A 72,089-nucleotide genomic window follows, 5' to 3' on the forward strand; every position below is an offset into this window, starting at 1 on the left:
TATGATGTCATATGAACGATTTACTATTCAAGCCGATTCTCTTCTAGAACCTAGCGATTCTCAGTTTTACACAAGAATCGACACGGGGTGACCGATTCTCGAGTCCGATGCAACTTGCCGATTTTTAAAACCCTGGTTTGATAAATTAAAGATCCAACGAAGCTTCTATAAATCGATGCATCAACTTTTTCTACACCATCATATTTTGACAATTTTTCATTCGTTGCCATTAGAGTACTCACTGGCATTCTGAATTTTTTCAAGAGATCTTAAACATATTTTTCTTGAGAGATAAATATTTCTCCAACTAACTGTTTTACATGGATTCCAATAAATTATTTCATGATTATCAAATAAGCCATTTCATATTATTTCATCATGACTTTCTTAAACTCTTCCACTTTTTTTTTTTTTTTTTGTATTAGTATATATCAAATCATCCACATAAAGGCATACAATTAGGAAGTCCACTTCCCTTTTTCACATAAAGTGAAAGTTCACTTGGGCTCCTGTCAAATCCATTTTTCCGAAAGTATTTATCAATTTTGATTTTTCCAACTCTTGAAGCTTGTTTTAGCCCATATAATGCATTTTTCAATTTATAAATGTTTTCTTTATCTTTTTTTTTAACAAAACTCAGTGGTTGTTCAATATATACTTCTTTTTCAAGGTTCCCATTAAGAAAAGTAGATTTTACATCCAACTAAAAAACTTGGATTTTTAATTGGATGGTTATGGCCAAAACAGTTCAAATGATTTCCTTTCTGGAGACCGGGGCAAAAGTTTCATTGAAATCTATTCCAGGTTGTTGTGAATAACCTTTTGCCACCAGTCGAGCTTTATGTTTTTTAATAGACTCATTTTTATTTTATTTGGTTTTATAAATCCATTTCAAACCAATTACTTCCTTTCCTTTTGGGTGATATACTAATTCCCATCTATTATTTTCTTTATAAGATAACTTCTTCATTCATGGCATTTACTTAAGTTTTCTCTTTAGTTGCTTCTTCAAAATTTTGTGGTTCACTAGAAAAGAATGCAACATCACACGAGTCATATATTTATGAAAAAGATCGTACTTTCTTGGGAGGTGTCTCTGAATCCGAAGAACTTGAGTTTGAACTTTCTTGTCTTGGACTTAAAGGGTCTGGATTTGAACTCGTATTTGAATCATCATTCTTTAAATTTTTGTATTTTGGCCAGAATTTTCATTTCAGATCCTTTCACTTTTCTCATCAAAGAAAACATCTCTGAAAATTACTAATTTATTTGTTTTTGGATTGTAAAGACGATAAGCTTTTGAAACTTCATTGTATTCAATAAAGATATATTTTTCCCCTTTTTCATCAAATTTTTCTCTATTTTGAGAAGTACTTTTCCCATAAGCAATACATCCAAAAACTCTGAAATAATTTACTTTTGGTTTTCTCTTATACCATGCCTCAAAAGGTGTTTGATTTTGGAGGGGTTTTGTAGGAGACTTGTTCATAATATAAACAGCTTCAGCCCAAAATTTATTAGGAAGATTATTACCTTTCTACATACTCCCAGCCATTTCAACTATTGTTCGGTTTTTTCTCTCTGCTAATCCATTTTGTTGTGGAGTATCTCTTCTGATTCCATTAATTTTGCAAATATTCCAAAATTCTTTTGATATGAATTCTCCTCCTCGGTTTGTTCTCAAGGCTTTTAATGGAAAACCACTTTGCTTTTCTGCATCAGCTTTGAATTGAGAAAAAACTAAAAATGCATCTGATTTTTGAGACAAGAAATACACCCACATCATTCTGATGTACTCATCAACAATTAAAAAAAAACAAAATATCTTCTCTTGTTAGAAGTTTCTGTTTTAGTCGGTCTACATATGTCTGCATGGACTAGTTCCAATGGAACTCTTGCTCTCCAAGATGACTCTGAAAATGACAATCTATTTAATTTTTTATAAATACTCCATGCATATATTTTTCTTTCTTCGTTTATTGATAGTGGTCAAATTACCATGCCTTTCTAATTCAGCAATTTTAAATTTTGAAAATTTAAATGCCCAAATCTTAAATGCCACGAATAACATTTATCAAGATTTTTAAAACTTAAAGCATAATTTTCACATAATGGCATGACCATAGGAAAAACCTTATTTGGGGTCATTTTCACCTTAGCTATATTCTGTTTATTTTTCTTATAAAAAAATCAGATATTTATCTCTGTTGAAATTGACTGAATACTCTTTTTTCATCAATGGACCAATACTTCAAAGATTTTATGTCAAGCTAGGAACATAAAGAACATCAACAATGAATTTAAGATTACCTCCTTTTAGTTTTACTGTAATAACTCATTTTCCTTCAACATTTTGGAGCTTTGCATCACCGAGCTTGACTTGAGAAGTGACTTTTTCATCTATCTCAAAACAAGATCGCTACGGTTCCTATCATATTATTGTTATAACTACTATTCAGATACCAAAGATCATGTGAATTATGTTGAACATTCATGCAAGAATAAAGCATATGTCTTGCATTATTACTTTTTTTGGAAAAATGTACTTCATTTTTCTGTATTTCATTTTTCTGTTGAAATCAACAATCTATTTGATAAGGATTGGGGTTTCAACATTTTTGATATCTATGTCGGCAATCTCTTGATTCATGCCCTGATTGTTTTCAAATAATACAGTAAGATTCAGATTTTCCTTTTGATCTGGATTTCTGTAACTGTTGAAATTATTTCTTCCTCGTCCTTGGCCTTTAGAAAAATTTTGCCGTCCACAACCTCTTTGATAATTTTGGAATACCCCCGTTTCTTTATTTTTTTCAATATTTTTCTTTTCTGAAACTGTCATTTTTTTACTGAAAAGCTTGTTCTATATTCTGGTTTGAAAATCTGTTCATTCTTTGCTCGTGTGCTTCAAGGTACCCACTTAATTCTTGTAATGATAATTTAGATAAATCTTTTGACTCTTTTATAACAGCTACAACATGATCAAACTTTATAGGCAAGCTTCTCAAAATTTTTTGAATAATGTTTTTATCAGGAATATCATCTCCATAACATCTAATCTGATTTATTATTCCAACAACTTTAGTAAAAAAGTTCTGAACAACTTCACTATCTTTCATCATCAAATTTTCAAATTCTCTCCATAAACTTTGGAGTTTGATAGAAATCACTTTTTCAGATCCTTGAAATTCACTTTTTAAAATACCCTAAGCTTCTTTTGATTTTGAAGCAATTTTTATTCTAGGAAAGATAGATTTACTTACAAGTTTCTGGATGAAGAGAAGGGCTTTTGCATCTCTCTTTTTATTTTCTTGTACTCATTTTGCTTTGTCTGGGACTACGAATCAAGTGTTACTGCATCTTCTGGTACTACATAACCTTCTTCAACAATATCACATAGATCTTGTGAGATAAAGAGAGTCTTCATTTGGAGACTCGATTGAGTCGTAATCTTCTCTATCTAAGATGAGTATTAGATTTTAGGTATAATTCATACCCGAGGTTGACGCCATAGGTTAAAGGGTTGTTTAGGAAGCACGAATCAGGCTCTAACACCAAATGTTGGAAATTTGAGGAAGCGTTGATTAATAATTTGATTGAAAAATAGCAAAGAATAATAGTAGGGGTGAAGAGGAAGCAATATCAATTCAATGATATTTTACTATTTTATTTAAAGTATCAAGTATGAAAAAAATACAGAAAAATAATGTGGTCTTAAGTACCATACTTATTATTTGAGGTTTCCTAAACCTCTTTTTACACAACTCACTCTCCTCTTATTACAAAGCGTTTTTTACTCATGCATACGATGCCTATTTATAGGCAATTGAACTGCCATATTTAGTCAGTTAAAATGTTCCTAAATATTCTCACCGTCCCAATTAGATGGATTTTCACCACCTTTATTTCTTCATCACCAAAGAACGTCAAGTTGCACTGTCCTTCTACCATCTCAACCGAAGGTCCTACAGTGGAGAGTTGAGGTGGGTTGAGGACAAATTAACATTTTAACAAGGGGATTTGCAATTTGTCTATTTGGCCATTGTTGCTTGGGAAGGTTCGTAAGGGTATTTCATGAAAATGGGAATGAATATAAGTCCTACTATCATCTTAATATTCTTTACAAGAACAAAATGGTTTGTTATTTGCAGGGTTTTGGGACTCAGCTCAGGCCAGTTACTCGGCCTTGGCATGAGTCGTATTACTCAAGTGAGTCCAAGTGGACTTGCCCAAGTAGTGCCCACTGCTAGAAGGCATGAGGACATTCTCTCTATCAAGGCTCTGTCATGTGGTGCAACAGAGAGGAGTTGGGCATGTCTTAAGAAGTTGCTATCTCGTACCAAAAGGTTCTTTCTATATCTTGATCTTAGAAGAATAGCCCCCTCTTCTCTCTCTCTCACTCTAAATCTTATTGGAACATGCCCCTCTTCTCTCTCTCTCTCTCTCACACACACACACCCACATACATATACAGATGATCTTATAAAAACATCTTTCAATCAAATGGAACCTACCAACCAGGAAAATCCATGGAAACTCAAACTTGAGCTACCATGGAGAATGAAAGGAAACATTGCTCAAGAGAGAAAGAGGATCATGTTGAAAAGGGAGGGTGTAACAGGGCAAAATAAATGATGAATAAAACAAGAGAAGTTTCAATCCCTTTGATCCCAGGCACGATTGATTGTTCTCTCAAGACAATATTCGACCTAATATCAGTCTGCATCTAAGTTTCTACTAGGCAAATTTGTCTCAAGGATACATGCGAGCAAATGACTGTGAAAGCTATATCACCAATACAAATACACAATTGCAATATCTAGAGCACAAGAGTTGCCTCTTTCTAGATAAATTTTTTTTTCAAACAACACTTTGAAAAGTCAATATATTTCGTATGTAAACTAGAGGAAAACAAGTCCCTCTTTATAGAGAAAAAAAAGTGCCTTTTCAACTACGTGACTATTCAAGTACGCATTAGGTAAAGAGTTGATTCTCTCGAAATCTCGACTTTCAAAATGGTACATCTACTCCAACTGACATGCAATAAGATAGCCAATAATCACAATGTGTCTGTCCAGGTTCCGCACAATACATGGTTACTTTATGGACTTTAGCCCTATTCTACTCGACATGTGGTTGATGTCTTCCTTGCAAGGCATGTTGTTAAAGGATCCGCCAATTTCTCATTTGATCTCACAAATTCTGGACTTACCTCTCCACTTGTAATCAATATTTGGATAAATCCATATATGCGTGCAATATATTTTGATTTATTCGTAATATACATCATTATTTGCTCGAGCAATTTTTGTATAGTTATTACAATTAATTGTGATCGCTGGTATCAATTTAGGCCAATATAAAATTCCATGAAGTAATTCCTTAACCATTCTACTTCTTTACAAGTAGAGTCCAATGCAATAAACTCCCACTTTATAGTGGTTTGAGAAATGCATGTTTACTGCTTTGAGCCCTATGATACTACACTATCACCCAAGGTGAATACTATTCCAGATGGTGATAATGAGTCTTTGAGTTCTTTGCTCCAATCCACATCACTATATCTTTTCAATATTGTGGGATAACCAATATAATGTATGCCAAAATTGTACGTCCTCTGAGATATCTCAAAACTCGAGAGATTGTATCATAATGCTATCTACCGGTCAACCATTATATCTACTAAGTTTATCCTTTGCATATGCAATATCTTACCTTGTACAACTCATTGCACGTTGCATGATCAATTTGAGAAATGTATCTACCTTCATTTGTCATTAAATTTATATGAGGAGTCATTGGTGTGAGTTCTGGCTTACAATCACTGTGCTCAAATTTATTGAGCATATTTTCTATAAAGTAAGATTGGGTTAAAACTGAAGTATTCATACTTTCTCACTATCTTGATGCCAAGTATCGTATCTGCCACTCCTAGATCTTTCATATAAATGCTAATTCGAGGAACCTTTTGCTTTCCTCCACTATTTCCTAGTTAGGGCCAAATATTAACATATCACTATTCATTGAATTTTCTCCTTTACTACTATACACACACTTTTTTCACTTATCTTAAACTTACATTATCGAAATTCTAATGTCATTGTTTTAGAGCCTATTTCAGCCCATGCAAATACTTAACAAATTTACACATGTTGTCATCGAGGCCCAACATACCAAACTCTTTTAGTTGTTCCATATATATTTTTTCGCCAAACTTACCATGTAATAATGCAATTTTTATATCCATTTAGTGAATAATTAGATGTTTAACAGAAGAAAGAGCAAGTAGCATGCATAAAATAGATATCATTGCTATAAGAGAGCAAGTGTCAAAATAGTCGGTACCTTTTTGCTTGTTTAAAACCCTTGGCAACTAACCTAGCATTACACCTATTAATAGACCCATAAAAATTCATTTTCCTTTTAGAAATCCATTTACATCCAATAGGTTTAGAACTAGGTGGCATGTTTGCTAACTTCTACATATTATTAACAACAATTAAATCTATCTCGCTATTAATTGCCACTCTCCAAAAGACAACATCATGAGATTCTAACGACTCACTTACTGAGGAAGGTTGTTCCTCCACATTTAAAGCTATGAGTATTTCACTCAACACTTTCTTTTTATTAGCCTCCATCAAGTGGATATAAAAATCAGGCTCGAAATTGTATGATGGATCTTTCTCGCTCTCTTATTTATCTTTAGTTCTATAACCTCTTCAACAGGTTCTTTACAGGTTTCTTGTTCACCTTTTCTTGAAAAAGGATTAGCAGATTCTGGTTCACTTTTATAAGTTAAATTCTCAAAGAATTATGTATATCTAGATCCAATTATAGTTAGAGCATACATTACAAAATCACATATAGATGATTGAGGTCCCAAATTTATTTCTTTTTACATCTGGCAATGTTGCATATGCAAAATAACCTTAAACTTTGAGAAAACCAAATTTGGTTTCTTATTGAACTAAAGCTCATAGGATGCCTTCTCTACTTTCTTATATGGGATTCAATTTAATATGAAGCATGTAAAAAGTAAAACCCTGACCTACAAAGACAAAGGGAATCCAGAATTAATGATCATAGCATTGACCATCTCTTCCAAAGTCCAGTTCTTTTTCTCGGACAAGCCATTTTATTGAGGGGTGTATGGGGCAGTGATTTGGTGATCAATCTCATTAATTTCACAAAAGTTTGAGAACTCATTTGATACGTACTCCCCACCCTGCTTACTATTTAAAATCTTAATTTTTCTCTCAAGTTGATTTTCAACTTTGGTTTTATATACTTTGAATTTCTCAAATGTCTCATCTTTGTTCCTTAAAAGATATACATATGCATACCAAGAGAAATCATCAATGAATGTGATGAGGCACCTCTTTCCTCTGGTTTTAATGAGATTATTTAGGTCACAAATATCAATATGTATAAGCCCTAACAAATTCAGTATTCTTTTTCGTTGAGGGGAAATGGCTTTTTGTTATTTAGCTTGAACGTAGGTTTAACATCTACCATTAGATGCAGCACCACATTCAGGGGTTAAGCTCACGTTGATTATGATTTTCATTGAAGCAAAATTCAAATGACCTAATTTAGAATGGAATAAATTGGAGATACATACAAGATAAGTAGAGGGCCCTATATGTTAATATTTAAATAAAGTTTAATCACCACATTACATGAGTGCCATTTGCCAATAAAGACACCTCTCTTGGTTAAAATGAACTTATTAGATCATATGATCATTGGGAAATTATGCTTGTTAAGCAAATAGTCTGACATCAAGTTCTTCCTCATATGTGGCGCATAAAACACATTCTCCAGATGGAGAATCTTACCTGGATTGAATTTTAGGTCGTTTGTGTATTTACCAAGTATACTTACCAAGGCTTAGGTTTCCAGTTGAATTGAGCTCCCATCCTTCACCGGTTTAGGCCTTAAAATAATCCCGGCTGCTATAAACATGGATAATAGCACCTGTGACCACTCACTAACTAGAATCATTTCAAATTAAATTAACCTTAGTGATCATAGTCACAAAGTTTTCTTCTTTACCATTTAAGTTTGCTTGGTTTTGGGGTGTTACTACTCTCTTCCGGTATTTACAGCAATACCTAAGTTTCTACAAATATAAGAAGTACTTTTATTTTCATATTTTTTTTTTATCTCTAGATATGCCTTTTTTTCTGCCTGGAAAACAAAGGCTTTGTTTTGGAGCCTTATCTTTAGACTTGTGCTCTATAAGGTTTGCCTTGGACAAAAATTCTCTTGGCAACTGAGTTTCCATGGCCACATACTTCATTTTTTGAAGCCTATTGTCTTCCTCAAAACAAAAGGATCATTGAAGTTGAATAAAATCAATACCAGCCATCTTATGTTTCATTTTCTTTTGGTATTCTCTCCCTGATGGCTACTTATGAATAATAGCTCCCACATGGAAAGCCTCACTCAACTCCAGTCCACAGCCTCTACGTTCACTTACGAGATAAGTTGTAACTCATATACCTGACTGAATATAAGCGTATTTTCAACTCATTTCATACTTCTATACAAAGCCCATGCATATTGGCTTGTGATGCATTGAGGATGTGTTCCTTTGCAAATGAAGTTATCCTTTATCCACTTTCTGCGATGTTTCGACTTTTCCTTTCTATGTTGTGCTTATTCTGCCATCTCTCCTTCCACGTGTGTTGGGTCCTTCAGCATAAGAGCAGTAAGGACATAGGCTACCTTGAGCGTGGACAAAAATAGGAGCTTTTGTTGCCAGCTCAGAAAGTTCAACCGATCAAAGCGGTTGATTTTTATCTCTGACAAACTCCATATTTCACTTGAATTATTGCTTTGAATTTTGAAAATAGAAGGTGAAACAGGTCAAACATAAATGAAACAAGAGAGGTTTCAATTCTCTGATCCCATGCACGAATGATCGCTCTTTCAAGACAATATTTTTCCCATACTAATAGGTGTCAGTGTGAATTTAAGTTTTTACTAGGCAAATTTGTCCACGGGATACATGGGAGCAAATTATGGAAATTATGTCACTAACACAAATGCAAAAGTACAACGTCTACAGCACTAGAGTTGCCTATTTTTAGAGAGAGAAAGTTCTCACAACGTACTTTGGAAAGCAAGTAAATTGTGTGTGTAAACTGGAGGAAAAGATGTCCTTAGAGAGAAATTGTGCTCTACGAGGTTGTTCAAGTACGCATTAAATCTCTAAAAATTTCATGTGTCACAACCGAACTTTTGCTACAAGTGACAGGCAACAGGATATCCAACAGTCACGCGGTGTCTTCAAGTTTCGCACAATATAGCTGAGGCAATTGACATGCAAAAGGATATGTGGTGTCTCTTCGAGTTCCGATAGACCAATCGTCACATTCTATATGCATTTATGTTAGTGGCTTGCAACTCCCCAAAGTGCACCAACTTACTAGAGCCAAATTATCGAGATGCCCAACAACCACTAAACCACTAGAGACTTTACACCCATTGCGGTGAAAAGTTATTGAGACAAGCCCAAACCCTACATGGTTATGGCAACTCATGCGCCAATGCTTATTAGAATTCCCTACGACCACAAAACCACCAAAGACTTTGCAGAAAGGAATTGAGCCATCAAGCACCATTGTACCCTCACACACACATGAACATGCACGTGCGTATACATATACTCTGCATAGGCCTTCTTTTCTTTTAGTTCTTAAAACATAAGTGAAGTGGATAAACTCGTTATTAATGAAGACATCCATTGTCCTATGATTTAATGTGGGATTACTAGATCTACTGCTTCTCTCTATAAATAAAAAAAAAACACACTTATCAAATCATTACACTTTCAAATAAAAGAAAAATATTATTTTGAAATAACACAATAGTATTTTCCAAAACAAAATACAATAAATCACTTGGTTGTTAACTAGGACCATGAAAATAAAGGCAAGATAACAGAAAATGACAACTTGATCACATGAAAGGATGTCCATAAACATATAGTCTCTGTAAAATCCCCAACTGCATCACCCAAAACTGTTTATCTAGCACAAAGAATTGGAATGAGAGAGATAGATAGATATAGAGAGATATGAAGGGTTGGCTGGATCGGGCCCCCATTTACAAAGAGAGAGATATGATAGGGGCTAGATCTGGTCCCCGCATATATATATATATATATATATATATATATATATATATATATATATATATATATATATATATATATATATATATATATATATATATATATATAGAGAGAGAGAGAGAGAGAGAGAGAGAGAGGCCCCGTTGCCCACTTATAGGATTTTTTTTTTTTGGTACTGCAAGTTGTACATAGAACTCGAGGTAACTTGGCCTCACCGGTTTACTCACCTGAGTCCGAGTGGCTCGGGCGATTCCCGGTATACTGGTTATTTAGCATGCATCGAGGATAAGCTCATGCACAAGAAACTGGAACAACATGTTATACACTGATAGATCGGCCAAAATGGAAATTATGAGACTGATCATGGCTCCCATGGATAGTTATTTGGCTTTCCATAAGCCTAATTTCCAGTAAAACCTATCAACCACCCCATTCCAAATAGCTTTAGGTGTTATCTCTACTGATAGGAAGAGATAGGGATATTTGCCTGGCGTCAAGTCCTACTAAACATTTAACTTCTTAATCAAGATAAGCCACTGCCTTTGAGCATAGTTGTCGTTAACTCAAAGAACTGGAGGAATAACTAGAGATTTCTCACTTCCCAGTTTGAGGCATCACAAAATGTTCAACACATTTGGACCCCCTTATGCCGACTTGAAGTCATTCATGAGACTTCTTGCATTCACCAAGCGTAAAGTTATGATCAAATATTCTGATGCACTGGCAAATATAGAGGAGAAAGTGGATCCCCCAGGCCTCTTGAGGCTCTTAAATAACCTTTAGTGCTTCTGTCGATTATGAATAAGAAATGAGCCCTAAAATGTAGCCCCTTATGCCCAATAATCCTAGAAACTTTTAAGAATTATATCCAGGCACCTCTATCATAGGCCCTCTGTAGGTCTAATTTTTTGATGATTCATGGGATATAGAGTAAATACACTCCTGTGACACTAGAACGCCACTGCGATAGGGACCCCATACTACACAATGAGCTCAATCTTGTGGCCAATGACTTTAGCCAAAGTCTTTTCAGGAAATCTATCACATGTTGTTTTTTTTGGGAATAAGGAAAATGAAGACACATTAATGAATTTCTACCACCCCACTAGTTAGTTTATATCTAGTATAAAAGATAGTACTTATTGGATGTGTATTTCCATACTAGCTTTTCACATTAATATATTTTATGTTAAAAGCAAAAGTTTATATAAGGTTGCAATCTTAAAATGTAAAATTAAGGTGCACATTAAAAATCTATTAGAAAAGGTTGTTTTGATGTTGGGAAACCCCTAATTGATCATCTTGACATCGAGATATATGAGTATGTAAAAAAATAAAGATTTCAAGTCCTAGAAATAGTGTATCTTGCAATATATTATCTAGACCGTCCATTTTCAAGATTTTCATATGTTTATAGATCTACTTGATTTGAATTATTTTTGGAGTTTAAAAATTCATAGTTAGAGATGGAAAAATGGATTATAAGGCCACCATAAAAAATGTGATACTAAATTTATATCTTGTGATAAATTTTGGAGGTACACCTTACTTTGATTATTGTAGGTCACAACCTTGTATAGACCACACCCTTAGTTAATCCCAAAAGATATTCTACTCCCATGGAGTAGAATGTTTATTTACTTCCTTGGGTAAAATCTCACTTCAAATTAAATTTAGGACCGTAAAGTTTGGGGACGTAATCTCTTCAACCATCGATTAACCTCAATAAAAAATAATTCTTAATTATATCCTCTATTCACTTGAAAAAAATAATGTTTCGAGATTAAATAGAGACCGTCCAATTTTAAGATCGTGAGAACTAAGAGTTAAAAAACTCAAATTTCAATTTCTTTTTTAAAATAATCATTAGTAATTCTCAAGAAATTCCCAAAACTTCAAATTGAAAAATTCTAAGAAATAGGTCTTATAACAGAGAGAGTACAAGTAAACAATGCTCCCGAGGAAGTATGTACCCATTAGCTAAAGGTTGCCTGCTAGATGGCCTAACACTGAGCACGTGCAAGCCATGGTTGTGCCTCCAAAAGAATAAATAAATGAATAAATAAATAATGGTTTTTTATAGAAGTTATAAAATTTTATTAAAAAGGACTAAAACGAAATTACTAGAGACAATCACCTCAGATAAAAAAATGCCCCCCTTGACAGAGAATAAATAAATAATGTTAGAGCACAAAAGCTGCCCCAAATAAGACCGCCTAAAAAATTATTATCTTTTCTTAATTATTTTATAGGGTAAATCTAACGTATTGAAAAGTTTCAAATGAGAACACTCCCCCTTAGTCAAGCTACAATATGATTATTTCCTTAGTTAAATACACTCCTATAAAAGGCAAAAAAGAAGAAGAAGGGAGTGGTTTGTATAGAGTCGAGGCGCTAACCAATCAAAAGTAGAGCGCACATACAAATAGTGTTGAAAAATGTGGTTTCAATACCGGAAATCTTTGTGATAGTTTCATAATATATTTTCATCTCTAATTATAAAAGTTAAAGGTTAAAAAATAGTGCAGATCGAGTAGATCTATAAGAACTTGAAAATCTTGAAAATTGACTGTTCAAAAATGTATTAGAAGATGCACTACTTTCAAAACTTGAAATCCATTTTTTTTCTCATATCTTGCATCTTGTTGTCAAGATGATCAATTTGAGGACACTTCTAAAAACTGTTGAGGTGGGATCTAATTCGATTGTTTAGAGCCTCATATCTATATAAACTCTTTCCAAAATAAAAAAAAACAAAAAAAGCCCTTCTCAACATAAAACAATTCTACCCTTCCATGAAATCTCTCTCTCTCTCCCTCCCTCCCTCCCTCCCTCCCTCCCTCCCTCTCTCTCTCTCTCAATACATATGCATAAGTACTCAAACCATATCACTCTTCATTTGAAAAGATTGAGATTGAGACTAGGATTGAAGAGAAGGGACGACCATCTTTCAAGAGACAAGAGACAAGAGAGTGAGAGTGAGAGTGAGAGTGAGAGTGTTGACACAAAGCGGGCGATGATGGAGCAATAGGTGGGCCAAGAGGATCAATTGGGCCCGATTTGTTCGTGACTAAAGCCTAATCCACTCATTCCGCATAGGGTCCCATCCATTCCTTGACCACAAGCCAATTAGGGCACGCAACTCAAGCTTAGATGCAAGGCATACATCAGAGCTTTAAAGAGTAAAATTAACCTAGTACTACCCCTAAAAGGGCAAAAGAAAGGAAATAACTTAATTCCTTTTTAATACAAGAGAAAATATCATTAAAGCATGCTGAAAATCACTTAGTTGGTGAAATCAATTATTTTAGCTGAGGGATTATCTATAAAGAGATCATTTATCTTTTATACATGGAGATTACAATCATTCTTGTCCTTTAAATTTTAAAATGGGTAGTTGTAAGAGTATCATTGAATAGACACAAAGTTCTAAAAAAGAAATTTCTCAGACTTCGTAATTCAACCCAAACCATCCAATTTGACATCAAATGAGTGGGAATGATTGTGACCTCCATGTAGAAAAGATAAATAGTCTCTTTGTAGACAATCCTATTTTAGATGTAAACTTGCTACTTTATGAAATGCCATCACTTAGGTTCTTCTTCAACTATTTTATTGAAAATACGAAAACCATCCGTGTTCTGGGTTTAGATCCTAGAACAGGGAGGGTTGGGAACTGAAACAAAAGTGGCCTAAGCTGGATGATGTAAATATCCCTTGTAAGATTGGGTACTTGAAACAAGATTTTTATAATTAAAAAAATTGTTCCTTGCTCATAACCCTAAACAGGTGGAGATATGTCGCTTGGCTCAAACCAAGGTGGGTTAAGCCAAACAACGCACCTACTCACCCTTGTTTCAGTTTATGAACAAGGATCTTGTTTTTTTATTGTACAAACAAGGGTAGGCTCGTTATTCGGCTCGGGCTTCTATAGTTGAGCCAAATGATGAAATTACCCTCTTTGTTCAAGGTATGAAATCTAGAAACAAGATTATTGATGTGCTCCTTATTTACAAGCTGAGGCAAACTCATGTATTGGAACAATCAACTTTGGTTTGACCCGATGGCCTCATTGTTTAGGGTTAGAAGCTCTGACCAACATATTTAAAAAAAATAAAAAGAAAAAGCTATCAATAGCTTGCCACCTATAATGAATAATAATATAGGTGGAATCCTAGCCGTCAGATTTTCATCGGGTGACTCAAAATACATCTCACTAGTTGAATTTTAATCCTTTTTCTAGAAATTGGATCATGATGAAATTTTGACTGTGTACTAAAAAATAATCCACAAGAAAAAAATATAAAACAAATATTTTTAAAAATATAAAATGACCAAAATATATTTGAAAAATAACAGTAGTGATTTGGTAATTTTAAATTCTTGAAAGTATTTTTTTATATTTTTATATGATGCACACTAGTGTCAAGTATATACACCCGAAATTTCATCCTGATATGATATCTAGAAAAAGATCAAAATTCAGACAGTGACATGTATCTTGAACACTTGATGAATACCAGATGGTTAGGATTCTACCTATATTACTATTCTTGATAATTCTCGCAAATATACTTATATTTTAGCTTAATTGGAGCGTCAACACCATTTTTTTTTATTTTCGGGGTTTTTTGAACGAAAATGACCTTCACAGTAGTCCTTTTACCAAATTAATATTAAGTTTTATGGTAATTAAAATACCGTAATAACTTGAAGTAGTATTATGATAATTAAAATACCGTAATAATTTGAAGTAGCATTACGGTACTTTAAGTACCGTAATAGATAACATTTTCTTTAAGGCATTTTTTTTAGCATAATTAGGCACCATGTATGGCTTCCTTCTCGACCAATGAGGTAGAGGAGAGAGAGATGAGACTTGGGAGAGAGGGGTTTTACGTGTGAGAGATATTTGAGAGACAAAGAAGGAGAGAAAAGTGGCGTGGAGAGAAAGAGAGAAAGTTTAGAGGCAGATGAGGATAAAATAGAAATAAGGACGGAGAGTTGAAGGGGATAGAGATGGTTTGTTGAGGAGATTGAGAGAGATATAGGGGGAAAGTTAGAGAGATACATAGGGAAAAGTTAGAAAAAGAGGGGTACATGGAATTAAAAGTACGTATAAAATGAGTTAAACATTACAGTAGTTAAAGAACTGTATAAAATGAAAATATTTCGGTAGAAAGAATGCCATAAAGAAAATATTATCTATTACGACATTTAAAGTAATGTAATACTACTTCAAGCTATTACGACATTTTAATTACCGTAATACTACTTCAAGTTATTATGGTATTTTAATTAACATAAAATTTAATATGAATTACAGTAAAACGACTACCGTGAATGTTATTTTTGTAAAAAAAAAATCTGAAAATGAAAAAAAAAAGGTATAGACAAGGTTTTTAAAAGTTAGGGTTTTTTTTTCTAATTAAGCTAAAATATATGTATATTTATGATAATTACCCTATTATTCCTTATATTGTAGCTTTATCCTTAAAAAAACATATTCTTCCTAAACCTAGTCAAGATTAATTATGTCGCTTAGTTTGACCCTTATACGTGTGGGACCAATTTGTCAAAATACCACTACTTATTTTGAGTACCAAGCCATCAAAAGGGAAAAATTTTGGCGTTTTTGATACAATAGCTCAGTTGTTGCTCAAAGAAGGGTATTTTGACAGCATAAGTTGATTGACACCTAAGTTATTCTTTTGGGCGGTATTATCATTTTCCCTTTACATAAAGAAAAAGAAATATAGACCGCCCCATGTGAGGTCGCACCCTTTTACTATTTAAGAGAGCTTATAGACAATTTGTCCCGTAGGCTTGGTTTAATGGTAGGCATAACGGTTTTAGTGAAGAATGTCTAGGGTTGAACACTTTAAATTTGTCTCAATAAGACTACACAAGCTAACCTAGCCCTTTCTTTATCTTTTTAAGATAGATGATGGGAAATATTGCCCTTCTTGTAAAATCAAATATTATAATAATAATAATGATAATAATATTAATAATAAGTATGAGTAATTGAGGTGCCCCTATTTCGTGGGTGCCTTCTAAAGAATATGAAACGAAGGTACTTCAAATACTAATAGTTTACCATTTTCATTTTTTTAATTACAAAAAAAATGAGAAATACGGGCAGAGAAAACACCAATATTTTGCCAGTGCTTTTCAAAAAGCAAAGAGATATTGATTTTAAAAAACCAAGTTCATTTTCTTAGCATATAAAATACAGATAATAGAATTAAAAAAAAAAGAAAAAAGGCAAAATTACGTATGGACCAGGTTTGCCCCCAATATTACAGTTTTACCTAATCTTTTGGAAACTATAACCTTCCCCGTATTTTTTTTGTCTCTCATTCTTTTGGATAAAAACCAATTTAATTTTGATTTTTGAGGCACACGATTTCTATGTGTCTATGTGTCTACATAGAAAATGAGTCAATGCATAAAAATCCATATTTAAAATGGAGTTTTGGACCTAATTTTTCAGGACATGTAATCTCTAACAAGGAGATCATGAATATGGACAAATAAATAAATTTTAAAGACTAAAAATAATAATTTTATTAAAAAATATTTGGACAATTAATTTCAATTAGTTTTAGATGGACTGCCTATTTGCATCGAATTTTAAAATGGATGCTTTATACCTCAAGGACCGCAAATGTAGAAATGCAGTCCACAATGCATGAAACAATTTTCCTTTTTTGAGTCTGTTTTACTTCATAGTATGTTCGTCTTTTAGAAATCTAGATTTGTTGATAATTTGTGAGGTGTGGGGTGCAAGCAGGCCAAGCCCGGGCCTATTAATCTAACGGCCTTGAATTTAGGCTCAGCCCAGACCAATAGGTCCTATGAAGGGACTCCAAGTCAACCCATTTCTGGCTAGGCTTTCGAGGCCTGTTGGGCTGCCCCAACCATTGCACCCTTATTAAACTAAAAAGTCATCCAATAAGGGCTTATCAGCCTTAATGCCAAGCTTAGACCCTCCTCTTTAAGTTAATGGGCCATAAATTTAGACCCGGCCATTTGCACCAGTAAGGAGATGCAAGAGAGCTAAGTGATTTTCCCAATAAAAGTATCCCCGTGAGGATGGATCTCTCTCGAAATTTCCAAGAAACAGGGGTGGTAATGGGCCGCTTGGCCCGGCTCATGCTGGTCAGCCCGACACTAGTAAACTAGGGCTTGGTCCACAAAATATGGCCTGACGGCTGGCCCAAGATAGGGTCAGTCCTAGCCTGGCCCTTATTTCTTTACGTTTTCTTGTTTTGTTTTATTTTAATTTATTTAACCTGGCCTAGATATGGCCTAAGGCAGGCCTCACCCATGGCAAGGTCTGTGCTAGTTCAGGCTGGGCCTAAGGGGAACAGGGCCGGGCTAGCGCCAGGGCTGGCTCGGCTAGTTGACAACCCTACAAGAAAGATTAAGAAATGACGTGTAAAGAAATGCATTTCTTAGAATTCAGGTCTGGGCCCGATTGTTAAGATACTGAGGTTTATAAAACTGCATCTGAAGTTCGAATTCCTACTGCTGAACTTGCTAAAAAGAAAAAGGCTACTCAAAAAGTATGGTGGAAAGTCACTCAGAAAAATCAAGAGACCAAAGTTATTGGTGCTTTTCCAAGTAAAAAAGGAAGAGTATAAGTTGCTTTGTAAAAAGTGGAAGGATGATTAAGATTGTGCAACATAAAGCTGTAAAGTGAATGCAAGAAATTAAATTTAATTGAGCTTCGAATGTTACATTTCACAACAAATGAGATTGCTCTGGAAACCTATAGACTTATTTTAATAGTTTGTATAGTGGGATTGGAATGTTATATTTCACCCTAACTAATAATAGTTTGTGTCGTGGGATTGGAATGATTGAAATATCAGATTTTTTTATTTTAATGATTTTTTTTGCTAATAATTATAAATGAGTAATTTGTAACCCTAATGATTATATCATCTGCCCAATTGTAACTCCTTGGTTTGAATTCGAAATACGTGAGAAACAAAAGAACGAGCAAGAATACAAATAAAATAAAAATAAAAGCAAGAAGAATAAAATAAGATAGATATCGGATTGTTGGTTCATTATTTTGGATTTGTCGGTGATCTAGAAATTTTTTAAAAATAAATAAAATAAAATAAAGATTTACGGGGTAGTTATTTAAGGAGACTTAAAAACATATTAGATAAGCTTAAAAAAAAAAGGGGGAAAAATAAGTAAATAAAAGAGAGTTTTTATGAAGAACCGAGTCAGGACCCATGTAATCCCAGAACCGGTTTGGTCTTGACCGATTCCCATTCAGATTACAAACCTGGATCAGAATTTGCGAGGTTTTAAAACACTGATCAAAAGCATATCTAAGTTACTAAAAAACTGCCATGGTCTCTTTCCCTTTCTCTTTTCTTGTCCATTCATATTTTGTACACTCATTGTTACTAACCTCTCGTTGTTGTGTCGCAAAATCTTCAATGCGGGAGTTGCAGCAGGTCCGGGCTTACTATGTATTTGGAGCATATGGTCACGGCCTTCACCATCACCCTTGAGCAGAAGGGCAGCGACCCAGAGGAGGTGAGGAGACTTATCCTTCTTGCTCACCCTCTACTCCCAACATCTGCGGTCGCAACATGAATATAACTTCAACTGAGATTTCAGGAATCTTGCAGCCTCCCAGAGTGGTTGAGGTTTGAGGCCACCTAGAGATGATGGAGAAGCGTTGAACGTGCCGATCAGATCGAGGAGGTGCAATGATTTTTGTAGTTGAGAGAAAAGGTTTCCTCTAACACTAACTCGCCATCATTAGCCAGAATCATGTTTAAGACACATGATAGTTAGCAGTTTAGATCCATGCAATCACGAGTAGCCCAGGTACTTTTGTATCCTCTTAAGACGTTTAAGAGGTTGACTTCATGCCCCTAAATGAGCACGTGAGGCCATGATAGCCGAGCAGTTTACTCTCATACGGTGATAAAGGAGATCCTTTTTTCGAAAATTATTTTGATAAGTTGGAGGTTCAATGGTTCTTCAAAACCTTTCTTGAGAAGGCGACGGCCCTTACAGCTTATCCACCTGTGGCCCCTGTGGTCAAGATGGAAATTCAATCAATTGTTTTGAGGCTTAATTTACTTAAAAATTACCTGAGAAGCCAACTTTGAAATAAAATGTACCTCAGAGTTTTGTAAAAAACTCATAAGATCGAGATCCTAGCATTTGAAGGGATGATTGAGGTCCTTAGGGTCATATAGAGTCCTAGATTTAGAGGATTGAGCTAATTCCCTTCTGGTTCTGAGCACTAGCATTTGATCTTTGTGAGCCTCCGGGCTTGAGGGTTTTCATCCAAAGAATTTGGTAACAGCACCCTTTGCGATTTTTTATTAAGTTCCTTTATTGTTGTCATGATGTTTTTACCACATTTATCATTCCATTTTTATGTATGGCACCCTTGAGGATTCTTACCATGTCATTTTTCTAATATTCTTACTCTTTCGAGTTTTTACCATGCCCATCATTTTTTTGTAAACACCGAAAAATTTGGGTCCAGGAAATTCCCCAAAACGTGTAACCCTTAACCCTAAACCATAGGAAGTACTACACTAATGTAATAAACCCTAGTACACCATAACCTATACTACATGATCTTTAAAAAAACCTTAAATTAGCCAAAAATCAACCCAGTAACCAAGTCGAATTTGTATAGGAATGTTAGAAAATTGCCAATTATGAGACCCCAAAATGCATCGTAACTATACCCGACCAGACCGTTGCTCCTAGACCCACCACATTTCACGCTGCAAGTTAGGGGAGGGCCTGGGTCAACGATGCGGGGTGCGTCGATGGGCTCAATTGGTTGTCGTTAGACCCTTCGGAGCCCACACAAACAGCTTGAAAAATTTTGGAAGTTTTTGGAAGATGATGAATGTTTCTTGGAGGATTCTACATTGGGGTTTGACTCAAATTTGTTCTAAGATTTTGACAAGTCAATCCCCATCAAAACCTAGAGATAAGCCTAATATTCCAATCTCAAAAGCAATATTCCCGGAGATATTCTCTAAACAAATTTGTATATAAAACCCTAACTTCTCGTTAGAAAATCAACTTAAAAAAATAATAGAAATTGCCTTAGAAATTAGGAACCTAAAAACTCTGTAAAATATTAAGAAAATAACCTAAATTCCCTAGAAAATCTTAAGAAAATATTTTAAGAAATTTAAGAAATTCCTTTAGGCTATAGATCTAGGGAAAACCTTTAAAAGACCATAGGCTAGAAACCGAAGCCAAATGACTCAAATTTCTACCAAAACTCTCTATGAATCTCAAAATCAAAACCAAACCTTTAAAGCAAGAAGGTGCCAAAAGTGTAAATCAACTTGTGGTTTTGATAAGGCCCCAACTCTAGGCTTCTCAAGTAAGTTTCTTTCTTCTTTCGTTCGTTCAATTTTTAGTTAATTTTAGTTCTTTACTTTATTTATTGCTTTCATAATTTCTTTTCTTGGTTTTTTCACAAACTCAAGCTCATATGAGACCTATGTTGGGTCATGTTAGTCTTTGAATCCCTCCTTGTTTTGGACTTCTTTGTAAGTCCTAGTTTTAGGATTTTGTTTGAAAACACAGCTTAGATGAGCTCTCGAGGGTGTTTTCAAGGATTTTGGCTGACGACAAGCTTAACGGCCCCCACGGTAGATGCCTTTTACATGCGAGACTGGGGAGGTGAAAGGACATGATACCCAAGGCTTCTCTTTCACCAGGAGGTATATAAACATGGATTGTTAGGAACAAGTGGACAAAGAACCACTGGGCTTACTGGGCATTCCTTGACCTAATCAAGAGCTTCTTGGCATTTCTCATCCCATGATAACACTGTATCTTTCTTGAATAATATGTTGAATGGCACTTGGCCATTAGTTGGGATGTGAATCGCTTTAGGGCTTGTATTCTTCCTTATATGCCTCGTATTTCTCTTATGGTCTTTGGAGGTGACATTTTAGTGATAGCCCAAATATTGGATCAATGTCCCTTTGATTGATGATGAATCCTGGACATTTTCCCTATGTGGCTCCAAAAGCACATATTTGTGGATTTAACTTGGTATATTCGGTGCCTATGAGACACTCATTTTAAGTTGGCAAGGTGGTAGGATGTCGTCAACTGTATTCATGATTGCACGCATCATGTCATGGAAAATAGACCTTATTCCCTTTTGGTAGGGACCTCCTGAGTTTTTTTAGACCAAAGGGCACTAACTCTATAGCGATAAGATTCCCATGGTATGGTTAAAGATGCATTCTTTTGGTTGATAGCTCCTGGTTACTTTGGGCTCCCAGGGCTTGAAGAACAACTTGGACTGGGGTATCCTTAATTTGAACACGTCCTAGACCTATTAATCCTACGTGTTGTTGGGCAGTCCTACAATTATTCCCTAACTAGGAAAATGTTTAACCGTCTGCTCCTTCAAAGTTCCCCTTACAAGAAGTGGACCAAGCCAACTCCCATGGGTAGCCTTGAGGTCTTATTTATGCTAGGGTGCTCTTAGATGCTGGAGCAGTGTTTGCGGAACGGTTAACCGGACATGGGTTTGGAAGCGGTTTAACTGGCCTAACCTGTAAACCGGCTGATTTAACCGTTCTAACTGGACAAGTAACAGACGGTCAAAAGAGTGTTGAAAAAAATAAAAAATACAAAAAAAATCTACTAAAATATGAAAAAGCATATAAAAAATAATTAAAACAAAACACATTCAAATGAAGTTGAAAATTAATGAAAAAAATTGGATTTTAACCCATTTTATATTGTCCAAGGGCTATTTTTAAAATTTTCTAAAAAATATGAGAAAATATAAAAGTGAGTGTTAATGACCAAAACAATTTTTAATCTTTACCATAATGTAAAGAATATTTAAAAATGCATTATAAATCAAATTCCTTATTTTTGAGAATTTATATACGTTTTTTTGAATTTTTTTTTTAAAATACTGGTTGATCACCCTAACCGCCCAAAACCGGAACCGTAGCCGGTTCCGATCTAACCGGGCAGTTAGCGGTTAGATCGGGCGATTTTGCGAACAATGTGTTGGAGATATCCAAATTGGGTGCTCTTTTTAATAGTATACACTCCCAACCACCCTTTCTTTAGGAACTACATGCTACTTGAACACCCGATCCGAAGGTTTTAGAAAACATTTGAAGTAATTTGTTTGCGATGCATATGTGATTAGTGTGAAAGAAATCACGTGTGCAAATGTGAAAGATATATAAAGCCCAGCAAATGTGCAACAAGGAATATAGCATAAAGCAAAGTGAGCACTAGGTATGGTTTGTGCTAGTGCGGTGTGCCTTGGGGTGATTAAGGCTTAAGAAATACACAATTTTGGATGAAGGGTCTAGTGATCCAAAGAGTTTTTAGAAACTTGCAAAAAAAAAAAAAACAACTAATACTTTGTTTTACAAAAAATGGAAACAACCTAGAACATTATTTTTTTTGTAACAAGTTGATAAAATGAATTTTTAAAATAATATAAAATGAAAAAAAAAGCAAAGAAAGAAGAAACCATAAGCAAAACGGAACAATAGCAAAGAATTCCTAGGCCAATAGGGCACCACGATCCTGAGTCACCCGCAACGTGACCCTAAACAGGTCACGTTGTAGCAACTTTCACGGAAAGTTTTCCAGGAAGGTGAATGCCATGAGCCATAGAGTCGTGCACAACTCTGCCGCACATGCGTGCCATCCTGCTTCCTGGAGAACTGCAAGGAGCTAAAAGACAGCATGACCCTAATGAGTCACATGCGACCTAAGTTGGGTCATGTTGCTCTTTGAATCCATTCTTGTTTCGGGGCTTCTTTGTAAGTCATAGTTTTAGGATTTTTGTTTGAAAACACACCTTAAATGAGCCCTCAAAGGTGTTATCAAGGAATTTCGCAGTCCACAAGCTTAACGGGCCCATGGTGGATGCCTTCTACATGCGAGACTAGGGAAGTGAAAGGATATAGAACCTCTCCACTTCAGTTCATACTTCAACAACATAAATTAGTGGGTAGATCAAGGCTTTGTGATCTGTGGGGAATTAGACCAAAAGTGGGGTGGGTTTGAGGTTTCAGAAAAAGAATGTCACATTAAGCATGCCAATAAAATGAAAATAAAGAAAATAAAAGGTAGGCCTACTTGTTAAGAAAGCCGACAAGCTTGGCACACAAAGTCAGGCCCGAGTCAAATGGAGGATTCACTGACCAATCATTGTCGCTCTTGTGGGGAACTATACATGATTTTTATCACTTGATTTTAAAACAAAAAGTTGCAAAATCGACATAAATATGGCCAAAACGATTGATGTTGCACCCATATTCAAATTTTTGGTTAAACTTTACTTGTTTCGATCAAAAAAAAAAAAAACAAAACCCACAGCTTACATATTTTTATCTGCTTCAACTTTTAATATCCTATTTATACTCCAGATCTGATATTTATTTTTGATAAAATCGAATTTGAATAATACCCAAATACAACTACTTCCATATACAATGCACTATGGTGATAATTTCATATAATGAATTTGATATAATATGGACTTTGTCCTTATTCACAATTAAGATTGCCTAACGATATTTTCATCACAAAACGGCAGCTATAAGTAATCAACATATTTAGGTCTCGCACCCGACCCGTTTAGAGACACACTGCTTTGGGGGAAGTAAATGAGTTAGAAGCGACAAACTAAGAAATGGGAATTGATTCCGGACAAGAAAGATTGACAAGAACCCTATCAACAAAAAGAAAATTAGATCACTAATTAGAATTAATTCTGCACACAATTTATTCGCAAGAACCCCATGACGAAAAAAGTCAAATACATTGCGAAGAAATGGTACCCATTTAAGAAAGGCAATCGAAAATTGGGATTTTCCTTTAATATTTAATCATTTCAGTTTGTTTTCAATTTTTTTTTTTACTTTATCATATCCCTTTTCCTTTTCCTTCTATTCTTAGTTTGTTGTTGTATTGTCCAAGGTTTTTTTATTTTTTTATTTTTTATTTTTTTTCGTGTTACCAATTATGCAAGGCTATTTGTACATTGGACCTTTCTTCAAGGAGGACCACTTTAATGTCATATATTTATTTATTTATTAGGCATCTACACTATGCTCCTACACGTCGTGCATTTACCTCCTTAGGTAAAAAACCTTTTTAGATAAATACCTCTTTAATACAAATTTTGGAGTTTAACATTACAATCATCTACCAAGTATTAACACAAAAAAAATAATTGGATTTTGAGTTCATAAATACTTAGTTTTAACCACTTGAAACAACATGGTCTTTATTCAATATAGTAGAGGCTGAATTTTAATAGCACAACGTCTCAAGTTCCATTCCTATATAAGATCGTGTATTATTTTTCTGAAGTTGGTGGCTTGATTGAGATCCTTACATACCCAAATTGTAGGGTCCCAAGAATACTCATGCAAGGAAGTTTATCTTCAAAACACTCCTAAGGGAGTGTATTATTTTTCTGAAGTGGGTGGCTTGATTGAGATCCTTACATGCCCAAATTGTAAGAGTCCTAAGAATATTTCTGCACAAGGAAGTTTATCTTCAAAACACTCTTGAGGGAGTGTAGAATCTAGTGGGGGCAATGGACCCAAACCCAAGGGGTAGTGTAGATCTAGGGGTGGCAATAAACCCCAACCCAAGGGGTGGACCTAGTTTCTGAAGTTGGTGGCTTGATTGAGATCCTTACATACTCAAATTGTAGGGTCCTAAGAATACTCATGCAAGGAAGTTTATCTTCACAACACTCATGAGGGAGTATAGAATCTAGGGGTGGCCATGGACCAAGACCCAAGGGGTAGACCCGATCTTGATCCAGGTATGGGTTTAAAAATTTGACCCTAGTGTCTAGGTCTAGGTCCAAATCTTAGGCCCGAACACTATTTATGTCCGAGTCTGGTTCCAGTAATATTTTTTTAGTCACAATATGAAATATATTAAAATATAGTTAAATACATACATATATATATATATATATATACATTTGCGAGAAACGCCCACTGAATATAATACCATTTGAAGGTGAATTCTCGCCTTTGGCAACCCTTTCACCTTCCAATTCTCCTATCCACCAAATCACTTACCCAGAAGCTAATACATCTACTCCTGCTTATTCTCAAGCACAATCCAGATCAAACCAGAAGCCTAATTTTCCTCGTTCTTCATACATTGAAAGAGCCTATCATATGGACATTACCATTGATGATCACCATACGAATATGGACCCTATCAAACTTGCTCCATTATACCTGATAAACCATTTGAATCCAACCAATGGAGTCAAAACTAGAGAATATTATGAAGCAATCCTCATAGAAACAGGATCCATATCTGTTGTCCATTACTACCAACAAAATACTAGAGTAATTGCATACTCCAAAATCCAGATTAAGAAATTACTTTCTTATGATGAGTGGGGCTGCAATCCTGCTCAAGGGAAGAAATTACATAATCCTGACTTTTCATACAAATATTATAAGTATGCCCAATATATAGAAGCATGGCATAAAATGTTTTATTATCAAAATCCAAACAATGTAGGTTGCGGATAATGACAATCTGGACGATCAAGGGTCCAGCGTGTTCCCCTAAGCGGCTCTTCCTGGCGTTGGCGAGTACTTTGCCTAGACCTTTCCTTTCGTCTCTTGTCTTAACTCTCGGACCAACTTTCTTAGATGTAAATTTAACTAGGTTTCTATAGTAATATTGTAACTTTTACTCAGACATTAAGAGTTAAAAATAAAGAAGAGATTATTATTAATGATATTGAAAATCACATCCAAAATTGGAATATTCCTAAGGTACCAATAAAAGATATTTATCATAAAGGATCATTTAAATTCAAATTAGGTTATGCTATAAAAACAGTAGAAGAAAGTCTATCTGTAACTCAAAACCAAGAAGACTTCCAACTACTATCAAGAAAAATTATTGAAAAACATAAAGAGAATAATTATAAATATTTGCACATTGGATTAATCCAAATAGCAATTAAAGCTTTAACTCGACTAGGGTTAAACACTTCAGTGCTTGTATGCCTAAGAGATACAAGACACAATAATTTCTCAGATTCACTCCTAGGTATGGTAGAATCCAGCCTATGTAGTGGACCCATATATTTTAATTGCTTTCCAAATTTTTCTGTTTCTTTAACAGACCCAAACATATTAGATATATTATCTAGAAATTTAAAAACTCATGGATTCAATATGATACATGGTTCTCAAAATTTAGCAATAGTATACAGAATTTATTATAAGGTGATGAATACTCTTTGTCCTAATATTATGCAGGCTGATAAAAAAGATCAAACTATATTATTTCAAACAAATATAGGAAAATCGAATACAATTGTACCCAAAACAATTACTTGGTCAAATATTATTCTACCTCAATCATGGGCATTACAACATGCAAACCAACCCCAAGAAGCACCTAGAAATAATATTCCAAACCAAACAATAGAACATCCAGATGGAAATATTGAAATAAAATTCCAACAGTCTATAGTCAAAGATGATATACATATTAATAGGAAAAGAAATAAAAAACCACCAATACCTGCTCGAAAATCTTGTCATACTACTCCTGATGTTATCATACTTTCTTCTACTTCACAACCTACACCATCTTCAGACTTCCAATTACAAGGAGTGAGAAGAACGGTTGTTCATGTAGTTCTTCCAACATATACTTCTGAACCTGATATAGAGGAATTTCAAATACTTACATTACAAATAGAAGATGATACAGAAGAAGAAATAAATAATAATACATATGATACATATATAGCAGAGAAGTTAGCAAGAAAAAAGAAGAAAATTAATGTAGATTATCTTAAAAAAGATTATCTTTCTCTAGAAAATCAAGGTATTAGTGAATGGTATCTTCAAACCTTCCAACCTAGGTTAATAGATTTATTTCATAAAAAATATAATAAATTTCTCAAAAAAAAAAGAGAAACAAAAGGATTTTTTATATGGTTACAAGAAATATGCATTCAACATAAAAAAACATTCCTCCATTTGATAATCTTCAAACCTTAAAAGAAAAAACATACATTAGTACGGATGGTACTACTATTGCTAGTACACACCCTCCTGAAAAAAGTATAATACTCAAAGGAGTAACCCCATCAAGTAAAGGAGAACCACCACAATCTCTATATGATATAATTTCTACACCATATAAAGTCCTACCTAAAGAAATAAGTAAAAAATAAGAACTTATTCCCTATATTGTGGAACAAAACAATTATACTAATTTATATATGCAGTCTTTAGGAAAACAAGCAGAACGTATAGAAAGATTAGTTTCTAAGGAAGTAACTCATTCTCTTCCTAAAGCAGTTCTGTTCAAACCACCTCCAAAACTTAATAAAAATAAATTTCATATTGGTGGAAATAATAAAACCTTAATGGATCAGTTAATAGCCAAATTAGCTCAATTAGATATTAAATGAATTCTTTCTCCCAAACTCAGTATTCCTATACCAAATATATCTGTTCCATTACCAGAATCTTCAGATAAAGGAAAATAAAAAATACCAGAGCATGAAACAATGATGCTCCAAGAAGTGGAACCAATTATAGAAGACATCATACAAAACCAAGAAAATGCTTTTATGGATATTATACCTATTGATATAAACAGAATAGCCTATGGTAAAACATGGAAACCAATTACAGCTTTACCATATTATAAAAGACCTACACCTGTTGATGTCCAGCTTGAAAAAGATGCCATACAACAAGTTGTTTCCTATTCAGGAAGATCAATAGTTAATTGGACAATAAATGATTTATCTAAATTAAAAATATTAGATGTCATGAGACATATGACCATGTTTGTCTCTGCAAACAAAATGGCAGGCAATCCAGACCAAGAGGTTGTCAAAGCAATAGTTAATAGATTCATTGGCTGGTTAAGAGGATGGTGGGATTTCTATGTAGATGATGAAACTAAAAATAGAATCCTTACCAATACAAGACAATGGACCGCCAGAAATGAGCAAAATCAAGAAATAATTTATACTAAAAGTGATGCAGTAAACACCTTAATATATACCATTACATTACATTTTGTAGGAAGTACAGCCTTATTGGCAGCAAGATCAGAAGATCTGCTATCTAATCTTCGTTGTCCCACATTATCCCATTATAAATGGTATAAGGATGTCTTTTTCTCAAGATTATTAATAAGAGAAGATTGTCAATTAGACCATTGGAAAGAAAAATTTATTGCTGGTCTACTCTACTAATTTGCAGAGAGAGTCAAATATAGACTTAGAAAGAAACATAATGGAATTATAGTATACTCAGCATATACACTTGGAGAACTTTCAGCAGAAATATATGCTGAAGGATTAGCCTTATGTACTAATCTTAAACTCCAAAGACAGTTAGATAAACAACAAATTACCAAGCGTAAAGAACTTGGTGACTTTTGTGAACAATTTGGTTACCATTTAGATAGAAAAAATACACCTGAAAAGTTATATAAGAAAAAGAAAAAATATAAAAAGGACAAATATAAATCCAAATCCAATGAAGTACATAAACAATATAAAAAGTCTAAACAAAAATTTATAAACAAATTCTCTCTAAATACAAAAAATAAAAAGAAACTTCTAGTATGTTATAAATGTGGAAAAGTTGGTCATTACAAACACCAATGCAAATTAAAAAAGAAAATAGAATCATTACACTTAGATGAATCAATCAAATCAAAATTATATAATATAATCAATTATGATTCTGAATTCTCTGATTCAACTGAATCACATATAGAACATATTCAAGATGATGACCTTTTATGGACAGAATCCCATGATTCTTCAGATTTTTTTAATGATACAGAATCATTCAATCCAATGAAAGACACTAATTGTACTTGTCCTATACCTACACATAATCTTCATATGCTTACTCAAGAAGATAATCTAATATTAAATATTATTGAGAAAATTACAAATCCAGAAGAAAAAAGATATGTAATCACTAAATTTATTACCTTAACTAAAACAAAAGCAAAAACACCTCCAATTAGTAAAACACCTGATGAATACAATTTTGCTTCTATTATGAAAAGAGTAAGTGAACAACATACCTCTCAACATAAAGAACTTTCTATTTCAGATTTAAAACAAGAAATCAAAGAAGTCAAAAGAGAAGTACATCAATTAAAAAATAGAATTAAGAATTTAGAATTACAAAATCTATCTCAACAAGAGACAGATACAGATGAACTAGCATTCGATCAGCTTATTACAACATATAATCCTGATCCACCAGGAGATATACCAGAAACTTCAGAAGCCAAACCTCATCTGGTAACAATTCCCTCTGTCAATTTGATAGATAAAATTATGATTCAAAAATGGTTTGTTCAAGTCACTATAATCGTTGCAAAAGATTATCAGTTCCAAACCTCAGCTCTAATAGACTCAGGTGCTGACCTTAATTGCATCAATGAAGGATTAGTACCATCAAAATATTTTGACAAAACAACTCAAATCTTAAATACTGCAGATGGTAGTAGACTCTTTATAAATTATAAACTATCCAATGCTTCTGTCTGTAATAATCACCAATGTATTAATACACCATTTATTATGGTCAAAGGACTAAGCCAAGCAGTTATACTTGGAGTCTCATTTCTTACACTTCTATATCCTTTATCAATAGATCAAACAGGAATATCTTCGAATTATCAAAATGTACCAATACACTTTGACTTTATTCATAAACCAAAATTAAAGGAAATCAATAATGTCAAAAGTCAGTTACAGAATAAAAAAAAATTTCTTTGTACTTTAAAACAAGAAATTAAATATAAGTATATAGAAGAACAAATACAAAATCCTTTGATCCAACAAAAGATTCAATCAATTCAACAACAAATAGAAACCTCTATATGTAGTGAGCATCCCAATGCTTTCTAGGAAAGGAAAAAGCACAGTATTAGTCTACCACATGAATAAGGATTTGATGAAAAACAAATACTTACAAAAGCTAGACCAATACAAATGAACACTACTTTATTAGACATGTGTAGAAAAGAAATTGATGACCTCCAAATAAAAACGTTAATACGACCAAGCTCATCACCTTAGAGTTGTGTAGCTTTCTATGTCAATAAAAATGTTGAAAAAGAACGAGGAGTACCTCGATTAGTTATTAACTATAAACCTCTCAATAAAGTTTTAAGATGGATTAGATATTCTATCCCCAATAAAAAAGATTTATTAGATAAAGTAGCCAATGCTTGTATCTTTTCAAAATTTGATATGAAATCTGGATATTGGCAAATACAAATTCAAGAACAAGATAAATATAAAATAGCATTTAATGTACCATTTGGACATTATGAATGGAATGTAATGCCATTTGGCTTAAAAAATGCTCCATCAGAATTTCAGAAAATAATGAATGATGTCTTTAACACTTATTATCAATTTATGATAGTTTATATTGATGATGTATTGATCTTTTCTGAATCTATAGATCAACATATTAAACATATTAATACTTTTATTCATACAGTCCAGAATGCTGGATTAGTTGTATCGGCAAAAAAGATAACTTTATTTAAAACCAATCCTTATACCATTTATAATGGGATAATGTGGGACAACGAAGATTAGATAGCAGATCTTCTGATCTTGCTGCCAATAAGGCTGTACTTCCTACAAAATGTAATGTAATGGTATATATTAAGGTGTTTACTGCATCACTTTCAGTATAAATTATTTCTTGATTTTGCTCATTTCTGGCGGTCCATTGTCTTGTATTGGTAAGGATTCTATTTTTAGTTTCATCATCTACATAGAAATCCCACCATCCTCTTAACCAGCCAGTGAATCCATTAACTATTGCTTTGGCAACCTCTTGGTCTGGATTGCCTGTCATTTTGTTTGCAGAGGCAAAGATGATCATATGTCTCATGACATCTAATATTTTTAATTCAGATAAACCATCTATTGTCCAATTAACTATTGATCTTCCTGAATAGGAAACAACTTGTTGTATGGCATCTTCTTCAAGCTGGACATCAACAGATGTAGGTCTTTTATAATATGGTAAAGCTGTAATTGGTTTCCATGTTTTACCATAGGCTATTCTGTTTATATCAATAGGTGTAGTATCCATAAAAGCATTTTCTTGGTTTTGTATGGTGTCTTCTATAATTGGTTCCACTTTTTGGAGCATCATTGTTTCATGCTCTAGTATTTTTTATTTTCTTTTATCTGAAGATTATGGTAATGGAACATATATATTTGGTATAGGAATACTGAGTTTGGGAGAAGGAATTCTTTTAATATCTAATTGAGCTAATTTGGCTATTAACTGATCCATTAAAGTTCTATTATTTTCACCAATATGAAATTTATTTTTATTAAGTTCTGGAGGTGGTTTGAACAGAACTGCTTTAGGAAGAGAAAGAGTTACTTCATTAGAAACTAATCTTATATATATATATATATATATATATATATATATATATAAACACTACACAAAATTCACGCAATCACGATTGTATGGTAGTTTTTCATCTTTTATTTTTTAAAAAAAATCAGAATGACCTGAAATTTGGAATGTGTATTAATAAAAAATAGAGGAATCTTTGAAAAATATAAAACAAATATTTTACATGAAAAAAATTGACCAAAATAGCCCTGAAAAGTTTCGGAGGTATTTTGGTCAATTTGTTTCACGGATAATTGTTTTTATATTTTTATTAGATGCGCCTCAGTAAGATGTACATAGCTTCCAAATTTTAGTTCATTCCGATTTATAGAAAAAAAATGAAAAATAAAATACTACTAGACAATCGTGACCGCACGATAAAGTTTGGATGGTGATAAGGGTAGGTAAAATCACTGTTCATGTTCATCTATAGGTATTGGGAAGAGTTTTCCATATATATATATATATATATGGGTCAGATCCGGGTCCAGGCCCTATATCATTTTTTCGGATCCGGCCGGATCCCGACCCAATTGCCACCCTTAGTAGAATCCTAAATGAATGGTTCCCCATTTTACACTTATATAATTATATATGAAGTCCTCCTATCTACGTTGATATTCCATACATGCGGTGCTCACCTCTTTGCTCTTTTGACTATCATCAAAGAAACTCGTCAAAGTTTTTGTCTCAATTTCAGACTCGCATTTCATGGAAACATGAAAGCATTATCTCCAATTTTAGTTGGGCAACAACTCTCAAATAATAGCTCATGGCCAAGGTCCTCTAAAATGGCACGGGTAGTGGAACTTGGAATAAGGCAGGAACCCTTTCGTTAATAGCTACTTCTGGTCATCGAGTGTAGCATGCTCCCTGTGGGAGCGCACTGTATTTCTCTTACCTCGGACCAAATACTAGTTTAGGTAAATTTTCTTGGTATGAAATTTTGGAATTTAAGTATTTGCTGAAAAAAAATATTCAGAATTTATACATACTTAGATTTGCTCACCTAGAAATTTAAAGATCTCACTTCAATCTTAAGATTTTGTTTCTTTTTGGCCAAAGGTACGAAAACATATGAAGGTTTATGGCCTCACTAAAAGATAATGACAAATCAAGATTCGTGTAGCTGATATCAATTAATTGGAAAAAAAAATTATGATGATGATAATGATGATGGACTATGATTTTGATTTTTTTATTTATTTACAAATCAAGATTCGTGTAGCTGATATCAATTAATTAAAAAAAAAAATTATAATGATGATAATGATGATGGACTATAATTTTGATTTTTTTATTTATTTTAAGTTTGTATGAGGTAATACACCCACAAACTTGTGCTTCCTGAAATACCCAAGATTTACGGGATGGAGGATTTTAGAATATGGTCCCTCGGGAACAATAAACTTCTCACTAGTGGGGAGAATTTAACAGTCGTTTTCTTGTCAAGAGGAGAGCCCTTTTGTCAGTCCGCGTGTGCAAGAAGTGACGGGTTTGTAGACCTTTGACTCTCGCGAATTCTCTTTCCTAAATTATACAATGGCTTCGTACTTCTAAATACTTAAGATCTCTTTTTAGGTTGTGATCGGTATAAGGTTGAGTCTTTAAACAATCAAAGTAAGACATACCTCTAATAGTATCAGAAAATGAATTTTCCATAGCAAAAATCTTTGTGATGACTTGAAATTTTTTTTTTTATATTTAATTAAAAAATTTAAATCTTCAAAAATATTGTAAATCAAGTGTAATGATAAACACTTGAAATTATTGAAACTTAACAGCCCAGATAATGAATTACAAGATATACCATTTCTCAAACTTGAAATCTATTTTTTTAAGTTTATACATCTTGGGGTTGATATGATCAATTTGAGGGTTTTCAACATCGAACCCACAGTGAATTTTGAGGTGCACCTTAATTTGATTGTTTGGATCCTCAACTTTATATAAACTTTTTCCTTCTTGTTACCGCACAATTTTCTTTTTTTTTTTCATTTATGGTTCTTTCTACTAAACAATTATCTTGCATGCGATTAATATGTGCCTGTAATAATAATGGACCTCACCAGTGTACTTTATTTTTCACCATCCATGCCGTATGTGTACAATAATTAGTACATGTAAATGGAGAGTTACTCATGACATCGCTCTAAACAATCAAAATTGAGCCTACCTCAAAAATTAATTAGAAGATGTTGTTCGATGTCCAAATAGGAAAAAATTTATATAGAGCCGAGGCTCTAAACAATCAAATTTGAGCTTATCTCAAAACTTTTACTAGAAGACATTGTGTTGATGCTCGAATATCTTCAAATTGATCATCTCAACATCAAGATATATGAACATGAGAAAAAAATGGATTGCAAGTTTTGAAAATAGTGTATTTTGTAACGTATATTTGGACCGTCAATTTTCAAGATTTTCAGATATGTCGATCTACACTATTTTTGAAACTTGAAACTTTAGAAGTAAATATAAAAATATATTTTATAGTTGTCATAAAGATTTTCAATATTGAAACCACATTTCTCGATACTATTTGAAGGTAAGCTCTAATTTGATTGTTTAGAGCCTAGGCTCTATACAAACCACACTTGCCCAAATATTTTCAAATTGATAATCTCGACATCAAGATGCATGGACATGAGAAAAAAAATAGATTTCAAGTTTTGAAAATAGTGCATTTTGTAACGTATTTTTATATCATCAATTTTCAAGATTTTTAAGTTTTCATAGATTTGTCGATCTACGCTATTTTTGAGCTTTGAATTTTAAATATAAATATGAAATATATTTTAAAGCTATTACAAAGATTTCGAGTGGTAAAACTAGATTTCTCGACACTAATTGAAAATAGACTCTAATTTGATGGTTTAGAGCCTAGGCTCTATACAAACCACACCCCTCCATAAAAGAAGCTGCCAAATTTGGATTGTATTTCCTTTTACTAAATTTGGATAACACCCTCTCTGTTCAATTATGAGAGCTATTGCCAGATGTGAATCCCTCTCTCCAACCTTCTGCCAAACGTTGTTTGCACGTAGTTTCCCTGGGATGTTAACAGGACAAAAAAAATATGAGGATAAGGAAACACATCTTCTGATCCACAGGACTACAGAAACCGGTAGTTGTAAGTCTCTTTTACCATCCCACTAAGAATAGCCATGCCCTGGGCGTTGCCGTACCCTTGTCCTTATATGTTCGGGCAGGGCAGGGCCGGGTCAAAAATAAATAACCAAAAAAACAGAAAAAAAAGGGCTGGGACGTCCCAAACTAGCACTCATGCCAGAATTTGTGGCCCATGCTTTATTTTTTTTGGCACCATGGAAGGAACTATTGTGGCTTATGTTTTACTTTTTGGGTTCGGTTTGTATAAAGCCGCAGTTCTAAATAATCAAAGTAAAGCACACCTTTAAATAGTGTCGAGAAATGTGGTTTCACTACTGAAAATCTTTGTGACAGCCTTAAAATTTATTTTTGTCTCTAATTATGAAATTTAAAGCTTTAAAAATAGTGTAGTCCGAGCATATCCATAAAAACTTGAAAATTGACAATCCAAAAATGCGTTACAATATGCACTATTTTCAAAACTTGAAATTCATTTTTTACGCATGTCCATACATCTTAATGTCAAGATGACCAAATTTAAGATATTTGTGGGTTCTAATTTGATTGTTTAGAGCCTCGGCTCTATATAAACTTTTTCCTTATTTTTTTTTGTTTTTTTTGGAACGTGGCCGAACGAACTATTGTGGCCCATGTTTTACTTTTATGGGACCAGGCCGAACGAACTATTGCCATCCCTACATCCAACTATCAGCGATGGAGAGAGAGTGGGGACAGTGAGAATGTTCTCTTGGGTTCCGCTCTCCATCACCGTCTACCGGAGGAATGCATGGTGATGAAATTCATGACGACAATTTCTATGATCTTACACATTATCTCCAAATGCAAAAATCATTTATAAGGAAAGAAACACGGGGTGCTTTGTCATCCACAACAAAAACACGGATTGAATTCCTTAAAAACGCGGATTGAATGGCGTCATTCTCTTACGAATAAATCAACCATATCTTATTCTAATAAGGAAAAGGTTTATATTGGGCCGAGGTTCTAAACAATCAAATTAAAACCCATCTCAAAAATTTTACTAAAAAAAGGTCGTTTTGATGCCCAAATATTTTAAAATTGGTCATCTTGACATCAAGATGCATAGGCATGAGAAAAAAAATGAATTTCAAGTATTGAAAATAGTGCATCATGTAACACATTTTTAGACAGTCAATTTTCAAGATTTTCATAGATCTGTTCAATCTACATTAGTTTTGAAGTTTTAAATTTTCTAATTAAAAATAAAAATATATTTTAAGGCTATCGCAAATATTTTCCAATATAAACTGTATTTCTCCACACTATTAGAAAATACAGTTTACTTTGATTGTTTAGAGCCTCGGATCCATACAAACCGCACCCCGATAACAACAAAGGGATGCCTAACGTTGATTAATAATAAAGGGCAAAGTGACACACAAAAACATCCGCGGGAGTCCCAATCATGTATCTCAGTATTACGCGGCTTGAAGTGCGTGCCAACCCCTCTTATACAATGACAACAACGTGCGCGTCCGCACCGACCAAGGGTCCCTCTCTTTCTCTCTACTTTTCAATCCAAATGATATCATTAATTCCTTTTCTCTCTCTTAAATAAAGTTGAAATGTTCTCACTAACTCATTATTTTTTATATGTTGACATGGTTTTTCTGATTTTCTCTCGCTTTGTTTCTCTATCTAGTTTTAGTTTCTATAATGCAATGGTTTAAAAAGTGAATCGGTGATTCGGATCGGGCATTTTAAAAGCAGATTTAGATCGATGAATTGATGATCTGGATTGAGAATTGGCTGAATCGATCGAATTAAAGCTTTAAAAAAATTCGAAAAAATTATTAAAATTCATTAATATTGTTTTTTAGGAATGCTATAAGAAATGAAGGTACTACATTATTAACTTTCATTTTTTTCATCAATTTGTGAATATTAAGATGCTATTTCTTTGTATAAACTTATGTTAACCATTAAATTTGCATCACATAAAAGAAAAATCATAAAATTATCATAGATAAAATATATAATTATACATGACTATTATAAAGAGTAGACTAATCAATGAAAGAATGGCTATTAAAATCTCGTTTTAGCGAAAAACCCTAATCCGCTAAAAAAATCCAAATTATTACAGTCTAACTAACTATAATCCAAAATTATTAAAACTTAACTAATTATAATATTATATATTGAAATTATAATTATTATTTTACATTTTATAATTATTTTATTAGACAAATAATAACAAATTAAAAATATTTTATAATATTATCTAATTTAAAATGTATTATTGACAACTGTAAGAAAAATAGTACATTACATGATTTATAATATAAAATTAATAAATAAAATAAAAGATTTGGTTATCGATGTAAAAATTAATAAAATGCGTATAAATTTAAAAAATAACACTTCAATTTTTCAAAAATTTATTTTTTTAGGTTTCTATAATAAATTTAGTGAAATAGATTGTTAGTAGAAATATGGAGATTTCAAATAAAACAAACTTTTTATGTTTTATTTTTTTATGCCTTTCATATTATTTTAAAAAATAATTATACCACTTTATACAATAAAAATTAACTGCTATACAAAAAATTAACTTTTTTATTTTTTATGTTTTTTTATATTATTTACAAAAATATTTATACAATATATACAACAAAAACTATACAACACAAAAAATAAACGCCTAGGGGGGACTCGACACCTTGAGACATCACATGAAGAAGCAAAAATCTTAACCACTACACTACCGCACCATATGTAATTATAATTTGATGATTAATAGAATATATTTAAATTCCCTTTTTATTTAATGATGTTTGGGAATTATCCCACATCGAAAGACGGGTATGCCACTTTGGTATATAAATACCTATGTAATACAAATTAAAATGTTTATATAAAAATATTGGGATAACCTCACATGTGTTGCATACGTGCACGTGCGTGTGGGACCCGTGCACTTGGAGAACCGGGCTAAACCAGACAAAACCGGATTGGATCGGGTAGTTCTCGATTTTGTATTGGAATCGATACGGGCTGTGCCGCACCCGTACACTTGGGGAACCGGGTTGAACCGAATAAAACTGGATTGGAACCGGGGAACCGAGCTAAACCAGTCAAAACCGGATTGGATCCGGTAGTTCTCGATTTTGTATTGGAATCGATACGGGTTGTGCCGCACCCGTACACATGAGGAACCGAGCTGAACCGAATAAAACCGGATTGGAACCGGATTAAAATCGATGATTCCCGATTTTGTATTGAAATCGATACGGACTGTATTGGTTCCTGAATCGAACCGAACGTTTAAAACACTGCTATAATGTATAGATTTCTCTCTCAAGAAATGGTGATCTTTCTCTCCCTCTCTCTAACGGAAACGAGATAATAAACGTTTTGACTATTTGCGTCGTGATGTGTTTGACCATTTCAGGCATCATCCCCTCGGGGTTTGTCTTTCCCATTCCATCCTCCTTTGTGCTTATTTAGGGTTTCGGTGGAAAAGAACAACGTGGGAACACTTGGGTATCATGAATCCTTGCTTTGCCCTTTACTGATCTTAAAGGGTGTAGTTGCAACTTTAAACGATCTAATTAACGCGCACCTCCAAATTTTTTCGCAATCTATAATTTTGTTGTAAATTTTTTTTTAAAAAATCTTTTTTTCACTAATTATAAAATTTTAAACTTCAAAAATTGTTAAAATAAAGTAGATCTATACGCATATGGAAATCTTGAAAATGGATGGTTTGGATAATGTGTTGCAAGATGCACTATTTTTACGACTCAATCTTTTTTTCTTTTTATATTTATATATCTGGATGTCGAGATGATTAATTAGAAGGTTTTTCAACGTTAAAACAACATTTTTTTGATAAATTTTTTAGGCAAATATATAATTCTATATTTTAAGGGTGCAATTTTATGTAAACTTTTTCCATCTACTCTCACACTCTCACGTTTTCGTGAATGTTCTTCTCCTTTCTCTTGGTCTCGGTAGATTCGTGGGTCCTTGGCTCCTTGCTTTTCTATAAGGGTTAAAAACAGCGTTCACAAAATCGGTCAAGTAACCAAGTTACACAAGCTTGGGCCCTTGTTGAGCCCAAGTTATGTTGGGTTGAGTGTCGAGGATATTAAAAAAATTAAAAATTATAAAAAAATAAGAAATTTATTTGGAATATTTTTTTTAATATTTTCTATCATTTTGACAAAGATTGGAAAGTGTCTTGGCTGTAAATTTTTTTTTTATATTTTTCTATCTTTTCTTGATTATTTAAAAAATACTCCCATTTACAAGTTAGGTTTTTTAAAATCTATGTTTTAATGGTTTATTTAACCTCATTTTGATGTATTTTGATTAATCTTATTTTAAACGTACATTTCCACATTCTTTTATTTTCTTTTTCTTCGATATGCTTTCTGCCTTTTTTTTTTTTTTTTTTTCTTGTTTCATTACCCTTCCCACTTGTGTTTCCTGCTACACAAAGAAATAGGTCAGTTTAGAGGAAAAACATTTTGAAGTTTGTAATTTTTTAGAAATGGGAAAATCATTGACCTAGCAAAGTGAGGGGGCAAATTCTTCATACAAATGAAATAATTTATTCACATTAAAAAAATCAATGTTATTTGGATTCTAAGGAAGTTGTTTGGGTAGGTTGGGGGTATTCTTGATATTATCTTGATTTAAGCCTGTTTTGACCCAATTATATGTTATACATTTTATTTAAGAGTCTCAACTATTGATGATTTCAAATCGCTTAAACTCATGTGAGTCATAATTTTCCTAGGTATTAAAAAAAAGAAGAATAAATATTTGTGTCTTATTTTTATTTTTTAATAACTAAATTCTTAATAGAGCCGAATTTTAGCCCTGGATTAGTTGGAAGTCAATGACATTCTAAATAATGTAAAAAATAAATAAAGAATTTCCCCAACTAATAATAAATATAAATTTGCGATACAAGTGTCATGTAAAGGAGGAAGCATTTTTCCCAAATTAAAAAGTAGCATAGCTATTGATAACAATTCCTATAAAATGCAATATAGACTACTGACATGTAAAAATAGAATAATTTTCCAAAATAAGAAGAGCATTGGGATTATAGTTTTGTAAAAAATAGGAAAATAACCTCAATTTATAAAAAAGAAACAGAAAATTAAAGTAACTGCCCAAAAAAAAGGAAATCAAAGAAATTTTCAAACTATAAGACACAAGCAAAGTAATATCAAATGTATGAGATATAATAAGGGTACTCCTGTTTTATTTTTTCACACCCCTAAAATATTTTAACAGGGAAATTATTTGAATGAATTTCCTATATTAAAGAACTTGTGCATGATGTGAAAACAAGGATGTATTTCGGCCCACAAAGCCCCATTCTCGCTCAACGTTTAGTGTAAAGTTCACATTATTGGAGGGCCCTGCGGTCCCCCCTCCCCCTCCCCTTTCTCTCTCTTTCTCTCTCTTTATCTCTCTCTCTCTCTAGCCGGTCAAGCAAGTTCTAAGTGCCATTTATCCCTCTCAATCTTTTCTTATTTTGGTTGTTTTGTTATGTTGCGGGAGAGACGAGCAAATAAGGTCTCAACTTGATTTTCGGCATAACGTTAGGGATGGCACGGGTCAGTTACGGGTCGGGTCATGCTAAACCTACATCGAGACCCAAATAATACTCGGATTCAGGTTTTGGATCCATACCGTACCGTTGGGTCAAAAAATTGAACTCATACTTGTACTTGTCGGGTCTTAGGTCTGATTGGGTCCATTGCCACCTCTATGGCTATGAGCTTTTTTTTTCTTTCTTTTTTTTGCCTTTCTTTTTACCATCATATACCTATATTATTGACCACATGGCCACAATCAAGCTGTCTAATTGGTCGTTTAATAGCTAAAGATGACTGCGAATACGGCTTAAAATAAAGTATTTTTTCTCCAACAGTTTATAGGTCGGATCCAGCTGGACTTGGACATGGACCTGAATAGTGGTTGGGTCTAGGTTTTGGATGCGGACCAAAGCCATCAGGTCCAAAACTAGACCAATACTCGGACCTGAGGTTGGGCCTACCCATCGGGTCCCGGTTTTAAGAAAATGTTGAAATAAGTCTCCTGATAAAAGAAAGTAAAGCCTTAAATCTCACTCAAATTTGTAGCTTTGGTTTTGGCAAATCTTTTAATTAATCATCTCAACATTGACTATTATGGATGCGAAAAAAGACAAAAATTACAAATTGAAAAATATTATCCTATCCTGCATTATTTAGATCGTTCAACTCTTAGTATCCACAAATAATCTGTAAGAGTTTGAGTGTCAAATTTTCTAAACAGAGGTGAAAATAGATTTCGGAGGAGTTTCGTGTTAGAAGTCTAGTTTTGTAGTGAGATATTGAAGTGAGGGTTTACCTGTTTTCAATATAAAAACTGCATTAGTTTTCCACAATGATCCCTCGAGGACCATGTATATGTGAATGTGCAAGAGCTAGTGGTAAATCCTCATGCCGTTATTGTACTACACATTAAAAAAAAAAAGTACCTTAAATTAACGACTTACAAAAATTGTCAATTAAGGAGTAGCATACATGAGTAACATATTTAAAAAAAAGTTGACCTTTGACTTAGGATTGCCTTTTCAAAAAATCGGTTCGAGTCGACGAATCAACGATAAGGATCAACAATATGGACACATGAACTAGCCAAAAAAATTTAAAATAATTAAAAAAAAAAAAACAAAAATGTGATCCATTGTTTAACAGAACTAGCTGAAATTGTTAAAGAATTGATTAATTCCCATATTTTTTTGGCAGACCTGCATAAGCTCCACCAGTTACTGATCCGACCGGACCAGTTCGAATCCGGTTCATCCTTTTCTTAAACACCAGTATTAACACATCCACCACAAATGTTCTCCACATACAATATCCACCTTTCATCGTTAACATTAACGGTGGATTCTTCGCCACATTAATCCACCCATACCGGTTAAATAAAGCAAAAAGGTGTGGTAATTGATAATTTAGGTGGAATGAATAAAATGGGTGGAGATAATAGAAACGTAGGTGCTCGAGTCAAAGAGTTAATAAATAAAGTCTTTCTCTAATAATAGACAACTGTTAGCTTTGATAAGGCAGGACACGTGGCCAGTTGTCGGACTAGGACCACGTTTAGCCGGTCATAACCAGCCTGTATTCTGCTGAGGACAAGGCGTGGACCCACCGGATAACGGGCTATGCGTCCACGAAGTGACCGGACCAGCCGGTTATAACCTGACGCGCATCGCATAAAAGAGGCCCGCCATGCCAGTTGCATTTTCGGGAGTTGCAGCTCTACCCTTCCCCTCTCTCTAAACTCTGGATTCTCTCTCACTACCACTCTCTCTCTAGACTACAGAGAGTCCTCTCTCTCTAATCTGGTGTTTGCATTTCTCTCTCTCTCCATTTTGGGATTTGCAGCTCTTTCTCTCTCATCACACTACTTTCACTGGGAATTTGCAGTTCTTCCTCTAACTCTCTCTCCCATCAAACCAGTTGCAGTGGGAATTTGCAGTTCTCCTTCTAACTCTCTTTCTCTCATCAAACATTCAATGAGGATTTGAAGCGCTTTCTCTCTCTCTGCCAGTGTGCCATTACCCTTTTTTTTTTTCTCTGGGTGTACATTTTCACGCCCCAGAAAGATGAAGATACAATGGGGGCGCTTGCTAGTGCTCCTTGTCGCTCTGCAACTCGCCATGGCTGCTCTTGCTCAGAGCCCTCCGAGCTCCAGGAATTCGACGCGTATTTGGCGAACACTTACTGGTACTGTGCTTCTTCTTTACAAATGTCTGCGCCATTTGGGTTTGGGGGGTTTGGGATCCAGTGATTTTGAGTAGTTTTTTGTTTCTGATGTGCTGTGGGTACTGTTTATTTTTTTGTTAAGCTTCGTACATTATCATTAATTTCTCAAGGATTTCAGTATTTCAGGGATTTGAGAAGTTTTGAATTCTCATTGTCTTTTGGTTTATATAACTGTTTTTTATTTTTCTATGAAATCAAATATTGATTTCATCATTTATCATGGCCTTTCAATTGGGCTATGTCCAGGATCATTATGCTTATCTTCTGCCTCCTACTTCCATTTTTCTCTTGATTTTACTATTTTTGGACATAAACTGTGTTTTTTCCTTATTATTTCCCTATTTTTGGGGGGATTTGAATGCTTGTTTGTGGATTGCATTTTACTGTTTTTGGACTGCTATTTTCACCCATGTTTTTGCTGTACTCATCCATGTATGTGGGTGAAAATTATAACTATCCGTTGTTTTTAGTGTTCCCACCCATATTTTAGGTGGGAATAGCGAAAACCCATGGGAGCAAATAGCGATCCCATAAGTTTTCCTCATTCAGTCATTATTGCAGTTTATTTTGATCTACTTTCTCAATCATGCTTTTTAGTTTGATCCAACAATATAAAAGAAAAAACAGTTTTATGTATTTTCTTAAGGAAGTTATACTGTTTTTGTCAATTTTTTGGAGTTCCTATGCCTATCATCAGCTTCTTCTTCTTCTTTTTTTTGTTAATTTCACACTTTACGTACGTAGTTAGCTACTGATATTTTTGAAGCTGCTGCAATTTGGATAATAAAATTGACAGCCCACGATTTCTTGTTTTACCAAATATGAGTAGATAATTCTCTGCTGTTCAGATATTATTGTTATATTTCTTATGTACATCACTCTGTTGCATGTATTATTGGATCTAATTTTTTTTTTTTATTTGAAATTATAAGAATACCCACTGGTTTTTTTTTTTTTTTAATGTGTTGTAGGCAATGCTCCAGTAGTGATTGCAAGGGGTGGATTTTCTGGTCTCTTCCCTGATTCGAGTACTTTCGCCTTCGATTTCCCAAATAGTTTGAACTTGCCCCGTCCTATCTCTTGGTGTGATGTGCAATTAACAAAGGATGGCAAGGGTGTTTGTCTGCCAAGCCTTTTACTGGACAATTGCACAAACATTCAGGAAATTTATCAAACAGGGAAGAAGACATACACTGTCAATGGTGAAATTCTCACTGGGTGGTTTTCTATAGATTTTACCATTGAGCAATTGGTTAACAATGTGACATGTAAGTTGGGTTTCTTGAAAAGTTCTAGTATGATTGACTGGTCCAGTAGCTTCAATGTTTTCTTTGGATATGATCTCACTCATATTATGGAAATGTATCATGGCAAATTATTTCTCAGTCCAGTGGATTTTGGTATATGTTACTCCAAGGCTGCATCTACCACCCATTCCTATTGATGAGTGGATGGTGATTTACTGGAGTGGGGCCCGATGGAACACTCGCCAAAGTACGGTTATTCTCTACCCATCCATCAATGGGAACGAGTAGTGGATGTAACTTGGTGTAGCGTATACCATGAAGGATGAATAATGGCTATCTCTGTTGAGTTTTACATGTTTTGGAAATTTCTTTTGGAGAAGGGGCTTGCGATTTAGGTTGCTATATAATCTCAATTATGGAGGGCATGTAAATTCTTGTTTGAATGAGTTTCTTGTGTAATTATTCAGGATAGAGAAACTTCAAGTTCCTTGTTTTTAAGAAAACCCCAACTCTTGAAATGATGAGCTTTTTTCTTCTTTGTTTCTGTTCTGGGCAGTAATCCAAGGGATTTTTACTCGAACAAATGCATTTGATGCTACTGGGTCAATTCTTCCGGTTGAATATGTAGGCACCCAGACTCAGGCACCTGGGTTTTGGTTGAATATACAGGTAAGGGGTACTGGATTAGAATATTTATCTGTTACTTTATCAATCTGCCTATCAACATAAATGTTGACCTCTCAGAGTCTCATACAGAATGTATTTGTCTTCTTAAAACTTTGGTTTTCAGGGATCTGACTACTCTGCTGACTACTATGGCAAATGTTGTTTGAAGAAAACATCTTTTTCTTTATCCAATTAGAGATATTTTTAATCAAATTTATCTAATATATTCAATTATGAAAATATCTCTAATTTTGTTTTTGAAATATTTGTGGCAGCATGATATATTCTTCAGACAACACAATTTGAGCATGCGATCATATGTGATCTCTGTTTCGAGGCAGATGGTTGTTGACTATATCTCATCACCAGATGTGGCTTTTCTTAGCAGTATTGGGGCCAGATTTAAAGGAAGCAAGACAAAATTGGTATTTCGCTTTCTTGAAGTAGATGCCGTGGAGCCTCTAACTAACCAATCATATGGTTCACTTCTAAAGAATCTGACGTTTGTGAAGACATTTGCTTCTGGAATTCTAGTACCCAAGGATTACATATGGCCCACAAATTCTGATAACTATCTTGAGCCTCACTCTGCTGTTGTTAGGGATGCTCATAAGGAAGGGTTGGAAGCTTACGCATATGGTTTTTCAAATGATGTTCCTTTGAGCCACAACTATAGCTATGATCCACTGGCTGAGTGTTTAAATTATATTGATAATGGTGAATTCTCTGTTGATGGTGTCTTGACAGACTTCCCAGTGACTGCATCGGAGGCAGTAGGTGAGCATTTCTGTTCTTCCATACCGCAGGTTTTATACGCTGTCCATTTTTTCTTCCATTTTTTCTTTATCTTTTAGGGTTTGAAACTCCTTTAATTGCACTTTGCCCTATACTGAGTCTGTTTTATGATGCACAGTATCTCGTGAGGTCCGAATTTTGAGCAAAGTTCAATTTGCATTGCTCTAGTGCAGTCTTTTGTAATTTGGAATATAAATACCTAAGTAAAGCTACATGACCTTTTTTTTTTATGTTTTGAGAACTGGGAAATTCCTGAGTTGTTCAGGATCCAATATTGGGTTTTAGCTTCTCTTTTTACTGCGTGCCTGATGATGATGAGATATAGCATGAAAATGAAGATATATGGTTGAAAACCTGGTACTGACTGCTTATCACTGCTACCATTCATCCTTGTGATCTATTGTTAACTCATCTTGTGGCTTCCAAAATCGCCAATGTTCGAGTTGGTGGGCAGAGAGATAAAACTGCTCCCCACTGGTATATAGGGATGGTTAAAACCCTGAATTGCCACCAGTTTTGATAGTTGCTCCCCTATCAGAGCTTTTTTTTTTTCTTTACTAACAAGGGTGGCACAGATACATGTAACTTTGTTATGAGTAAGGTTCCTATATGAAATGATAGCTATATAAATAGGACTTAAAAGTGCACAGCTAATCAGCAACTCTCACAAATTATGATGTGATATATTAAGAACTGCCGAGATGGAGAAATCAGATTCTTTAAAAGAGGACCTAATTTTATGGGTAAGTCATGAACAACATAGCTTTCTTTTTCTCTTGTTGGCAGAAGTCTTTTGACAAATCACTTTACTATCTGTGTTTAATCATAATTCTAATAAGTTGTTTTGCTCGAAGTTTATTCTTTCAGCATCTAAGTCATGGACAAACTTGTCTTTGTCTTTGGGCTACCCATCTAGTTAGTATTTCTATTTTCACCTGAAGGAAGTGTTTGGATGTTATGTTAAATCATTATGTGCAGTTGGGAGAGAATCAGAGAACCTTATCAAATATAATGGAGTAGTAAAGCAATTACGAGGTGTCAACTTTATCAGTAACTTCTGTACTTTACATTTTGGAGAATAAAGGATAACTGTAATCTACATTGATTAAGATAGCGCCTAGGTTCATAAGAAGATTATGGAAATTGATTTTAGGTTAGTATTTAGGTTTCTTATGGTATGCTTTTCTTTTAACATGTCCCTTTAAATCTTGACCTCTTAGAATTAGATACCTTTCATGACCATGACTCTTGCCATTACTGCAGGTTGTTTTTCCCATGTGAACCCCAATACATCTGACAAAGGTAATTTCCTATTCTTTTGCATTTGTTTTGGATTCTTTGGTTGAATTTTTATGCAATTCGAAAGTATTTCGGTGTGTTACTGAAAACCCTAGATATAATGTGTAATGGCCTAATTTTGATACAAGGGCATTGATCTTGATTTGTGATGCAGGGAAGCCATTAGTCATCTCACATAATGGAGCAAGTGGAATATATGCTGACAGTACAGATCTTGCTTATCGCCAAGCTGTATCAGATGGTGCAGATGTCATTGATTGCAATGTCCAAATGACAAAAGATGGGACTCCCATCTGCCTTGGTTCTATAGATCTTCAGGCAGACACAACAGCTTCATCAAGTTTTATCAATAGATCTACCACAATTACTGACATCCAGATGACTGCTGGTATCTTTTCTTTTGATCTAAGTTGGGCAGAGATCCAAAGCTTACAGCGTAAGTCGCAGGACACTAAATCTTGCATATTATGCTCAAAATCTTTCTTACTAGTTTTCACTTTTTTTGTGAAAGTAGACCTTGATGTGACTACAGCTTTAGTTTTAGGGTGGGTGAGGTTACGAACCTTAACATTGTTAATTTGAATCCTCCTGTAAGAGTTAGTAATATCAATTAGATCGGGGCAATCATGTACTAGAAAACTTAAAAAAATTTTGGACTTGTTTGAGATCCGTATCACATGATTTGAAAAGTCAAAGTTGAGATGGAAGTCGGTTAAGATTTTGAGAAATTTCAAATTTTTTTCAAAAGCATTCCTTAGAAATAGTAAACGAAAACAGTAATAATAAGTCATTTAAAATTTGTTGTAGTTTACCTTTTCAAGCTATTATTTTAGTACAACAATGTCATATTTAGATCTACGAAAAATGGCCTTGGATGTTAGGTGGGGAAAGTGGTTCCATTAACCCAGTATACCCATTAATGTCAACATGTAGGATCTGACTCTCAAAGTTTCAAATTCGTGACTGCATGTGTTAAAATTATGCGACTTTCTAGAACTTGAACAAGTCAGGCAACCAATAGTGGGTGGCCTACTTTTCCCACTATCACAAACACAAACGAAGTTGAAGTACGATGCTTTTTTCACCTTTAAGCACTTTACGAAAAGCTTCCTGAACCCCATGAATCATTTATTCGTTTCATATGAATATGTTTTGAATGTGTAATACTGTAATGTGTGTTACTTTTATTAGTGTAGCATTTGAACATATGAAGGTTATCTTAAAGCATGAGATAACATTATAGATTTTCTTAATTGTGCATTCTACATCATTGCAGTTTGGAATTTCTTATATAAATAAGGATGAAATACTACTCTGAGGAACCATAGATCTGAGGATTCTTTCATTAGATTTAGAAAGTTTACTTGTGGATAATATCGTTGATGTATACTTTTGAGGATCACCCAGAACTTTTAACTTGAGTAAATTGAGAGGCACGAGGTGGATGTAGACACACATGGATCATGGTATTCCTTACTCTCCTTGGCACAGGAGGAGCCACCAAGAGTAGATGTATTTTTACAAGGATATGGGTTGAGTTTTTGTTATTCGATTCTTTGAATAGTTGCATTTCCAGTGCTTTATGCTAAGCATGACACTGCATCTCTGTGAATTCTCTTTGGGAATTCACAAAAGGTTACCGGGGGGGGGGGGCATGTCAGATAATTTTGGTTGCCAAAGCAATTATCTTAGTTTCTGAATGACTAATTCTGTGGGAGCCGCCGGAATCGGGCTTGGCTTGAATGGTTAGCAGCAGATGTTTAGCATCACTATATCTCAAGTCCGATCCTACCAGAAATACCCAAAAACAAATCTGTGGGAGCTGCATTTAATGTAGGTTCATAGTAAATAGGCCCAAACAATCTTAATGTCAAGGTGCAACCTCATCAAGTGTACTAGTATTGGTGGTTTATTCACCTAAATCTAACTTGAGTATTTGTGGTGATTATTTTGGTTCCATCGTTTTGGTTTCAAACCATAACAACAAAGGTACTAAAATGTTTTGATTAGTTTTGAATTTATGATGCCCACACACACCTAGGAAATAAACTTGCTCAAACTTCTGCATATCTTTTGCCGTAGAGAATCCAATCAACATGTGACATCAACAGAGTTGTGAATTTAGATCAAAATTTTGGTATTATGTATTGGCTAGAATAATCAAGAAATTCCAATATATCCTGACTCATCGTGATATTTTGAAAATGAAATCCCTACATTGTGCAGTTTCTGCCTGCTGTTAACATGCATAGAAATTGGAGTGGTAGCAACCACTGAGAACAGTTAGAGGATATATGGACTAGAATAATCGATATATCCCAATAAATCCCAACCCATCAAAATATTTTGGAAATGGATTTCCAGGGATGCACACTGTCTGCAGTTAATATGCATAGAAATTGGAATGTTAGCACCATTCAGTTTCAGAGCATTTGTTCTGAGAATTTTTCTAGAAAAATGAATCAAAAACCTTGAAACTGGGTTGATTCTTCCATATACGACAACCAAACCATGCAAAGGTGCAAAGATTTAGAGGGTGGCAAGCCGGGATGTGAGGTAAACATTTTCCAAGAAGAAAACTAACCACCAAAAATGATGGGATTGTGCACAAAGGAGAATGGAAACGAGTTGTATACCAACCATCAGAAGGGACTGTCATGCATAGCCAAAAATGCAATGAAATGCAGATGCATTCTCTTTGGTTAGGAAATAGTAGTATAGGCTATGCTCTGTGTCAACTAAGCCTTTGGCTTAGCTGTGAGACACCCTAGTGGCAGCGATAGAAGGTTGAAATGATTCACAAAAAGAGGATCTTGAATGAGATAAAGTGAGATTGGTTATGATCTCGGGTGGATGGGCTACCTCTATTATTCTTTAATACCTATTGAAGATTGGCGCTTCACGGCTTTAATAGAAGGCAAAAAACCTTTTGTTACTCTTAATCATTTTTCAAGGAAATGGTTGTGCAGTTTGTGCTTTCTTCATTTATCGCACCTTTGTCATACAGTGCAGGATAAATATTATATCTTTAGTTATGACCATTGGTTTATTGAAAAGAGTTGGAACATGAATAAAATACAAATGACATAAAGTACCAAAAGCGCATAAAAAAATTCACAAAAAAAAAGCCCATAAAATGACCACTCTTTCCATAGTGTTGGAACTTGGAACAGATTGTATGGTACTCTTGATACATTATAAGTAAAACCTAAAGTGTCAATTACTTAAATAAAAATTTTAAAAGATAGGCTGAAGAATCTTCTCCAAAAGCAAAACAAGAAAAAAGAAAAAAAGGAAAGATATGTAGAGCACAAGCACAAAGCCTTAGATGGTAGGGGTTTGGAGGAGAATGCCCAGGAATGTTGACCCAAGGAAGAGAAAATATGTAAGAGGCGGTGTTTTTGGGTTTTAGATATGGGAAGGCATTTGAATTATCAAGATAAAAGGGAACAAAGAAAACTGGCCGAAACAGAAAGCAAAAGAACGACTTGCAGGATGAATTGCTTGATGATACTCTGCATCCTCCCAAAACTAGGGCGTTTGCAAGGAAGAAAAGTTGTGTCAAAATGCTGAACTTTACATTCACAATGTATAGTACCCACTGAATCTCTAAAATGTAAGTTGATATAAAGTATATCCAGTCCCTTTTCCTAGTTGTTCAATTTTGAATGAGCAGTTGGGATAACCTCAAGTGTAATGTTGCAAGTTAGTTTTTGAGCCTTTGATCTTGATCGAATGGCTTGGAGTATTTTATTTTATTTTTATTTGTTATTTTATGAACCATTTCCTAAAATTTGCGGGTGTTTCACAAGGGGTCTTTTGGTCATTTTTAGTCATATATATATATATATATATATATATATATATATTTATTTTTTTATTTTTTTATTTTTTATATTTATATTTATATTATCGGTTTAGCAAGGCGCACCCTAATAAGGTGAGGGGTGCCCCAAATTTTATGCAAAACCGATGTGTAGAAAAACAATTCAAAATAAAAGGACAATGTTTATATAAGGGTGAGGCCCTAAACAATCAAATTAAGGCACAGCTCGAAAATTCACTGAAAGAGGTTGCTTCGATGCCCAAAAACCCTGAAATTGATCATCTCAACCTCAAGATATATGAACATGAGAAAAAATGGATTTCAAATCTTGGAAATAGTGTATCTTGTAATGCATTTTCTGGACCGTCAATTTTCCATATTATTAAGTATTCATAGATCTGCTTGATCTATACTATTTTTGAAGCATTTAATTTTTATAATTAGAGATGGAAATAAATTTTCGAATGATCGCAAAGATTTCCAGTACTGAAATAGCATCTTCCGATACCATTTCAAGGTGCGCCTTACTTTGATTGTTTGGGCCTCAGCCTTATACCACACCCAAAATAAAGTATTCTTTGGCGTGCGATTGTGACTAAAGCTATCCGGGCTTCCATCCAGATTAGACAGCTTGGAATAGGCGTTACATATGGGGTGGCGCCACATGTAAAGTTCTCTCTAATGTAGAAGGAGACTCTTTTTTTCTATTTTTTTCTTTTTTTAAGTGAGAGAATGAAATGATTGTTATAATGTTTGCCTGTTTTTTTTTTTGAACTTTGTCTTTTGAATAGCTTGTCCATGTTGGATTCATCTTTAACAGTTCTGGATTTATTGCTCCCTTTGATTTATCTTGGCTGTTCACCTCATTATGAAGGTATTGCTGTCTCTTTTAGAATGATAAATTGACATTGAAAAGGTCTCAACAACTCTATAATCATCAAAACAAATTTTAATAAGATTTCCTTTTAGTTGCTGAAAATTCTATTTGCTGAAAGCATCTTATCATTATTTTTAATGTTTGTTACAGCGGTAATACAAAGCCCAGCATCTAGAGGAAACGGTTTGATACGAAATCCGGCATATGTAAATCAGGGGAAATTCATGACACTTTCTGACTTTCTGACATTTGGAAAGGAGAACTCTATTTCAGGAATATTGATACGTATAGAGGTGCGCTGTTTACACCGTTATACAGAATCACAATATATGCACTGTTTACATGTTATAAGTTATCTGCTTTGCTGCTAGTACCATGAAAATGATCTTTGATTAATTGTAGGTTATCTTTTGTGACCCCCCATCACTGTTTAATGGACACCAACATGTGTCAGTTTCTGACACCTACATGAGTGTTGGCGTCCAAAAAGTATTGAAGGTGTATAGTACTTCATCAAAGAAGCACTACTGCAAGACACGACTGCAAGTAATATAATAAATAAAATGTTAAATTTAACACAACCAGTGTTTTCTGATTCAGTTGAGATGATGTGGACTTGCCCAAGTTGGCTTGCTATGAGCAAATTCGATATTAAGTTTATTTGCTTTATAGAATAGGAGCATTTGGGGAAGAATTTCTATTTCTTTGATATCATGTTTACAGGGACTGTATGAACGAAAATCCATCTCATCTCTCTGAATTCCAAGTTTTCAAGGTGAATCATTCTAACTTTTCAACCGGAATTTATTATACACACTGATTTCATGGATGTAGTAGCGCAATAATTTACTCATGGTAGGAGACAGATGTAGCCCTTTTGTATTGTTACCAGTTGTGGCTACTGAGACATACCAAAAATAAATGCATGTTTCCCTGGACTATAAATGTGATTAGGCATATGAAAAACAACAGACTAAAAGAAGGGCTCCAAACTGAAGCTGTAATTATGGGTCCAAATAATTTAACACGTTGGCTTTACCTAGACTGTCTCCATTACTTCCTGGATCTAAATACACTATTGCTGTATCTGACATCTTGTACAATTGGCAACTTTGTGGATGACAGGCCCGCTCTATAATAGATGATTGGCCAGGTTAATTAGCCGTGCTTAATGCATCTTGTTAGAACTTTTATATTTGTTACCACATTTTCCTTCTACCTAAAGAACCTCTTGTGTCAACTTCTAACCTCAAAACAAAATCTTCGAAGTTTGTACTCTTTTTGTACATCAATATTTTGGTTAAGAATTCTTGATGTTCCAATCAAGTATTTGGTTATCATCATCCTCTACAAGAATAGATAGATTACAATATTGCAAGATTAGAACAGAATGATAGGTCAAAGATATGATCTCAAAGATATACTGTCTATACAAAATACAATCCCATGTATCCTCTTAACATCCCCTTGCAAACTGATCGGGGCTGTGGAATGCTCAAGCAGTTTTAGACTGCAACCAGTGAAAGTGTTGGTAAGGCAATCCTTCTGTGAAAATATTAGATAGTAGATCCTGGCTGATAATGTATAGAACTTTGAAATTCCCCAGGGGCAACTCTTTTGTGAGAAAAATGAAAAATAATCTCCATATGCCTGGTGCAAGCCTGAAAAGCGGGGTTTACGGCTATTTAAGTTGCACCTGTTGTAAAGCAGAAGAGGCTGCAGAATGTATGCTGCAAGTTCACGAAGAAGATATGTGACCCATAGTGACTTGGCAACCATGGCAGCCAAAGCTCGATATTCGGAGACTCAACATTAGACTGGGTAAAGGAAACGGGCTTGGGTCAAGACGGTAAAGGCTAGGCTTTCATAGCCCAACGTCTGAAGTTCCATTCCTATGTAACCTTGTCCCAAAAAAAAAAAAAGACATTAGACTGGGTATTAAAAATTGTTTCTTAGGACTCCAAGCGATCCAATTACCACATAAGAAAACAGTGAAACCTGCAGTGGAATGAAAAGAATCCAAATGCCCAGCCCCGTTAGCATTAGAAAAGGCAGTAAGAAGAAGATGGTCATGACAAAAAAATACAAACCCATAGCCCAAAGTTCCTTTGAGACAGTGAAGGATCCTCTTGACACTAACCAAATGGACTATAGGAGTTGATGCATGAATTGGCGCTCCTGGTTGATTGGAAAGGAAATATCAGGTCTAGCAATAGTCAAATATTGAAGACTCCCAATATAATAATATGTAGGATCAGGCAATGGATCACCTTCATGAATCGACAACTTATACACCAAGGCTGCCAGAGTACTAAGTGGCTTAGATTAAAGCATATTGGTCTTGTGTAATTGGTTGACATTGTACTTATTTTGAGTGAGATGAAGCTCCGAAGAAGTATGAAGCATATTGGTCTTGTGTAATTGGTTGACATTGTACTTATTTTGAGTGAGATGGAGCTCAGAAGAAGTATGAACATCCTCAATTCCCAGAAAATAATTCCAGGTCCCCAAATCTTCGATTCCAAACTGATGCCGAAGGAGCAAAATGCAGTCATGTAGGGCAGTAGAAGAGTTTCTTGTACGAGTGATATCATCCACATGTAGAAGTAGAATGAGGACAGTCCTCTAATAATGACACACAAACATGGAGTTGTCTGCCCCACTATAGGCAAACTGAAGCCCATGCTGCTTGCTTGACCTCATAACCTTTCATAGCTTGTTCACATGGATTGGGTGATTGGTATTCTGAAAACTTGATGGTTGCTGCATATTGACCTCAGTATACAAAATTCCATGGAGAAATGCATTTTTAACATCAAATTGATGCATTTCCTATGAGAAGTGAACAACAAGAGTGGGATAATACAGATAGTCAATGGCTTGGCGATGAGGCTAAACATTTCACAAAGTCACTACCATGTTTTGATTGAAAACCCAAGCATCTAACCGAGCTTTGAAGCACTCAACTGAACCATCAGACATTTGTTTTACCTTGTACACCCACTTGCAACTAATGACATTCATGGATGGTCGGTAAGGAACCAATGTCCAAGTTTTGTTATTTAATAAAGCATCAAATTCTTCTGCCATTGCCACTCACCAATTGGGTCCTTTAACAGCCTGGGAGAAAGATGTGCGCTTGGAGATACCACTTTGAGAAGCAAATGCAGGAAAACAAAGAGAATTTGGATGAGAGCAGGTGGAATAAAGCTTTGGTTTGCACCATGGGGTGAACATTGGTGGGAGGCAAGGATCCAGGTGAATTAGATGGAGCAGGATAGGTGGCCTGAGCAACCATTCGGGGTGGTGCGTCTAAAGGAGGGGGCTGTAAGGGATTAAGTGGGGAGTTTGGTCTGAAGAAGGTGAAATAGGTTGATCCAGAGGAGGAGTAGGTGATGTTGATGACGGTATAGTGTTGAGCTGGAATAGGGAATGATAAAACAGTTATCATGTGGCTCATTTGTAAGCAAAATATGCTGGGAGACCAACTTGAGGTAGGGAAAGCATTGTTCATCAATCACCACATTGTGAGAAATATGCACCCGACCAGACGAAACATCTAGATACTAATAACCTTTATGCATATTGTACCATCCCAAAAAAATGGATTTCACACTTCGAGGTTGCTGCTGATTATTGCAAGGCATTAAGTTTGGCCATCAAGCCAAGCCAATCACAAAAAAGCTATCATAATCAAGTTTGTCATAAAACAACACCTCATATGGAGATCGCATGCTAAGAATAAGTGTTGGCAGCCTGTATATGATATATGTAGCACTGCAAAGTGCAAACCCAAAATTTTGGGGAAGTGAACTTCAAGAAAGCATATTCAAGCTAATTTCAACAAGGTGATGATGCTTTATGTCTGCCAAACCATTTTGTTTAGAGGTGTGCAAACAGGAAAGATGTTGAATGATACCATTTTGTTCAAGAAATGTAGAAAATCTATGACTTGGGCTTGGGACGGGTAATGGAAAAGTTAATGTCATATATATATATATATATATATATATATATATAGGCAAGGGGTAGGCCCAACAGGATGTGGTTGGAAGTAGTCTGAAAATATATGGGGACTTATGGCCTCACTGAGGGTATGGCCTTTCATATATATATATATATATATATATATATATATATATATATATATATATATATATATATATATATATATATATATATATATATGGGAAAAGATGAGATTAGTCCACTAGCTCATATGAACATATGAGCCCAACTTCCCAGATTGAATATGGGCCGATCTGACGATCACAGATGTCCGTAGTGTTTGAATTTTATTTATTTTTCTACAAATCCAAATAACTTGAAAGTTTAGGTGTGTGTTCATCAAAAATAGGTGAATCTTCAAAAAATATCAAAAAAATATTTTATATGAAATAAATTGACCAAAATACCTCCGAAATATTTCGGGGGTATTTTGGTCATTTTGTTCTTTACGAATAATTTTTTAATATTTTTATTAGGTGTGCCTTGATGAGAAGAACACACACTTAAAAATTTCAAGTGATTTGGATTTATAGAAAAAAAACTAAAATTCAAACACTACCGGACATCAGTGATCGTCAGATCGGCCCAGATTCAATCTGGGCCGTTGGGCTCATATGTTCATATGAGCTAGTGGGCTAATCCCATCTTTTCCCATATATATATATATATATATATATATATATATATACCTAAAATTTCAAGTGATTTGGATCTGTAGCAAAAAAAAAAATAAATTCAAGCACTATCGGACATCCGTGATCGTCAGATGGGCCCAGATTCAATTTGGGCCGTTAGACTCATATGTTCATATGAGCTAGTTAGCTAATCCTATAGGCGAAAACTCTTCCCAACGTTTATAGGCGAAAATGAACAGTGATTTCGCCTACCCTCATCACCATCCAAATTTTATCGCACGGTCACAGTTGTCCAGTAGCGTTTCAATTTTCATTTTCTTTTTACAAATCCAAATTATTTGAAATTTGGAGCGTGGGTACATCTTTGTGAGGCGCATCTATTAAAAATATAAAAAAATAATTCGTAAAATATCAATTGACCAAAATACCCCAAAAATTTACATGGGTATTTTTGGCAATTTATATTTTACGAATTATTTTTTTCATATTTTTATTAGGTGCGCCTCATAAAGATGTATACATGCTCCAAAATTCAGATCATACTGATTAGTAAAACAAAAATGAAAATTGAAACACTATTGGACAATTGTGGCCGTACGGTGAAGTTTGGATGGTGATGATGGTAGGCGAAATCACTGTTCATTTTCGCCTATAGGCGTTTTGTAGCTTCTTCCATATATATATATATATATCTATATATGGGAAAAGATCATGTCAGCCCATGGGCTGATAGTGTAAGCCCAATGGCCCAGATTGAATTTGGGTCGATCTGACGGTCATGACTACATTTCGTAATGTAATTTTATTGTTTTTTCTATAAATCTAAGTCATGAAATTTGGGGCATCCACTATTCTCATCATGGCTCACCTAATAAAGATATTAACAAAATAAATTGATCAAAATATCCTTGAAAATTTCAGGGGTATTTTGTTCAATTTATTTTTTGTGAATTATTTTTTTGATACTCTTATTAGATGCTTCTATTTTTAAAGAATAGGTGCTCCAAATTTCAAGTGACTTGGATTTAATAGTTGTTAGTTGTGATTATTTGTAGGTTATAAGTAGTTGTTACTCATGCTAGTTCTTGTTGAACGATTGATATAACTCTCCTATCTTTGATTACTTGTCTTCTTTATGTTTCTGATATTCCTTTTTATCGCCTTTGTTTTTTTTTTAATAGACAATGTTTTAAGTAATTTAGTCAGCCTAGTCAATTCATTTTGAGTTATTTGCAAGTTAAGACCATTTCGCATTTATAGAGCGAAAGTAATGCCTGGCACAAATTTCGCTCTTCTCATGCTTCTTGTATTGAAGATTTGGGGCTTTTACCATTCTAGAGCATGAAATTTACTTCCCTACAACACTACTTGAAATGAATGGCTCTTAAATGTTTAAAGTTGCTTATATGTTTTTAACTAGCTTCAAGATGATCAATTTTATGACTAAAACTATAGATTACTCTTTTGGTTGGCAAGCTGAGAGTCGAACCTCAAAAAAAAAAAAAAAACTCTCGTGCACCTCATGGGGCTGAACCAAGCTTTTCAGACTATGATATTAATAAACATATGCTAAACTGGGAAACAGACGTTTCTTGATTTTCAAGGGAAATGGGCTCCTAAAAGACTCAAATGTCATCGTTATTACAACATTATAACCCAATAACCATAGTTAATTCATGTTTATGAAGTGGATATCTCTCATACCCCATACATTTCACCTTACTGTTGTCCTTTCCATTCTTATTGCACAGTATGCAGCCTACCTAGCAGAGAAAAGAGGCCTTGGAGTCATTGACACTGTTATCACTGCTTTACATGATGCTGGTTATGATAACCAGATGAGACAGCAAGTAATGATCCAATCCACTGATAGCTCGGTTCTAACTGCTTTCAAGCAAAAAACAAAGTATAAGATTGTATATGAGGTTGAGAATGCAATCAGTGGGGTCCAAAATATGGCAATTGATGACCTTAAGGGGTTTGCAGATGCAGTGGCAGTCAGAAGGAGTTCCTTATTCTCTTTTCATGGCTCTTTTATTGAGGCTTCCACTAACGTTGTGAAAACATTGCACTTGAATAATCTTGATGTATATGTATTTGTGTTGCGAAATGAATTCACATTTTTGGCTTTTGACTTCTTCGCCGACCCAACGGTGGAAATACATAATTATGTCCAAGGAGTTAACGTGGATGGGCTCATCACTGAATTTCCCAGAACTGCGAGATCATACATGAGTAAGTTGCTTGCTTTATCTTTGCCTAGCCTAGATGAGAGCATTTTATTTCATTAAAGATTGCAAAACAGTCAAATACTTCGGAAAAATGGAAACTTCTTATGAAAAGGAGGATGATTAAGGGGGTCCATTGTACATCAATTCCATAGATATGGTGTCTAGTATTTTTAGACTGGACACACTGACATGTGGCCGCCGAAATCTAGGTTCAACAGTGAAGGAAACTTGGGTTGGGGTGGTGGTGGTAATTTAGTTGTAGAATTTGATCTTGGGTCATATGTTGGATGATACAAACCTTAATCAATTAAGCCCAACTCCTAATCCTTAGATTTCAATGGTTAACTCTCAGAGTTTAAGAAATCTTCCTGTTTCATGCTATAGATCAACATGCGGACTTGTACTTATATCCGTGCAACTTCCTCCCCCCCCCCCCCCCAGTGTTGCCTTTTTGATGATTGATGGTTTGTGATTTGAGTTTAAAGATTCTGTCTTTTGGAACCAACACTCTCCAATTGCAGTTGGAAGAACATTGTTATCCTTCTACCTTTCACTTGCTTCTCTCTATTGAAATGGGCTGTTGTGTTTATATCAAATTCAATTTCACTTAAACCTTGGTTATCCCACATTCATCGTGACTTAGTTGCTCTAGAATCTCTCAATGAGGGAGAGTGTTGGCAATCATCTAAGAGAGGGTTACTGCAGCATATTGAAGTCTCTCACTCTCCCACACACACACACATAGAATACTGCAATTTATCTGAGAATGATCATTGCATCATCTTGTAGTGTCGTTGTTTGCATTACATGTTCATGTATGAGTTATTATGCATGGAAATCCCTAGTAACTGCTTGTTTTGTCTTTGTTATCACAGGGAACACTTGCTACAATGCATCGAAGTCCAAATACAACGTTCCTCTCATTGTACCCCGTGGCCTATTACAAGTGGCTGACCCCAGTGCCTTGCCACCAGCTGATGCTCCCGCCCCACTTCTCAAAGTGCCCGACGTGGTTGAGCCCCCTCTGCCCCCAGTTGCAGCCAAGGTCCCTTCATCAAGCCCAGGAACGGGTTCAGCACCAGGCTCGTCACCAGCTAATAATGGACAAATGAGGGCTTGTGGTACCCTCCTCTCTCTAGCCTTCCTATTATTGCTTTGGTCCACCAGTCTGGTTTTTCTCGGCTAGTGGTTGGGGGTTTGAACAGTGTATGTTTCTTTTATGTTTTTTGCATGCCTTCACATGCGGGGCGTTTATTTTTTTTTCATTTTGGGGTCCAATCCTCCCTCCCCCGGTCCCCTTCTCTCTCTTTCTATTTTTCTATTGTAAGCATCTGATGTAGCATTTTTTGGCGACATGGGTTTCCCTTCTAAATTTTTTCTGTTTATATTTGGTGGATGATGACATGAAACTATTCAATGACTCTTCATATATTTGTTGAGGGATGGAAGTCAATGACTCTTCATATATTTGTTGAGGGATGGAAGTTATATTTTTCTACGTCATTACTGGTTTCTACTAGCGGAACATTTAACAGGGTATTGTCAAACCTCCTTGCTTTCTTAATTATAGGTTTCTTTTAACTAAACGTGTACGTGGGAGAAAACTCAATAATAGAAGTAAAAAAACCAGAAGTTATGGTAATTGAAAAATTAAAATAAAAAAAGGTCGTGGTTTGCATGAGGTTGGTTGAATGGAGGGAGGGAGGGAAGGAGGCATATAGGGATTCACCGGTGAAGAGTTGGGGGGGGTTGTTTTATTTGGGGTTGGAAAAAAAGGGGATAAATGTTTGCAATGTACATCATGAAAAAGGTACATGGGGGGTAAACACTCTTTTCTTTTAACTTAATGGACTATGGGCTTTCTATTGACTTAGGATTTGAAATTTTATAGTTATAAAGTGGCGGTTATATATTGGGATAAAGCTTTGATGATGATAATGATGATGAGAGGGGCATATATGTTTTTTTTTCATTTAATATAAATAGATCATCATCGTCAAAACTTTTTTCAAAATTAATTGGGGTTGGCTAAACGGATCATAATAATAAAAAGGAAAAATATCTTATTATCCCTTATTTTTAATTTTTATATCTCATCAAACTTAGTAATTGAAAATATTACTGGTAAGCAAGATGATTTCATCTTTTATGTTTTCTAACCCTTTTAATCTTTTTGACCATGTATTATTATCTCTACAACTTATGAAATAATTATCTCTCTCTAAAATTCCATCTCTCTCACATCATCGTCTCTCTTTCAAAACTCCATCTCTCTGTAAAATCCAAACTCTATCTCTCTCTTGCACATCGTCTCTCTTTCAAAATTCCATCTCTCTAAAATTCGAAATTCTATCTCTTTCTAAAACCCAAACTCCATCTTTCTCTAAAACTCTATCTCCTTCTCACACATTAGAAGGTGTACTCGTGTTCGAGCTCAAGTTAAACCCCTTGGCTGGTAAACTCACCGAGAAGCGAAGAGAGAAAGATGGAGTTTTAGAGAGAGATGGAGTTTGAATAGGGTGTCATTTTAGTGTTTGTTTGGGTAAAAACTTTATGGTGAAAGGGGTCTAGGGGGTTGTAAGATAGAAAAGATGGAGACATTTTTTTTAGATCTCATGAGACATGGTAGTTAAAATTAGGAGATAAAGAGAAATTTTCACTAATAAATTTTTATAGAGCCGAGGCTCTGAACAATCAAATTGGAACCTATCTTCAAATAGTGTCAAGAAAAGTGATTTCAATATTGGAAATTTTTGTGATAGCCTTACATCTTTAATTATAAAATTTGAAGCTTCAAAAATAGCATAGATTGAGCAGATCTATGACAACTTGAAAATCTTGAAAATTGATGGTCCAAAAGCGTGCTACAAGATGCACTATTTCCAAAACTTGAAATCTATTTTTTTCTCATGTACATGCATCATGATGTCGAGATGATCAATTGAAGGATATTTGGTAATCAAAACTTCTTCCAATGAAATTGAAATTTTTGAGGTAGGTCTAATTTGATTGTTTAGAGACTCAGCTCTATACAAACTTTTGCCATAAAAAAAATTATATTTATAAAAATAAAAGTATAAAATATGAAAAATAATTATATGTATTAGGAATGAGAAATGACACTATGTGACCCTCCTACATCCATGTGAGTAGGACTTCAAAGGATCACCATTATGAGATGAAACTTGAAATATCCATTAAAATTGTTACTTTCACGAATATTATGCTAAAGTATTATAATTAGAGTAATGATACTATGAGACCTTCCCACACCCACACGCATGTGAGTAGGACCTTAAATGATCACCATTAAATTTTGACATAGATCTCTAAAAAAATTATGACATAGGTATAAGACTTGGGTGAATGGGTTTTTTAGAGATTTTTGCCAAAATTTAAGGGTGATCCTTTGAGGTCCTACTCACATTGGTGTGGGAGGGTCTTATAGTATCATTACTCTAATTATAATACTTTAGTATAATTTTCGTGAAAGTAGCAATTTTAATGGATATTTCAAGTTCCGTCTCATTACAAATGATCTAGAAAGATCCAGAACATAATCTTTCCATATTTGTAAAGATCGATATAACATAATTGTTGATTGGGTCAATCAAATATTTTTACCAAATATATTGTATACACATTTATTATAAATAGAACCCACAACCTTCATTATGAGTGTGGAGAGTTTTACACAAATACCTTATCCTCTAAATTTCTTCATGGTATCAATGCGGATACTCTAGTCTCCCACGACTCCCTCCACCTCTCTTAAAGGCTTTTACCGGTAAGTCATCATCTCTATGTCGCTACAACAATACAAGTTATCCACTCCTTGATTTCTTTCCCCCTAGAAAACCAAAAATAAAGAGAAGAGGCATTGTACCCTTTCTTTCTTTTTCTTTATCTTTCTTTCTTTTTCTTAATCTAAAAGGCTATTTTTTACCTTACCTAAAAAAGCCAAAAAGGCACCCTACAAAAAGATATCGTCTTGCCTTGTTTACTCTTCTCACTTAAACTCAAAGCTCTTCTCTCTCTCTCTAACTTACCACGTCCTCTTTCATTACCCCCACCCCCCACCCCCCCCCCCCCCCCCGCGGAAAAAAAGAAAAAAAAGAAAAAAAAACAGATCGCGCCCTCTCTATCTCTCTCTCTCACTAACCTAAAGTTCTACATTGACGTCTACCTTTCAATCTCTGAGATCATATCTTCCTTTCTCTCTAAAAAAAGAAACAAATCGTACCCTGCAAAAAAATTAAAAGAAGTTATAAAAAAATAATAATAAACTCTTAATCATCTTTCTTTTTATATTTCCTTCAAAATAATTTATTCTTTTCATTTTCCAAACCTTCTTCGCCAACTTGTCACTATCAAACTCTGCAATGATAATTTTCTACTGTAAAGGCCAAATTATTCATATTGCTAGAGGCAAGGGAATTATGGGACATCTTGATAGATCTGCACCACAACCCTCCTAAGTTTCTCTTCGAAAATGATTCTCCTAACCCAGAACATGAAAATGTGCTCGTAATAAATTCATCATACGTAAATCAATTCTATGTTGTCACTTAAAATTCTAGCCCAAGTACTTGACATCTCCACTATCAAATATATGTGGTCTACCCTTCATGATTCCTATGCACAACAATTTGAGGTACGACTGATGCACCTTCATACCGAGCTTCAAACACGTGGTTACAATTTGTTCAAGATTATTTGAACAAAAATGAAATTTCTCTTTGTTCAATTGGCAATCATACAGTATCGGTGACAAAGAAAATGTTTGCTATGTTTTACGCGGGTTTGGTGACGAATACAAAATATTTGTCACTTCAATTATGGCCTAACCACTTCTACCATCATATACAGCTCTTTGTCATCTCCTTCTTGAAAATAGTTGTTGTTCGATCTTTCACCTATAGGAAATAATGACTCATCCACTGCATCAGGACCCACACGTGAGGTTTTCTATGTATCCTCTCAAATGGCTAGAGGAAACGGAAGAGGACGAAGTCATGGAAGAGGAAGAGGACACGGTTATGGCAATCTCAGTGGTGCCCAAGGTGGTCCACCACCCTTTGCAGGTCAATAGAACTGGTGCTGAATTTTGTCAAAGCTTTGGTTGTATAAACCATGTCACCCATCGGTAATCTCGATATTGCTCTCAACACAACCTTAATGCTTTGACTCATTCCCTTGGGTCTATGTCACTCACCACACCCTCTGAGGCAGGATGGATTGTGAACATCAGAGCTACAAATCATGTAGTCGATGATTCAGGTATGCTTGTTGATGTTATTTTATACGAAGGTTTATGTTGTATCGTAATGGGTGATAGTTCCTTGGTTCCCTTCACACATTGGTATTTCCTTTATCACTTCATCTATGGGTTCCCTAAAAGTGTCTCATATTTTTCTTGCTCCCAAAGTTAAAGAAAAATATATTCTTTATATATAAATTCAATTATTCTTTTCTATTGACACATATTGCTCTTTTGGTGAACGATCTTCCATTTATGAAGCTCCTCGCTAAAGGCAAACATCGGGAAAACCTCTATTTTTTTGAAAGCAATGAAGTCCATGCTTTGTTCATTACTGTTCCAGCCTCTACAAGTAGCCCTAGTGTCTCTGCATAACTATGGCATCATCAATTAATTGATCACTTGAATAAGCTCAAGGCCTTGCCTTCATTATGGAATAAAGTGACAACTGACATCGTCTACAGAGGTTGCCAGCTAGGTAAACATCATAAATTACATTTTTTTAATGCAAATAAATGTACTTCTTGCTTGAACTTATTCATATTGATTTATGGGGGACCTTCGGATGTTGCATCTCTCTATGGCTCACGTTATTATGTTAGCTTTGTTGATGATTCACTCGCTTTATATGGATATATATTTTAAAGTCTAAATCTAAAGCCTTTTAAATTTTTCAGCCCTTCAAAGAATTCATTGAAAGACATAATCAACTGTAAATTAAATTACTTTGTAGTGATAATGGGGGTGAATTTGTTTCTCGTACACTTCGATCCTAAAGCCCTTCTCATGTTCACATACACCTACCCAGAATGCTATGGTAGGTAGAAAAAACCGACACATCAGTAAATAGGGGTTGCCTTTTATATTTTATAATTGGATACCGATGCACTTTTGAAGTGAAGCCTTTCATATAATTGTGCTTGTTATTAATATTTGCCAATCTCTACAAATCCAAACAATATATCCTCGTAACTCACTGGACAAGCACCCAATTATTCACTTTTGCATGCTTTTGGTGGCATGTGTTATGTCCATATTAATAAATCCTTAAGACAAAAACTCTCTACAAAAACTGAAGAATGTATATTTGTTGGGTATAGGGACAAGCATTGAAGATATTGATGATACACTTCTTATACCGGAAAGATACATATTTTTCATCATGGGACTTTTAATGATGGACCATTCTATAAAGATGATAAAAAAATTTGCTTGAAAGATAACCCACATCCTTTACCTTTTTTTATCCCCTCACTTGCAAAGAGCATGTCATTAGCAAGATATCAATCATTGCTAGAATGTGGTTCGAAGTAGGAATGTTTTTTTGCATGGTGATTGTCAGGAAGTATGGAACAACCACCAGGGCATGGAGAATCCAAAAAGTCTGATCTTGTGTGTAGATTAAAGAATGTGATATATGGTCTTAAACAAGGTCCACGAGCTTGGTTCGAAAGCTTCTGGAAAGCTCTTCTTACGGGAGGGCATTCTCTAAGTGTTGCAAACAACTCCCTATTCATCAAAAGAAAATGACATAAGCTTGTGGTGGTGTTTTTTCTATTGATGACACAATAATAACAAGAAATGATGAGGGTGAAATCTAACAGCTAAAAATAATGCTCATAACACAATTTGCTATGAAGGGCTTTGGAAATCTAAAGTATTTCTTAGGTGTGGAAATCAAATGTGTAAGACAAGACATGAAATCGACACAACACAAGTATGCATTGGATCTCTTAAGAAAATTTGGAATGCGCGACTGCAAGCCATCACCAAAACCAATGGTTACAACACAAATTATATGTTGGAGATGGTGGTCCCATTCAAGATCCAGAGAAATATAGGTTTTTTTGGTGGTTTGCAGTAGCTTACAATCACTCGACCAGATATCTCATGTCCTATCAATCAAGTATGTCAATTTATACATGATCCTCGTGAGATGCATCTCAAATCAGCAAAAAAGATTCTCCGATATATGAATCGTTTCTATCATATTAGAAGAAGTCATGTTAATCTCATCGCCTATTTGAAGCTATACGAAGTGTAGGATGCTCTTGTATACAATACTCGACTATTGAATTAGTTTAAAATTTTACAACCAAGACATGCACATGCAAGTGCAAATACACTTTCACAATTGTTACACCCATAAAAATACAGCAACTTTTGATTCAATTATAGCTTGAAAAACTCAAAATTATAACTAAATGGAGTCTCCAACACAAAATCTCAAATACTTGGTATATTAAAAAAAAAAAATCAAATTACAAGTACGTTTACATAAACTGCACATGTAACTTTATCATCATCAAATAAACATCATTAACGGCACAAATTCAAGGCTCAATAATTCACAACTGTTATGAAATCAAAATCACATTAAATAGAGTGTCAAAAGTGCAAAAGGAAGCCAACAATTGAACCTTAATGCCCGGATCACAAATCAAAATCTTTTAAGGACTTAGTATTGTCATATAATTGTAAGCATGGATAGCTTGAAAAACTCTAGGATTTACTCCACTCAAATTATGGAAAGAATAATTGATTCACCACTTAATTAGGTTCAATATGAGAGAGAGAGAGAGATGATATTTTGAAGATCAAAACAATCGAGAACGATGGAGACCAAATAGCTCAAGGTAAAAACACATGTGAATATAGTGTGTTGTAGCATGGGGCAATTTTTCAAACACTTATGCTAGCACAATTTACTATCAATACGGTACTTAAAAAGGGATCAAATGCTTACTGATATGTTAAAAGGTGCAGTTTGTCTAGAGCCTAGGCTCTAAACAATCAAATTAGAGCGTACCTTCAAATAGTATCGTGAAATCCGGTTTTAATACGGGAAATCTTTGTGATAGCCTTAAAATATATTTTTGTATTTTTTTATTGAAGTTTAAAGCTTAAAAAATAGTGTAGATTGACAGATCTATGAAAATTTGAAAATCTTGAAAATTGACAGTCTAAAAATACATTATAAAATACACTATTTTCAAAACTTGAAATCCATTTTTTTCTGATATCCATGCATCTTGATGTCGAGATGATCAATTTGAAGATATTTGAGGATCAAAACAACTTCTTCTAGTGGAATTTTTTATGTAGGCTCAAATTTGATTATTTAGAGCCTTGGCTCTATATAAACTTTTCCCTATGTTAAATAAAAGTTCTCTAAATAAATAAATAAATAAACAAGTCCGTAAAATCTTGAAAAGAATGGTGTTTTGGTGATGAGCTTTCAAACTAAACTATACATATAAATGGAGATATGTGCATGGTTTAAGATAAGAATAAAAGGCCATGAAATGCTCAAGCTAGTAGCATAAAGGAGGCTCTAAAATTTGATAATTACAGCAGCAAAGAAGATGGAAAGAAATGCTCAAATGGAAGGGATGTCAACTATATAGTTACCTTGAAGTATGGAGTATGTAACTAGCTAGACACCATGAGATGATGAAGACACAACGAAAGCTTGCACCTCAGGCTTTGAAGCAAGGAAGATCTCACAAGAATGGGAACTGGAGGTCTCCTTACTCTCTCTCTTTCTCACACTATGAGTTGTAATGAAAATAGGTTAAGTTTTAATGAACCTAAGTTATATTTTTACAATGAAGTGGTTGTGAGTGAAGTAATCTACACCCTTAATGCTTTTCTTTTATGGTACATTAGAGGGGTTAAACCTTAATATACTTAGCTATCAAGATTAATAGATGTGATTTGCACACCGTTTTCACTCTATAAAATCATCGATTAGCTATTTTACCAAATTGTCATTATCCCATAAAAAGTTTCTTCATATACCTTTTTATTATTTCATAATTATCCTAAAAAATTTATAAAAATAATAAAACATCATTAGGGAAGGAGTATATTTTTATGGTAATTTAAAAAATATATTTCAATTAGGATAATATTCCACATATAAGCCAATAGGGTGGTTTCCCATACGTCTATGAGTGCACATACACATACCATAGGATAGTCTCGTGTTAGAGTACAGACTCATGTCTCGTGAGTCATGAACATCATATGTAGATTCAATACTAAAAAATTACTCAAACTCTATTGTTGTCTTTTGGTTCTCCCAGCCCTGAACAATCACACCAACCATGAGGTCTACTAAAAAATATAGCCCTGACTCGGAGGTGACCCACACACCTTCTTGAGAGATTTCTCTCTCTCTTTAAATAGTAAAATACTCATTGCCTCATGTACTTAGGGTATATGAATCTGGGCCCCAGTGCACTAAGCACTTAGATTCATTCTCACTCACTCCCACTGAGCAAGAGATAATAGATTTATGGTATTTCTTTAGCTTTAAGACCTTGAAATGCCATAAAAATTCTCAATATCAAAATTTTGTATCTGCTTTGTTGGATCCTTGGTGTCTTGAAGTAACGAAAACTAAATGATTGTTTCATGCTCAAGCGCAGAAATAAAATATCACGCAATGTCTTCCTCTACTACAAAGATCACTTAATACTGCTGCATTATATCATAATTGAGTATCAACATTCGACAAGCAATTCTTCATTGTGATAATCATAGTGCAATAATGCTCTTTGGACAATTTCACGTACTTTCTTCAAAAAAAAAAAATAATGCTTGCCTTCAATCTAGTTCTTCATGTACAATTAAGCATATTGAATTGGATTATCATTTCATTCGAGAAAAGGTTTGAAATGGAGAGATTATTCCCAATTTTTGGACCTATACCCAGACCCAAATCGGGTCCGATCCTTAGGTCCCGAATCAGGGTCTGGGTCCATTGCGACCCCTAGCGCTATTAAGATGATGTCACATACTAAATTTCATATTCATATGATTTGTATAATAAAAAAAAAAAATACTCTGAGGTGTCAGATCTTAAATCAAACGATCAATAGCTCATTTGATCTAAATTAGACATCTAGATTATAACAGGGAAGAAGTATAGAAGTCTATACAATAGGAAAAGTATATAAAGTTTTCCCTTTCTTTTTGTTAACTGGTTTGGCCGGAAAAAAAGGAGAGGGAAAGGCGGAGGCTTTAATGGGAGGAGAGAGGGCAAAACATTAGAAGTAGCTCTATTTAAAAGCCCTAGATAGGCCCCATAATAAACTCATAAGTCTTTATAACTTGGTAAAATGGACGGCCTAATATAGTGTATTCCTAATTAGTAATGATGCTATAATTCCTAATTAGTAATGATGCTATAAGGCCCTCCCACACTCTTGTGAGTAGGACCCCGAAGGATCACCATTAAATTTTGGTGATATTTAAATATAATAAGAGATGTTTAAATATAATAAAAGTAATCAATAATATTTTGTTGTAAAGCTACCATATTTATTTTAATGATTTCAAAATATGTTTCATTTTTTTGTCGTAAAGACAATCTAATTTATTTTAGTGGTTTAAAAATTGAGATTGTTTACAAATCTTTTCAACATTTAGGTCATAATCATTCTCACTCACTAGATGTCAAACTAGATGTCAAAATAGATTGCTTGGGGTGAGTCACGAAATCCAAGAAATATTTTTGCAATATTGTGTCTATTCAATAATACTCTTACAACTACCCATTTTAAAATTTAAGAGACAAAAATGATTGTGACCCCCATTGTACAAAAGATAAATGGTGTCTTTCTAGACAATCCCTTAAAACTTTATGATTTGGTATTCACAATTTCTAAAGTTTAGATATGAAGTATTTTCAATAGCATACAAAATCATCAAAAAATAAAATATACTTAAATAATAAAAAATAAAGAAAATATGTTTTATGTTACCCTTTTTTGTAGGAAATTTTTCGCATAAATTTTTTGAAGCATATACAGATTCGTTAAAAAGTTGAAAATTGGGAGTAAAAATCATGAGAATTTCCATTACTATACAGTAATGTGTTTAACATTGGAGTTATTGACGCATATAAAGTTATAATAATAAGTTATTATTATTATTATTATTATTATTATTATTATTATTATTATTATTATTATTATTATTATTACTATTATTATTACTATTATTATTATTATTATTATTATTATTATTATTATTATTATTATTATTATTATTATTATTACTACTACTACTTGAATATAATAAACTTACAATATTGAATTTTTTTATCTATCAATAGTATTAATATATCCTAAATAGCATTCATTATTATTGATAAATAATATTCTATAATTATTATGAAATAATATTTGAATAGAATTTTACTATTGTCCGTACATATTATAAAAAAATACTCAACCTTTAGGTGTGTAGACATTAGAAATTTGAAAATATTTATATTTACTACATTATTGATAATATAATAGAAAAAGTTTATATAAGGTTGCAACCTTAAAATGTGAATTAAAGCTACACCTCGAAAATTCATCATAAAAGCTTGTTTGGATATTGGAAAACCATCTACTTGATGATCTCGGCATTGAGATGTGCGAGTATGAAAAGACAAAAAAAAAAAGATTTCGAGTGTGCAAAACAGTGTATCTTGCAACACATAATCTAGATCGTCAATTTTTAAGATTTTCATGTGTTTATAGATCTACTTAATTTGAAATATTTTTAGAAATTAAAATTTTATAATTAGAGATGATAATAGATTATTAAGTCATCTTAAGAATTTTTTATATCAAAATTACATTTATAATAAAATTTAGAGGTGTGTCTTAATTGGATTGTTTGAGGTTGCAACCTTATGCAAACCTCACCTTAAAGACACATCTTTAGTACAAGGAGGTCACAATCACTTTTAACTATTGGATGTGATATCCAATAGATAAAGTGTGTCACAACATTTGAGAAATTTTTTTTTGGAGTTTGTACTCAAACAATGATACATCTTCAACTATCTAATTTCAAATCTAACTGTCATTGATGATTGTGACTTCCATATATCAAAAGTAAATGGTCTCATTGTATATATTTCAATATAATATTATGATTTGTAACCACTGTTAAAATTAAATACTTAACCATAAGAATATAAAATATTATTGATCAATGATATTATGTAGTTGCCATCCATCGATATAATGTTAGGGTGATTTTAAGATGAAATATGTGAAGAATACATGATAAACTCAAAAGTACTTCAATAATCATTATGTCAAGGTATATATTTGTAAATAGAGATTTATTTTATTTATTAGTATCAAATAGTTCCAAGATATCTGTAGATGCCTTGTTAATTGCACTTACTGTCTTATACAATGGAAATGTGAAAAACCTTTATTTAATCAATCTTAGATGAATCCGTTGAGAGAAGAAGTCTAAAGAGTTAGCAAGTAAGTCTTGTTGTTGCAGCTACTTGAATGAACTCATTCATACAATGACAATTGTGGCTTGAACTACTTATAATTCAGCTACTATTTGTTGATAATTTTTGCAGCTACTATTCTCTGAATGTCTCATTTTTCCTTCATTTTTGGCTTGAACTATTTAATAGTTCTCGACTGTACCTGACAGTTGTGATATAGTACGTATAGTGGTCCTTGTGTCTTACTCTAATGATGACACATGGTTCTGCACGCTTATTTGTGGGTTCTAGAGTCTTCATCACTTTTTATTTTTTGACAAATATTACTATCTTTATTAATACTAAAGAAATAAAAGTACATCATTAGCAACAACAAGAGAAGGTAAAAAAACACCACCCTTTGCCAAATCATTCGCCACATAATTAGCTTCATAGTAAACATCAGAGAAGGAAACTGTCGAGGAGGAAGACAAATCCATAATCCGCAAGCATAAAGGCCGTAGTTCCCATGGAATACATTATTCCTTATTGTACCACTTTATCACATTCAGCGAGTCACCTTCTATAGAAACATTACTGCCACATTTTTTATCAATGATGATCTTTAAGCCATAGAAAAGAGTGCTAAGATCAGTAAAATTTGTAGTTCCACAACCTAAAGGGCCCGTATAGGAAAAAATGATGTTACCGGAACAGTCACGTAATACTCCACTAAAACCTGCTAGCCCAGGATTACCCAAAAAACTGCCATCAAAATTAAGTTTCAAAATACCAATAGGGAGGCGCTATCCAAATGCATTTCGGTCTACTACTTACAGTACCCAAAAGGAATAGGTTATATAAATTAGCCATCACATCAACCTTTGAAATATCCCAACCCTCTTTTAGCATAGATAGCTAGGACTAGATTGTAACTTTAATATAGTGAATCAGTCTGTCAAAGGATAAGAAACCCCTTCAAAGATCTTTTTATTTCTTTCTTTCCAAACTTCCCATAATATAACTCATTTAGTTATCTGCCAAACAATCTTGCCAGCCTTTTGCATATGAGGTAAAGACAATTGAGTAACAATTCCCTCCACATGTTGAGGAAGAGCCAAATTTATATTTAGCACACCAAACAACCAATACCAAATACGTACTGTGAAAGGACAATGAATGAGAAGATGCGCAACAGACTCATCATCAGATTTACACAGTATGCATATATTAGGTAAAATCTTGTTTCTTTTGATCAAATTGTCACTAGTCAGAATCTTGTTCATTTCAGCCAGCCAAATAAAGACCTGAACCTTGTAAGGTATCAGCATCTCCATACTTGAGCAATATGGGGACAGGACCATCTCCACCGATCATGAAATAGGAGATTACAACATGACTTGACAGAGAAAACACCGTCACTTTCA

At 34.1% G+C, this 72,089-nt stretch overlaps 1 protein-coding gene and 1 long non-coding RNA gene across 3 annotated transcripts; both read left to right on the top strand.

The window, feature by feature from the left end:
- Positions 1-18,466: 18,466 nt before the first annotated feature.
- On the top strand, positions 18,467-21,226 carry LOC148780161 (uncharacterized). The gene is made up of 2 exons (XR_016042550.1): positions 18,467-18,709; positions 18,794-21,226. It is a non-coding gene; the product is annotated as an uncharacterized LOC148780161 (long non-coding RNA).
- A 20,838-nt stretch (positions 21,227-42,064) lies between these two features.
- On the top strand, positions 42,065-59,635 carry LOC18446661 (glycerophosphodiester phosphodiesterase GDPDL3). 2 transcript variants are annotated; one of them, XM_006856772.4, is made up of 9 exons: positions 42,065-42,545; positions 43,556-43,852; positions 44,388-44,500; positions 44,773-45,274; positions 46,556-46,594; positions 46,746-47,027; positions 51,445-51,587; positions 57,689-58,172; positions 59,044-59,635. In XM_006856772.4, exons 1-9 carry the CDS (start codon positions 42,425-42,427, stop codon positions 59,352-59,354), a joined length of 2,292 nt encoding a protein of 763 aa, XP_006856834.1. In that variant the 5' UTR covers positions 42,065-42,424; the 3' UTR covers positions 59,355-59,635. The 2 variants fall into 2 exon arrangements, with proteins under 2 accessions (XP_006856834.1, XP_088705619.1); XM_088849493.1 differs by lacking the exon at positions 57,689-58,172.
- Positions 59,636-72,089: the final 12,454 nt, after the last annotated feature.

This window comes from Amborella trichopoda, chromosome 10, assembly GCF_054954075.1.
Source record: "Amborella trichopoda isolate Santa Cruz 75 chromosome 10, AtrichopodaSantaCruz75HAP2 v2.0, whole genome shotgun sequence".
NCBI classification, from domain to species: Eukaryota; Viridiplantae; Streptophyta; class Magnoliopsida; order Amborellales; family Amborellaceae; genus Amborella; species Amborella trichopoda.

What these genes read in the sequence shown, in the direction of transcription:
- LOC18446661 (XM_006856772.4), top strand. Translation starts at nt 42,425, where the DNA reads ATGAAGATACAATGGGGGCGCTTGCTAGTGCTCCTTGTCGCTCTGCAA. An exon ending in GACTGCATCGGAGGCAGTAG is followed by an intron (nt 45,275 to 46,555) that starts GTGAGCATTTCT and finishes CCATTACTGCAG; the next exon opens with GTTGTTTTTCCCATGTGAAC. An exon ending in AGAGATCCAAAGCTTACAGC is followed by an intron (nt 47,028 to 51,444) that starts GTAAGTCGCAGG and finishes TGTTTGTTACAG; the next exon opens with CGGTAATACAAAGCCCAGCA.